The 72089-nt window shown below is 41.6% G+C and overlaps 1 non-coding gene across 1 annotated transcript; it reads left to right on the top strand.

Annotated features, from left to right (window-relative positions):
* Positions 1-48271: 48271 nt before the first annotated feature.
* Positions 48272-48373, top strand: LOC132423732 (U6 spliceosomal RNA). The gene has a single exon (XR_009519053.1). It is a non-coding gene; the product is annotated as a U6 spliceosomal RNA (small nuclear RNA).
* Positions 48374-72089: the final 23716 nt, after the last annotated feature.

The raw sequence follows: 72089 nt of genomic DNA, 5'->3' as shown, positions 1-72089 counted from the left end.
TGGATTCTTAACCACTGCGCCACCAGGAAAGTCCCAAGAAATATGTTTTTAACTTTTTAAAAATTATAACTCGACAACTCTTAGAAGTCTGAATTGATATCACAGGTTGAATTTATTGATTAACAAACACCTGGATTATGATGTGTCTCTGGTAATATTAAGGACCCCCAAATCTTATAATTAGCATCAATAATTTTATACAGTGTATTTTATCCATGTCTATGAGCAGAACATTGGAAAGAGATAGGCAAGAGGAGTAGCACTTGCAAACCACTGAGCAAGTACTGGATAGGGTCAGCAACAGAAGCAAATAATTTTCTAATTTCCAAGAAAGGTTCCTCCACTATGCTGCAGAACTGATCGTCTGCAGAATCACAAACCCATGAGATTGTGAAATTTTGGCAAGCTGTCAAGTCAGAAAGCATTTCAAATAGAAAGAGGAACTTAAAAAAAAATGTATCCCTGGGGAAAGGTTTCTTCCCTTCCCTTGCTCCAAAAGGACTCATAATTCATTTCAGCTGCTTTGGATTTCCATGGCATCATCTTTTTTAAAAAATGAAAAATTGAGACCTTATGGAGAGGCATCAAATATAGGAACAAATGTAATTTTCTTTTAGTGAGGCCTAGCTTACTACCTTCAGTGTTTAAGATATACAAGATTTTATTACTGTGGGAGTCGTGAAACATCTGAATTAGTCTTTTTCTTAAAATTAACTTTAAATCAGCCAAAGGACCAATCCCAACTACTTTAAGAGATCTATGATAGAACTGAGTTAAGCTCCCCAAATGTCCTATTTCCAATTTTTTTAGAACATGGTACATTTCTTATGGTGTGAAATTACTGCATAATACAAATTTGGATTTGCCATGCATACACACACACAAAGATTATTGAGTTCCTACTGTATACAAGACATCAGATAGAAAGGTATAAGTTAGTTTCCACCTGAAAGGAGGTTACAGTTCAGTTGGAGAGGCAATAACCAAGTAGCATCCCTTTGTAAAAGGACATTAAGGTATACTTTTGATATGGTTAGAATTTAATTTCTCTTTTAATAGACCTTGATCATCTTTGGGCTGTTACCAGTTAAACTATGGTATTGCCTCTCTAATTAGAGTAAGGCATAGTATAGTAGTGCATATGCGTGTGTGTGTGTGTGTGTGTGTGTGTGTGTGTGTGCGCGTTCTACTGTAGGACTGATTTTTCATAGGGACTATTTGGAAGATAAACAGAAAAAGGGCCAAAGGAAAGAGGCTAAGATTGGTCAATAACCTCACTTGTTTATTCATTTAGTAACCGTATCCCAGGAACTAATAGGTCTTATGAAGGAGGCAAAGCACCAGCCAAGCACCTGGCACACAGTAGGTACTGAATAAACATTCACTGAACTAAGTTAAAGATATATCAGAAGTGAACTTTGACTTCAGTGAGTTTATAATGTAGGAGAGAAGCTGCATTTTCTACCGAGTCAAATAATTATAATACAAAGGAGAAAGTGGATTCCATGAAAGAGATATGGATGAAAAGCCTGGAGTGCACAGGGAAAGCAGAGTCATTTGGTGTACCAGATTACACTCTGGGGACAAAGTGGTATGTAATTTGGACAAGGATGGGTTGGATGCTGACTTACGGTGACAAATGGAGGGACTCTGTAGGTAGAGGAAGAGCATGAGTCAAGGCTCAGGGGTAGAACAGTGTGAGACTGGAATAGGGAAACTCAGTTTGGGCATTAAAAGATGGTAGAAAAAGAGCCTGAGAAGGTGCAGTAGGTTTAAATAGTGATGCTGCCTAAAACCACACGAAGAGTTTGAACCTAGAGCTGAGAACAAAGAAACATTACTGAAGATCTTTTCTCGTTTTTGAATAATAGGCTGCTGCTCCTAGCAGAGAAAAAGTTTGTATTCTATGTTGGATTCCTTTAAACATCCCTTTAAGAAATCTCAGTATGCTTGGTGATATTGGTTTATTTTGGAATAATCATGTCTTAGAATCCTGTGGTTTCTTTGTTCGCTTAGAATCACCTTCGGCCCACAGGATTCTCTGCTCCAGAATGCCCTGCCTACGAGGGACCTACCACGTATCCTTACAAGAAAGTTGCTGCTGATGTTTTGACTCTAAAAGATGGGAGTGGGGGGTATCACTCATCATTCCTAGTCTCTCCATGGATGAGACACTTCACCTCTAGCCTGACTCCTCATACTGGGTTCTCTGACCAGAAGCAGTTCTTCAGTGATGAAGGTCAATTGCCTTTCACCAGGCCTGGCTCACTGTGGACCTCTGCCAGCAGTGCTATTGGAGAGCCTTTGGTGCCCTTCAGTCACTGTGCCACTCGATTTACTCTCTTGCTGACTCTCCTCAAACCCACACTAATGAAATGTTGATTAAAAATATCTGATTGAGTGGTGGCAGCAGCTGCATCAATATTAAATAACTACTGTTTACTGAGCACTCACCATGTTCTAGGTTGCTGACAGGATGTAATCACCCAACAAAACTGAGACAAGGATTGTAATCAGAATCCCCAAGTTCTGATTTGGGGAGAAAAGTAAGGCTCTGAGATTGATGAACCTTGCCCACAGTAGTAGAGAGGGAGCAGTAATTGGACCATGGCATTCTGATGTGAGAGCCTGGACAGGTTGCCGCACTATAGACAGAGAGTTCTTCTAATTGTTGCCTCTAACCTATACTGCCCCCCCAATTTCATTTCACAGGAAAGTATATTGCACAACTAGAACACTGGCCTGGGCCTTGGGTCCCATGTCTTATCTGATGGCCAGTTATCACCTGCTTCTCAGGAATGTCTTTCTAGGCCATTGTTTGCATCATTTCAAAAACAGACAGCTATGGATTTTCTGTGGGGCTCATTCCCGGGAGCTAGAGATTGCAATTCAAGGCTGAAATATGCCTTGATGGTCACTGTCAACTCATTGTTCCCTTTATTATCTATTAGCTTTGGGGGACTTTTAAATTGTAAGATATATCTTAACCCTCTTTCCAAAGCATTTAATCTTTTCAGATCTTGAAAATAGTTTTTGTTTTTTCCTTGTCCTTGATTATCTAAATTTGTACAACTAGAAATGTTTTCTCACACTAAATCCTTATCCTTCCAGGGATTTCATTGTTTAGTGGTTATTTTCTGATTTCATCTAATCTTTTCATGTATCCCTGGAATTTAGGAGATTGATGCCCAGTAATGACTATAACTATTCTAGTGGAAACTCCAGCAAGTATGTCCAAAGAAGGAGCTCTGTGTTTAGAACTAAATTCCTTAGATATGGCACTACACGGTAAATCCAACTTTTCTTGCAGCCCCTCCTAGCATCATTACCCTTAGGATTCATTGTCATTCTCACCTTTCTTCTTTTGCCAAAATATTTCTCTAGATTTATTCATTGAACTAATTAAATGTATCCATGCCCCTAGAGTAGCACATAACCATACACAAGGAAAAGCCCATTGAATTAGGCATCTAAGACTCCACAACTAAAAAAAAAAAGGAAAGAAGGAAGAAAAAATTAGAGGTATTTCCTTTAAAAGAAGGTCAGATGGAAAAGTTGTCTTATATCAGTCCTGAAGGGTTTGCAAGCTCCCAGTCTGTACCATAAAGTCTCTATTTGATGCATAACACATTTGGAGCAGTCAGGATGGGGCTTAGTTTGGTCATGAGATTATAGCCCCAAGAACTCAGGAAAATCACTGCCATGCATATTTATAGTCACTGAAACTCCGCTGCCACAGCCTGCCTTCTTGTATCCCATCCCATCTGTTTATTAGTCAAATTCCTTCCTTCACTCATTTAATAAAATTTTTTGAGTGGATATTATCTTCCAGAAACTGTATGCTAATCTCTGGTACTACGCTAACAATTCAAGCTGGCCACTTTTCCATTGGGTAGACAGACCCTCATAGGATCTCAGTAATCTGAAACCTCTTCTAGATAGCATTAAGGAAAAAGACCAGAAAAAAGTTTTTGATTAATAAAGAGGTTTTTAAAAAATGTCTCATGGTGGTTTTCCATTCATTATAGTATTTTAAATGCCTTAATATTTAGCTAGCATTTTTACAGGTTTCAAAGGACTTTCACAAACACTCTGTAGTTAAAGGTTCACTTCCAGGGTTTGCATAGTTTGAGAAGATCTTCCTCACTATGAACTCCTTGAGTGCAGAGACTGCATTTTAGTATTGCTTATATATCCAGAATCTCACCCAGAGCTAGGTATGGAATTGACAACCAGTAAGTGATTTTTGAATGAATGTCTTCACATTACATGTTTGTAAGTTATTTTCCCTACTGGTTTGTAATGGGAGGCTGTTTCCACTATTTCCTTTTCATGTGCCCAGTACTCTTCTCATCAGACAAGACACTTGGCTGGATCTCACCCAGGAAAAATGTCAAGCTGGACATGCAGCATGAATAGGAAAATGCCATGTTATCTAGCCACATCATTGCTCCTTGAAGCCAAAATCAAGGAGGTTTTTGTGTCATCCATTATGAAAAGTTTGACAAAGACACAAAGTTGCAAGGTGGGGCAAATTGGAGAACTAAGTTCTATATTGAGGGTGGTAGTTTCACAATGGCAATGATTAAGGTTTCAGAAATATGAAGACAGATTTGAACAAACTTAAGACAGATTTGAGCAGTAAGATGGCATCTGAAGCAAGTACATCATTAATATGCCTTCTTCAACTCTCTCCTTTCACAGGGGACTTGGGAATTATTTCCTCATATTATATATGCCAACTGCATGGGCCACTGGTTAAAAACACTAAGCCATCCAATGAGCAGAATGTAAGAAATGACAGGAATAGCTGTCTGGCATTTTGGTCTCTGGAAGAAAGCAAGATAACAAGCCTGTAAAGTAGTCATCTTAGAAAGAAGAGGTAGATATGAATTTCAAGAGGGTTAACATCTTGCTATTTCCATCTTTCCCCATCAGAAATCTTAAGTAGACTAACTTTCAATTTCCCTAATTATCTGTGAAAACATTTTTAGGAGATAACCCAAGACTTAGAGGTTAAAAATATGTTTTGTCAATGGAATGTGTATTAGCAGAAAAATGTTAGGAGATAATTTTAGGTCCTGGAGCTTAGGTATTATCCTGTGTGATCTTGGAAAAGTCATCTAACCTCTCTGGACTTCCATTTTCTAACTTCAATAGTAATATTTTTAAATTGGCCCATTTATCTCTTCATATAGATGACATAGGGGTAGAGTTAATAGAGATAAAATATTTAAAAATTAAGAGACCTATTTAAATGTAAACTATTTTATTTGAATAGTTTATTTTTCCTTTTTTGACCCTAACTCAGCTCTGAGTAGAAAAAGTGGTCAATAAGAAAGGATTGAAAAAGTCAGTTATGGAAAAGTTGGTTCCAGATCTAAGAGAAGTCTGACTCATTCAACAGTTAAGCAGCAAGTCTAAGACAAATTAACCACACATCCCCAGCTTCTTATTCCTTTTTCTGTTTGATTTTGATGGACATCTGTGTGGGTGAGGTAATGTAAGTGTTTGCTGTGGTAAAAACATTGTGAAAATACTGTGTTCTTTTACCCTGCCAACATGAGAACCAGAAGGAGGAAGTGAAGATAAGCTACAATGACTTGTATCAGTAAATGTGAGCTGAGCTACTCAGAATCTCCCCAGTAATTCCTGAAACCTTCAGTACGTTTTACACACACACACACACACACTCTACATCTAGCTATCTATGTATCTTCACCTCCCACTATGTGCCAGACACTTTTTGAAGCATTCAGGTTATGTTATTGAATGAGAAATCATGCTTCCTGCTTTCAAAATGCTTACATTCCAATATGTGAATAAAATAGTGAAGTCAGAAAGTAAATTATTAAGATAAATTCAAATAATTATCTTTGCTATAAAAAAAATCCATAATAATAAAATGTAGAGTAATAGGCAGGTGAGAACTGGGGCTGAGGTTTGACAACTTTAGATACAATAGTCAGACAAGATCTCTCTGAGAAGCTGACATCTGAACTAAAATGTGAATATGCAGATGATGTACCAGCCAGGGGAAAATCTGGAAGAAGAACTGAGAGAGCAGTTGGAGTGACTTAGATGAGGAAAATCTGCATGAAGATAAAGTTGGAGAGGTAAGCAAGAGCCTGACTATGTACTCTGTGAACTTGGGGTTTATTCTAGAGGGAATAGGAAACTCTTGGATAGTTTTGAGAGCTTCTTTGATGTGTGGGGCAATATCTTTCATCAACTTTGGACAATTCTTACTCCTATCTCTACAAGTGTTTCTTCTGCCCCATTCTCTTCCTCCTATCCAACTGTGACACCAGCTAAATGTATATTAGACCATCTGATACTGTCTCACATATCTAGAACTTTCTATTCAGTGTTGTTTCTTTTTCCCCCCTTCATTTCTTTTCCTCTTTGTGGTTCAGTTTGGATAATCTCTATTGACCTGTCTTCAAATTCACTGATCCTTTCTTCTCCTGTGTCCAGCCATGTAGTTAAACACATTAAATGAATTCTTTATTTCTGATATTGTAGTTTTCAGCTCTATAATTTCCACTTAATCCTTTTATAGAATTTTTATTTCTATGCTGAAGTTTCCCATCTGGCATAAAGTACTTTCCTAAAAAATGTTTGTTGAATGAATGAACTGGTTTTGATGCCCTGTCAATAAGAAGGTATTTTTAAATACAGAAAACAAATTTATATTTTGAACATTCAGTTTATCACAAATTAGGTATCTTTCACTAAGACTTAATAATTTCTGGTATAAGCAGGTGACAGACATTCTCATCTGCATACTTTGCAAATTTAGTCTTATTTTGGGGACAGCTAATGTTACAAATCACTTTCATATTATTGGTATATTTTTTAAAATGGAGTATAGTTAATTTACAATGTTGTGTTAGTTTCAGGTGTACATATATGTGTGTGTGTGTTAGTTTCAGGTGTACATATATGTGTGTGTGTGTATATATGAATATATATATTCTTTCTCAGATTCTTTTCTATTATAGGTTATTACAAGATACTGAATATAGTTCCCTGTGCTATACCATAGGTCCTTCTTTTTTATCTATTTTATGTAAAGTAGTATGTATCTGTTAACCCCAAACTCCTAATTTATCCCTGCCCCACCCCACCCCCCATTCACCTTTGGTAACCATAAGTTTGTTTACTATGTCTGTTAGAAAACAGAGAGCAATCAGAATGGGACTTAGCTTGTTCATGAGATTACAGCCCCAAGAACGCAGGAAAACCTCTGCCATGCATATTTATAGTCACTGAAATTCTGTTGCCACAGCCTGCCTTCTTGATCCCATCACATCTGTTTATTAATCAAATTCTATTTCTATTTTTCAAATTCTATTTCTATTTTTTTTAATTTTTATTTTATATTGGAGTATAATTGATTTAGAATGTTGTGTTAGTTTTAGGTGTACAGCAAAGTGATTTTTTATACATACACATATATCTATTCTATTTCAGATTCTTTTCCCATATAGCTTATTACAAAGTATTGAGAAGAGTTCCCTGTTCTATACATAGGTCCTTGTTGATTCCCTATTTTATATTTAGTAGTGTCCATATGTTAATCCCAAACTCCTAATTTATCCCTCCCCACCTTTCCCCTTTGGTAACCATAAGTTTGTTTCCAAAGTCTGTGAGCTTGCTTTGTAAACAAATTCATTTGTATCACGTTGTCCAACATAGAAGTGATATCATATTATACTTATCTTTCTCTGTCTGACTGACTTCACTTAGTATGATAATCTCTAGGTCCATCCATGTTGCTGCAAATGACATTATTTCATTCTTTTTTATGGCTGAGTAATACTCTATTGTACATATGTACCATATCTTCTTTATCCATTCCTCTGTCAATGGACATTTAGGTTGCTTCCATGTCTTGGCTATTGTAAATAGTGCTGCAATGACACTGGGGTCCACGTATCTTTTCGAATTAGAGTTTTCGTCTTTTCTAGATATATGTCCAGGAGTGGGATTGCTGGATCACATGGTAGCTCTTTTTTTAGTTTTTTAAGGAACCTACATACAGTTCTCCATAGTGGCTATACCAATTTACATTCCCACCAATAGTGTAGGAGGGTTACCTTTTCTCCACACCCTCTCCAGCATTTATTATTTATAGACTTTTTGATGATGGCCATTCTGACTGGTGTGAGGTGATACGTTACTGTAGTTTTGATTTGCATTTCTCTAATAATTAGTGACATTGAGTACCTTTTCATGTTCAACATCTGGAGGTCGTTTTTGGAGAAATGTCTGTTTAGGTCTTCTGCCCATTTTTTGACTGGGTTGTTTGATTTTTTGACATTGAGCTGCATGAGCTCTTTGTATATTTTGGAAATTAATCCCTTGTCAGTCACATCATTTGCAAAATTTTCTTCCAGTCTGTAAGTTGTCTTTTAATTTTGTTTATGGTTTCCTTTGCTTTGCAAAACCTTGTAAGTTTAATTAGGTGCCATTTGTTTATTTTTGTTTTTATTTCTATTACTCTAGGAGATGGATCCAAAAAAATACTGCTGTGGTTTATGTCAAAGAGTGTTTTACCTATGTTTTCCTCTAGGAGTTTTATAGTATCCGGTTTTACATTTAGGCCTTTAATCCATTTTGAGTTTATTTTTTATATGGTGTTAGAGAAGGTTCTAATTTCATTCTTTTACATGTAGCTGTCCAGTTTTCCCAGCACAACTTACTGAAGAGACTGTCTTTTCTCCACTGTGTTGTATATTCTCACCTCCTTTGTTGAAGATTAATTGACTGTAGGTGTGTGGGTTTATTTCTGGGCTCTCTATTCTGTTCCACTTATCTATATGTCTGTTTCTGTGCCAATACCATGCTGTTTTGATTATTGTAGCTTTGTAGTATTGTCTGAAGTCTGGGACGGTTATGCCTCCAGCTTTGTTCTTTTTCCTCAGGATTGCTTTTGCAATTCTGGGTCTTTTATGGTTCCATATATGTTTTAGGACTATTTATTTTAGTTCTGTGGAAAATTTCATGGGTAATTTGATAGGGATCACATTAAATCTGTAGATTGCTTTGGGTAGTATGGCCATATTAACTATATTAATCCTTCCAATCCAAGAGCATAAGATACCTTTCCATTTCTTTGAATCACCTTTAATTTCCTTTATCGATGTTTTATCGTTCTCAACATATAAGTCTTTCACCTCCTTGGTCAGGTGTATTCTTAGGTCAGGTGTATTCTTATTTTATTTTTTATTGTTTTTAATGTGATTTTAAAAGGGATTTTTTTAACTTTCTCTTTCTGATATTCCATTGTTAGTGTAAAGAAATGCAACATATTTCTGTATGTTACTCTTGTATTCTGTTACCTTGCTGAATTCATTTATTAGTTTTTGTGTGATTAGTATTTTTATGTTTGATCAGCTCCCTCTGGAAGCTCACTAGACCCACAGGTATATGAACTTTGCTTAATAGTGCAGACCTATAGCAACCATAATTAATGTCTCCCTTTTGTGAATGCTTTGAATAAAGCCAGAATGTCTTTGGGTTCAGTTTTATCCCTGGTAAAAAAGACAAGTCATTCTATTGGTAAGACATAGAATATGAACAGATAACTCATGCCTTAAATTGTTTCTCTCTAGAGAAGAGCTATCGCAAGTCTCTCCAAATGCAAAGGTAAAAGGGAGATATGATTTTCACCTGAAAAAGAATTAATTCGAGAAGAATTTCTTAAGGTGAGAGATGCATACTGACATGTACTACAGCTCTGTAACAATGCTCATACGTGCACATGTGCACACATGCACATGCACACATGCATATACACAGACTCACAGGGGTACAGCATTTTATCCTCTCAGTAGAAACTTAGACTCTTTCATATTCATCTGTACTTTCTAGACATTATATGGAAAGAAAGACAGACATCTGAATTTGGCTGGTGGGAGAGTTGCCCAGTGATTAATTAGATCAGTGCACGGGCTGGGATATGCTGACCTTTTCTGTCCCTGCTAAGCCAAAGACCTCTGCTTCTTAGTGCTTCCCTCTTTGCAAACTGTAACAACAAGCGTTCTTTTCAAAGTATTTCACAAACTTTACTTCTCATTGCCCTGAGGAGAGGCCCTTATTAGTCTCTCCATTTTGCTGACTGCAGTGAACTGACCTGCTTGGGGTCCAGTGGGAATTAGTGCCCAAACTGGAATTACAACTTCAGGGCCTTTGGACCCAGTCCAGAGCAATGGACACTTAGGACAAGTCTGTCTTGGCTCTTTTTTCCTCCTGCTCTGTCTCTGCAGGGGTAACCCACCCCAAGGATGCATTCTTATCAGTCTGTGAATTTTGGTTTCAACATACTTATGGTATTTTTGATGTTGTCAAGTGTACTTGTGCTATTTATGATGTTGACAAACACTCACTGTTGATTAAAGTTAAGGAGCTAGTCTGTGCCTGGATTTATACACCCCAGAACTTGTAAAAGTCAGACAGCTGGATAATGCTAGGTGTTAGGGAGTAGGATGTGAAGATTGAAAACATCCTTGTGCATGGCTGGAGAAATACTGTTTCTCCTCACACCTCACTGACTAGAACTTAGTCCCATGGCTACATCTAACTGCAAGGGGGTCTTCGAATGACATCTTTATTCCAGACAGCCACATGTCCAGCTATAATACAGGATACTTTTACTATAGAAGAAGGAGTAAGTAATACTGGAAGATAGCTAGGAATCGCTGTCTCCCAAATTAGTTTTTTTCAAATTATTACTAATAAGGAAGCAAAGAACCAGAGAGAAAAAGCGGGGTGGGGGGGGCATCAAATGAACCCGTCATCAAATATTTACTTTTTCTGCAGTCCTTAGAATTAAAGGGAACATTTAAGATCTTTCAATGGCTTTGTTTTTACTTATTTTATGTTACTTTATTTTATATTATTTCATTTTACATATTTATGTTTGACCTCAGATATTGAGGGTTGATTGAATCATCAGCCTCATTTCATGACATTAACATCATCACTCACACCATGCCTCAATCTTGTTTCATTTTTAAACATATTCCAAGTGGTCTTTAACAACTACCACCATCCTCTTCCCCATTTTAGGCTACGCCCTGAATGTGTTTGACACCTATCTTTGAAATTGTATGTTTCTTTGTAAATTGTCTGGCATTTTTTACATGTATGTTTTTTCACTTTACATAAATTATAGTGTGCAAAGAAAAACTTTGTCCTTTTCCTCATTTTTCTCATGCATCATTATGATTTTAAGATTTGTGTGTGTATCTAGTTTATTGCTTCTGACTACATCATATTCCACTTTTTCCCTGTCAGTTTCCCTAGTTATGGACTCCTAATTTGCCCTTCAACTTTCCACTGCCAAAAAAAGAAAAAGCAATGATACACATGTGTACCTGTACTCTTAAGGGTCTGTGCAGGAACCTCTCAGGAGTGGTATTACTGCACAAAGTAAGATTCATGCACATTAGTGGACTAAATACTACCACATTGCTCTCCAGAATGTCTATACCCAGTTACAGATCTACCAGGAGCACATACAAGTTTGTTTCACCATCTACTCCCCCTGCCACACACACACTTGACATTATCAAGTTTCTAATTTTATGAATTTGAGGGGAATAAACCCATATGTCATTTCTTTGATTACTATTCATTTTATCATGTCTTCATATATGTGTTAGCCATTTAGATTTCCTCTTATGTAATCTGCCTTTTTATACCTTGCCCATTTTTGCATTGAATATTTTGTCTTTTTTCTCATTGATTTGTAGGAATTCTGTATAAACCCTTTACCAGTTAAGTCATAAATATTTGGTTTGTGGTGGAAATCCTTCCCCCAATCTGTCATCCATCTCTGTCTATCATGGTAGAGGGTTTTGGGTCTTTTCAGAATGCCCTTCCCCATTCTGAGCCATACAAAAAAAATTATTTTACATTTTATTCTACTAGATATAGGGTTTCATCTTCACATTTAGGTCTCTCATCCAACTGGAGTCTCGCTTTGTATTGGTATAAAGAATGGATCCTGTTTTGCTTTTTAATATAGTGACCCCAATTTCCTAACACTGTCACTAAACAGTTTTTCTCCCTATTGATTAATATATAACCATTGTCATAGATCAAGTTCCCTGATATACTCTCTGTGGTCTTTCTCTCTCTCTCTTAGATCTCCATTCCATTCCATTTGCCTATTTGTCCTGAACTCTTGAACTAGTTTCATATTTTTAAGAGTATATAGAGTATACACACACACACACACAACATTATATGTGTGCAGTGAAGTGTCGTCTTAATGACTGATTTAACTAGACTGACCTGGGAAATGTGGAATTTGATAAGTGATTCTGTGTGCCATATAAATAGCAAGAAAATGGGAAAGCAAAAGTAAACTAGGGCTTCAGCATCTATCTTTGCCCCCAAGGGTGATGTGTACGATGACTACACGCAGCTTCCATGCAGAGAGGGAGTTGCCTCTCTGTCCTTCTATATTTCTTCTTGCTCTTTGTCCACAAATGTATTTTTCTTTCTCATATTTGCTTATTCAAACTTGTTTCATAAAAGATTTAGAATGTCTTACAAAAAATGCAATTAACCAAGCAAAATATAATAACACTGAAAGAGGTGAGAGAAACAAGCCAAGGGAAACATTAAAATTGTGCCTATTTTATTTGGAGCCCAGGTTAGTTTATAGTACCCTCAATTGACCCTGATCTTTCTTCCATTTGTAGTTTCTCTCTTTCTGGGTTTCACAAGGTTATTCAACTTTTGGGTTTTTTCATTGTGGTATTTAGGAAAGGAAAGGAAAACCTCTGGACAAGAGGAAAAAGGAGGTTGGAAAAAGGAGTTCTGTGTGGGGGGATTTCCTAGACCCTGTGCAATTACCTGATACAGGTAGAAAAAGTTTGATAGAAAGAGTAGAGACTGGGACCCAGAAGGCCCAGACTCTTGTCCCTGCTCTGCCACTGACTGCCTATGACCTTGACTCAAACACAAATCTCTCCCTGGTTTACGGTCCTCAGCTGCCAGGGAAGGAGGCTGCCCTAGGTGGTCCCAAGGTTCCATCCATTGCCAACATTCTCTGACCCTGCATGCGTTTTTCCTCTAGGGGCATCAATCATCAGCTCTCTCTGGAGACATTTTACAATATGCATACCGGGCCAGCTGCTAGTCCTGTAACTGAGAAAGGTCACTCCCAGAAGGCTATTAGCCTCCTCCCTTGGTTCAGAATAATTGCTCCACAGCATTCACATCACTTTTTTACACCAGGAATTCCTATCCTGTGGAAGGCCAAACAGATGCTGTCTTCCGCATCAAAGAGAAGAAATAATAAATGCATTCCACAGCTGAGAGGAAATAACTCCTACACACTGTATTTTCCAGCAAATAGCCAAAGAAGCTAGTCACAGAATCAGAGAAAACAAACCGTTGTCATCCAACTGTCCTCTGGTGCTCCAGCCTTCTTGTGTCACCCCTTTTGTCAACAACCGAATTCACTAACTCAGGTCCCCATTCTGCATTGACTGCTGGCATTCAGGCACCTCCCAGTTACATCTGAGACCCATCGGGGAAGAGATTCTGATTATCCCCTAACATTGCTCCAGCTCCTGCCCCTGGCTCCTCATCACCCCACCTACCTCACCACCCACACTCCCACGCGTTCTAGCTTCACTCAAGGTGATCTTCATGCAAGGTGATCTCAGAGTCTTATCATGGCTGGGCTGTGCCAGAAGGGGATTCGTGCCCAGCACACAGGAAATGATTCAAAATCGGGTTTCAGGACTACAACTACTTTGAGAAGCCACTGGCCAGGTACCATCATAGAGATTCACTTACTGGCTGTTAGGGACTGAATTGTGTCCTCTCAAAATTCATATGTTGAAGCCCTAACCCCAAAATGTGACTAGGAGATAGGGCATTTAAGGAAATAATGATAGTTAATGAGATCATCAGGGTGGGAGTCCTAATCTGATAGGATTAGTGTCTTTATATGAAGAGACAACAGAGAGTTCACTCTCTCTCATTCTCTCTCTTTCACTTCCTCTCTACTTCTATTTCTCTCCTTCTTCAGCAAGAAGGAGGCCATCTGCAAGCCAGGAAGAGGCTCTCACCATAAACCAAATTGGCTGGCACCTTGATCTTGGACTTCCCAACCTCCAGAGCTATGAGGAGATAAATTTCTACTGTTTAAGCCACCAGTCCAAGGTTATTTTGTTCTGGTGGCCTGAACAGACTAAGATACTGGCTTTCTGTCTTCTTGGCCTAGGCCTGTTGAACCCATCCTCAGAGGAGTCCTTTCTCCCATCACTCCTGGTCCTCTGCTTCTCTCAATGTGGCCTCCAAGTCTCATATGGTCTGATCCCTGCTCTCCTCTGCAGCTTCATCTCCCCTCTTCTTTCTCCTCAATCCAGGCCCTGCAAGCCACCCAGGCCTTAGGTAGTTCCTGGAGAAGCACTCTGGCCCCTCCCACCGCAGGATGGGTATTCCCTCTGACTGCAGTGCCCTCCTCCTCCAAGTCACCCATCACCTGCTTAACTCCTCTACTTCCTTTAGATCTTACCTCAGTTACGACTTCCCAGGGAAAGCCTGCCTCGTCCCTGGGTTTAGGTCAGCTTCTTTTGTTACATGCTTGCACAGAATGATGTTCTTTTTCTTTATTCCTTTAGCAACACACAGAACTAGCAGGAAGTGTGTTTTCTTTAATGACCTCACAGGTCTCAGGTGAAATTCTAAACCAGACCTTGGGAGTTGGATTCCTGCACTTCCTCCAACGCGAGCTATCTGAAAGGGTAGTAAATATTTTTGCCATTCTTCTGCCTTATGGTATTTCTCTGCATAACCCACTGCTCCAAATGATCACATTTCAATCAATTTGTAGATTTCTGAATTACTACAGTTCCTAGTTATCTAATATTTATGCTCCTAAAGCTATAAAATAAATGGAAATTATAAGAAAATCTTTGCACATCTGGAGAATTTGTTTTTACTTTCCAGTGCTTCTTTCAAACTCTAAATCTTTCATTTTATATATTGAAGAGTTTGTATACCAGTATGGAAAATGTGCATAAATCATTTAACATTTTTATTACTATCACTAATTTTTTTTTAACATCTTTATTGGGGTATAATTGCTTTACAATGGTGTGTTAGTTTCTGCTATATAACAAAGTGAATCAGTTATACATATACATATGTTCCCATATCTCTTCCCTCTTGCATCTACTATCACTAATTTTTAAAAATCCTTTTTATTTATATTTTTGCTTTTTATATGAAAGATAGACGAATATACTGAATCTCCATATACTGTTACCCCCATGTACCCACCAAAATCAATCAACTCATGGCCAGTGTTGTTTCATCTATACTCCAACAAAATACTGTTTTCAAATAGCCTATTTATCTTTAAAACAGGCTGTTTTGCTATTTTAGAGCATACTGGAGACATTTACATTTGCCATCAGTTTGAGTTCCTTCATCCACATCCTCCTACAGAATTTAGATTGGCATAACAAAATTGTACTGTAAAAACTATAGGCTCAAATATTAAAGATCTGATATCAGTCAAAATGTCACGTACTCCCATGTATATGGATTAAGTATAGCTCAGAGTAAAGTTTGTGTTATTTCTCATTTACGAGGAGAAGTATATCTGGGTGGGATTTTTAACCTCGTGAAAACATTTAAGACAATTTCCCATAAAATAAAATCACTCTGTGGCAGGGTAGTTTAACTCTCCCTGAAAATTCTGAAAAGGCACGAATTTAAAATAATAATACAGTCCTGGGTCTCTTAAAGTCTCCTCTTTCTCTATTAACTGGTTATCTGCCCTGGGAAGTAGACAACTTAGACTTATATCTGTAGGTCGAAAGCCTGAGCAGACTGTTGTCATGATGGAGATTGAGTCTGGGCTGACACTCTTGGTTGCTTACCAGAGCATTCCCCCTTTGTCCACTCTGCTCAGGTGTTGGGGTCAATGTGGCTAGGGAAGAGAAACTGCTCCCCTGGGTAAGAGACGCCTCAGATTGTGGAAGCCTTTGAGAGTGATTCCACTCCTCTGCACCATGATTAGTGTAAGAGGGACTATGTGATCCACTTTGGGCCGATGAGATGTAAGGGGAAGTATCCTGAGGCTTCTGGAGAAGATTTCCTCTTGATGAAGGATAGAGAGAAAGTCAGAGAGACTACCCTGATCCTTGCTTTCTGCCTTGCATGCAACTGCTGAGGAGGTAGCTCTTGGAGCTGTGGCAGCCATGCTGGGACTAGAAGAGGAGACGACGCTGACCCACTGAGGAATGAGCAGTGGAATAAGGGAAAGACCTGACTCCCCCATGTCCTCATCAGGCCTCAGAACAGACCCTACCTCTGGACTTCTTGTGTGGAGAGAAAATAAACCTCTCTACTTAAGTAACTTTTAGGTAGGTATTCTGCTGCTTGTACTCAAGAGCAAACAAACTGATAATGAACCAACACCAGTCTGTTTTGCTCATGCAGATTCCGGGCAAATACAGCATCTGCTCTAAAGTGAACAAGGGATAGTCATACTGGTATCAATGGAAAAAAATGTTGCCTGCCATATCCGTAAACAAAGGATGTTGCAGCCTTCAAGCCACTACATCTACCCTGGATGGTGAGCCCTGAGGGAACTCAGGATGGAAACGAATGGGCTGCTGGCTGCCAAGCCCTCAGTCCTGCAGCCACCGGCCATGATGCACCCTGAGGAGACTTGGGATGGGAAAGCACAGGATACTGGCCCCAGATAGCTGAGGTGCATATCAAAGGAATAATTTCCGTAAGCCCAGGCTCTTGCATCTTCCCATACAAAGACAAGCACTAAATTCCTTGAGATATCTGGTTTTCTTTAATTAACTGTATCCTTTGAAGTTCTGACTACCTGGTCTTTGTTGCAAAACCTCCTATGTATCCTGCCCTCTCCCTTACCTCTTCGGAGCCATGTCTCAGGGCTATCGGAGAGGCTGTGTCCTGGGCTTAAGTCCTCAGTTTTGTCAGCCAAATAAAATATTTTTAATTCTCAACTTTTAGGTTGTACATTTTTTCCATTAGATACTGGTATGGTTAGAGTCACTTCAACTCAACTTACTAAACATTTACTGAGCACCTAACATGAGCCAGGGACTGTACTCAGTACTGGGAACTTGAATATAAACAAGACATGGTCTCTGCTCTGAAAAACTCTTGTTTAGTAAAAATTCTCAAAAAGGCCCAAAACTTCCAGGGGCTATTGTATTTTCTTGGGGAAATAAGACTGCCCTGCCCCAGACTGCTGGATTTAGGGTTGGGAAGGATGCTTGAGAAGCCATCTGACCCAGAAATAATAAAAATCACACACAGGGACATTCCATAAGGAGAGCTGGTCTCAGGAATAGGCTGATTGACAGATACATACATGGTATGATTTCAGAAACTCTGGAAAAGGCTCTTACCGCAGAAAAATCCCTCCTGGCACCTAAATCCCACACCTTGAGACTCATTCCCTGGGCTTAAAGATTTGTCCCTTTCTAAATTGTAAGTACCCCTAATAAGTAACACATTACTTTTTTTCCATCACTTAAGAGGAAAATTAGAGCCATCATGAAGGTTCCAGGGACCTGAAGAAAGAAGAGTGGAAGTGGAGGGAGGAGAAATGGGCCCCTATAAGGAGTTTGGGGAACACTGAGGTGACTCACATTTTAGCTCAGGGTCAGTTCTGAGCCAGCTGAAATAATCCCTGAAAAGGCAGGTGATCTGAGATTTTTCTGACCATTCTTTCTTTGGCTTGGATTTTCATTAGAAAAGCTTTATGGAAAATTGAGACTCCATCCCAGAAAGTATGGAAGTTTTCAGATAAAGATCCCATTGGCCACTCTAGCATGGAAATGAAGTAAGAGAGGGTCAGGAGAGAGAAGGCCTGTCCTGCTATTCATAGCTCTTCCAAACAAACCCCCAGGGAAACAATGGGGAGAAGAGAAGGCCTCTGCATTACTTCCTCTAAACTGGAAATGCCTAATTATGCAAAAAATGTAAACAAAAAGTAGCCAACTGATAGGGAGGCTGAAGAGTGTTTTCTCTGTGGCTTGAAGATTCTGTTTGGACACTTCTAAATGTCTCAAGACTGCTTGTAGAGCACTGCAAGACTGACCCCCCCATCCCTCCCCCACCCCATTTCTTCCTCCCCGACCCTCCCCCTTGTTTGCAGCCCTCACTTCCTGGCACTTCCCCTTGTTTCCCACAGAAGCTCTGCCCAGTGTCTCTACCGCAACCTCTGGCTTCCTCCTAGACCGTCTGGTCTACAAAGGGGTTCAGTTCTAAAGGCCTCATAATCACGGTCAAACTGAAGTAGAGAGGAGAAGAAATGTCCACATGGGTGGATAAGAACAGCACTGACCTGCCTGTGCAAAAGTGAAGTTTTGTCTTAAATACCTGAATAGTGAATTTTCCTTCTTTTGCTAGTCAGGAAGCTCTAACCCCTGGTTATTTATTTTCTACTGTAAGCATCTCCCCTGGGCTCCTACTATGTGCCAGGCAGCAAGGTGGGCATGGAGGGCACAGTGGTGACCCCTATAGACACAGTTCCCCCTTCTAGAGCAATTTTCATTCTATTGGGGAGGCCACTAAAAAAGAGGAGAGAGTTAGAAATGAAGATCCTTGGGATGTACATCAGGGAAACCCCACAGAATGTGTGATGCGGAGTTCCCCAAAGAAGGAAGAGGTGACATCGTCAGGAGAAGATGGAAAGAGAGATGGGACAGCAGGCAGTAGCTGTCTACTGTACTGAGGGGTTGAGATTGTAAATGTGGACAGATTTAGCTAAGAGCCCATCCAACAGGGGAAATGACCCCAGTGAAGCGGATTGGACCTAAGGCAGGGCTTGGCTTCACCAGAGGGGTAGAGAGAGGATGGGGGTGCTCATTCCAGGTAGGAGGGAGAAGTTAGCATAAGGGAAGGCAGAGATAGGAACTAGTGCATCACAGTGGTGGATAGTGAAGAGGCCTGCACAAGAGAACCCCAGGGCTGGCACTGGGAAGCCGCGGGAAATAATGTGGCCTGGTAAGTGCAGTCTGTAAGAAATGTTTCTAATTCAATTCTCTGTAAAAATTATATTACTCTTCTCAATTGGAAAACAATCTATTTGTGAGCCACAATATCTTAATTGTTGTGTATAGGAGTATTTGCTTTTTACCTATGATGACTGTCTAACAGTATTTATCAATGATTTCATTCCCACCTGCCATAGATTGGCAAATAGATAAATAATCTCACACTTCCTATCATTCCTCTTTGGGACAGCAGAGGGAGAGAGGGGTGGGCGATCCCAGGAGGAGCAACGGGAGAGCTGCTCCAGCCTGGTCTCTGGCTCTAATTACAAACCCTATCTTCGAGAGATCTGCCTTTTAAAAGAACATAAACAACACTGCCCAAGACCCCTAAAGGCCATTAATGCATTTTTTTAAGCTGAAAACACATAAAATCTGCACATTTTATAAACACTGAGAAAAACATGATGAGAATCAGAATTTTCAGCAAGAAATTCCATTCCAACCCAATGCTAAGCTGCCTTTCTAAGAGTTCCTGGATCCCAGCCTCCCCAGTGGAAGTGTCTGTGAAGTCTGAGTGTATTTTCCTGCAATATACCTAGAGGTCTACTCTGGCTGCAGGAGTTCATGAGCTGAAGTGCCTTAACTATGCCTGGGAGGTACCAGGTAAGAGGGGAAAACTGGCTTTCAAAAAAAAGGAATAACCTATCTCTATGTTTCAGTCACAAAGGGTATTTTTGTAATTAAACTGCACAGAGATGTAACTTTGCTACCTAGAGTGCCAGGTCTATGGGTACTTGGTTTTGTTCCTGTACAGGACTTTTTCATGGCCTAGGGATTTGCTAGGTCTCTTGTTGTGCAGGATTTAAAGTCAGTGGTATTCTTTAATAGGTTGGAAATGGCTTGGGGCATTGCAAGGTGGTGTGGACAGTGGAGGTGATGAGAACCTGAGAGGGAGGACAAGGATTTCTCCAAGACTCAAGATACCTTTCATCCCTGGACACTGGGGACCCAGTATAAGACTGAGTCTACACAGCTATTTCTGAAGCTGACACTTCCAGTGACTAGCTTAGCAAGTCACTTCACCTCTCTGGGCCTTGTTTCCTCATTTAAAAAGTTTTCTTTAGACCAAAGAATGCTATGTTTCCTTCCAGTTCTAACGCTCTGATACTGTGACCTTGAGACAAATCCTAGAGATACTGGTGAGAGAAGGGGCAGGCCATATCCACCACGAGTGTGCTCACAGGGCTTAGAACATGAGGCATTACCAACAGAGAGGCATTTTCAGGCAGTGGGAGTTGATGAGGCTACGAAGCATCTGTAAAGTATTATTAGATGGTAAAGACTTAAGAGGGTACATTGCTCCCCTCCTTAGAATGCCTACCCGAGCCTTTGTGTGCTGAGACCAACCTGGGCACATCCAGGGTCCAAAGCAGACATTCCTGCTGAAGTGGGCATCAGAGGTATCTTTTATAGTGCTAGGACTCCTGAAAGTGTGCCTCTGTTTCCCACCAGCCTGAAGAGCTTGACTTGAAAAGCTCTTTTCAAGGGCCCGTGAACATCTTCTACCTCTCCCTAGGCCTGACATTATTATAATAATAAGCCTCCCTTTTTCTAATTATCTCCTCCTTGTCCTCTCTGAAAACCAGGGAAATGCTGAAGAACAGGGTCTGAAAGGGCAGCTGTCACCTCGCTGTCACTCTAAGACCTCAACCCCATTTAATTTAGACTAGAATAGGGCAATCATTTTCATCAGGCGTCAAGTTGAGGAAAAAGAGAGTCCACTCCCCACTCCACCCACAAATTGCTTAAGAAACACTGCAAGTAGAGGAATTAATCATAAACCCTGGGCAAACTTTCCCACAGCACTCGCGATTTCCTTATTTAATACTTTTAACCTTCTTACCTGATCAAATAAGGCCTCAGGTTAGGTCTTGGCTCTGGGGGGTAGAGAAGGCCCCTTACCCTGGGGTCATGCGTTCCCAGAGTGAAAGCTGGTGAAGGATCTCCAGTTAGCCACACAGACCAGACATGCCTTCATTCAAAGGTATACATGTGTACAGGTTTAACGCAGTAAAGAAACAGTTGTCCTTTGTTCATTCCTCAAAATCACTAGGGTGAGTTTTTATTTTCTATGTGCCTATAATGATTGGGCTTAAAAACAGGCAAATCCATGGCAGCCTGCAGTATCACGGTGGCTGGATGCTGGGGAGACCCTTTTGAGACTTAACGAAAACGCCACTGCCGAAATGGATTAAAGATCTAAATGTAAGGCCAGACACTATAAAACTCTTAGAGGAAAACATAGGCAGAACACTCTATGACATAAATCACAGCAAGATCCTTTCTGACCCACCTCCTAGAGAAAGGGAAATAAAAACAAAAATAAACAAATGGGACCTAATGAAACTTAAAAGCTTTTGCACAGCAAAGGAAACCATAAAGAAGACGAAAAGACAAGTCTCAGAATGGGAGAAAATATTTGCAAACGGAACAACTGACCAAGGATTAATCTCCAAAATTTACAAGCAGCTCATGCAGCTCAATATAAAAAAAACAAACAACCCAATCCAAAAATGGGCAGAAGATCTAAACAGACATTTCTCCAAAGAAGATATACAGATTGTCAACAAACACATGAAAGGATGCTCAACATCACTAATCATTAGAGAAATGCAAATCAAAACTACAATGAGGTATCACCTCACACCAGTCAGAATGGCCATCATCAAAAAATCTACAAACAATAAATGTTGGAGAGGGTTTGGAGAAAAGGGAACCCTCATTGCACTGTTGGTGGGAATGTAAATTGATACAGCCACTATGGAGAACAGTATGGAGGTTCCTTAGAAAAATAAAAATAGAATTACCATATGACCCAGCAATCCCACTACTGGGCATATACCCTGAGAAAACCATAATTCAAAAAGAGTCATGTACCACAATGTTCATTGCAGCTCTATTTACAATAGCCAGGACATGGAAGCAACCTAAGTGTCCATCAACAGATGAATGGATAAAGAAGATGTGGCACATATATACAATGGAATATTACTCAGCCATAAAAAGAAACGAAATTTTTTGTAGAGAGGTGGATGGACCTAGAGTCTGTCACACAGAGTGAAGTCAGAAAGAGAAAAACAAATACTGTATGCTAACACATATATATGGAATCTAAAAAAAAAAAAGGTTATGAAGAACCTAGGGGCAGGATGGGAATAAAGACGCACACCTACTAGAGAATGGACTTGAGGACACGGGGAGGGGGAAGGGTAAGCTGTGACAAAGTGAGAGAGTGGCATGGACATATATACACAACCAAATGTAAAACAGATAGCTAGTGGGAAGCAGCCACATAGCACAGGGAGATCAGCTCAGTGCTTTGTGACCACCTAGAGGGGTGGGATAGGGAGGATGGAGGCAGGGAGATGCAAGAGGGAAGAGATATGGGGATATATGTATGCGTATAGCTGATTCACTTTGTTATAAAGCAGAAATTAACACACCATTGTAAAGCAATTATACTCCAATAAAGATGTTAAAAAAAAAAAATAAAGGCCACAGCTCCTGAAAATATTCTGACTGCCTTCAACATGGCTGGGTTGGATGAATCCCCTCCCTTGTAGCCTTTGTTCCTCATTACAACACACAGTTAGGGCAGTGTTGAACAAACCTCTGCACAAGGGCCTATTCAAGGAAAATAAGATGCTTAAGGTACAAATATATTTGTATTTAAAAACACAAACACACAACCGAAACAGAACTTTAAGAAAAATCAGGAAATATAATAGCTGCAACTCTATGTAAGCATTTGAGTTTCATCTCATAGCTAAAATCTTAAGAACCACATGATTAGCCTGCACTACAGAATCTGACTTCAATATTGCACCTTTGAACAAATTTGACTGCTGAGTAAGACATTTTTGGAGCTGGTTTATTTTGTCTTTCTATATTGACTTCATAAACTACTTGCCTCCTCTCTTCGTGCCTGTAAAGTTTGTTGTCTTTATCTGTTAAACCCAAAGCAACGTCTTCATTTTCAAAGAAGTTCTCATGCCCACTTATTCTGAAATGCATAATTTTAATTAGTTGCTTTTCTCTTCTTGTTGGCAGGCATAGCAGGTATTTTAAAAGTTATTCAGAAAAACAATCCTCTCCACGCACATCAACGTACACATCTTCTTTCAATTTCTCAGATTGAGTCAACTGGTTTTCACCACCTGTCTCCTTGTGGACAGGTGGGAGAGACGGTGTGTACCTCTTCAGCTTCATTAGATTCTGCCTAATTTCTCTCCACAATGGTGGTTCCAAAATACGCCTGGCCTGCATGCATAAGTGTTCCTGTTTCCTCACATCCTGTCACCTTTTCTTATTGTTTGTAACTCCCTGAGTACTTGTAAACTGAAGCACCTTTTCATGTTTACTGACCATTTATATTGCCTCTTCTGTGAACTGTTAATATCCTTTTCAATTAGATTGACTATCTTTTTCTTATTAAATTGGAGAGTTTCTTTTTATATAGGGTGCAAGTATCTTCCTCAGACCACATTTTTCTTTTTCCTTTATTAATAGTATCTTTTTTTCCACAGAAGTTTTTCATTTTCATAAAGTTCAAGGGTATCCATATTTTCCTATGGTTTATGATTTTTGTGTCTCATATAAGAAATTTTCCCCTATTTTAATATAATAATACCATTCTCCTATGTTTTCTTCTAAAAGTTTTCCTTTTTCAAATTTAAACCCTAATATAGCTGGTATTTATTTTGTATACAGGGTGAAGTAGGGATCTAATTTTATCTTTTCCATCTTGTTCACTCTTTTTTTTTTTTTAAGTGTCTTTTCTTGTGGTTAGGATTTTTTCTCTTTATGTCCTTAATCACAAAATTATTCATGTTAATCAAGTTATTCATCAAATTATTAAGTTATTTAGAGTTCTTAGGTCTTAATCCTGTCATTTGTTTTGTGTCTAATTCTACCTCTTGGAGGACTGTTTCCTTAACAGTTGGTAATTTTAGATTGTGAGTTCATCTTCAGCAGAACTTTACTTGTGGATCTGTGTAGACTGGCTTTCCTTTTACTTCTATGAGGTACCCCTGGTGTACCACAGGCCCAAGGCTAACCTTTAACATAATTTCTCATCCAGGGTTTCTAAGCCTATATAGATATAAAAATAATCAGACTCATGCTTGTGAGTGCAAATTATCAGGGAAACTTTTGTCCCTCCACGGAGCTCTGGCAGAGACAGATAAGCTTCCCTATGCTGATTGGTGGGATTTTTTTCTGGTTCATTCTTTCACTGAGGTACAGCCCTTTGGAGTTCAGACAACTCAAAACTGAGAATATACAGGAAAAAGACAACGACTTGGTAAAGTGATGGGCACATAATTAAAGTTACTCAAGGGCAACCTTGATTTACGTGCAATGAACTAAACAAAGATTTTTTGTCTCATAAATTAAGAACTAGTAATTGCACTGTCAACAGCCTCATCCCATGGCTTACTGCTAAATTCAGAGAATGCTTGTCTTTTAGTTTAAAATGATACCAACAACCACTTTATTGCTTGAAGATTATGTATTTTATGGGAAGGGAGACGTTGGCACTTCTTTTGCCATCCTCCAACCTCTCCCCATCCTCCAGGAACCTTCCATCCCACCTGCCTTGCCATGATGCAAATGCTGCAGGAAACACTCAGCAAGAGGCTGCTTAGGATAAACCTGTGTGAGAACATGTGCCCTTGTTTGGGTATGAGAGAGTGTACACAAGCAGGGATACCCATCCAACAGTCTCTTCTGGAGGCACACTCCCTGCTCTTTTAGGAGCATATTAATCACTTTTACACTCTCCTAACTCCTAATCACAGGCGTTTCCAGTGTTGTCAAAATAGTGCCTGCCTACGTCTGTTTTGACTATTGGCTTGGGTTCCAGGGAACGTTTGTGAGAGAGGGAGAGAACAAGAGATTGACAGTCTTGTGTTGACACTGTGAGGCTGTTTGGAAATTAGAACGATCCAGGTCTGATGTTGTAATTTCTCCTTTTATGGGCAAAAAAGCAACGTCTCAGCATGAATGAGTATAACTAAACACACTGGGACACACCCCAGACACAGTGTGCACTCCTTGGACACTCACCATGCTTTTTGTTGTTGTCATTGTAGGACAAAAGGCAGAAGACAATTTTTGCTTCCTTCTCCCAAATCTACTACCCCTAATGAAATGAATAAAACATAAGACTTAGAGAAAAAAATTCCCAACTTAGGTATATCTTTCTTTCCTTTTTTCCCACTTCTTTTCATGTTATAATCCTAATTAACATTCTTAATAATAATGAATTAATTTTTAATTATATAATAGATTCTCATTGATAAAAATTAAAACAATACAGACAAATCAAAGCTTCTCTTTGTCTATTTGCCTAATCCTACACTGCTCCCACACTGTGTATCCTTGTTATTTATATACTATGTATCCTTTTAGACTTTTTCTAAAGCATATACATTCACATATATATTCACATGTAAGAAAGCATATATTTTGTTTGGTGGGAGTTTTTGTTTAATGCATAAATTGTGCCATATTCTGTATATTATGCTACCACCAGCTTTTCTCACTTAAGAATATACTGATATGTTGCACACATATTTTAATATCAGTGCCTATTTATTGATCTCATTCTTTTTACTGGAAGCATAATCTTCCACAGAATGGATGTATAGTAGTTTATTTGATTATTTTCAAAAGATGGAAATTTGGATTATTTAAAATTTTTTCACTATTACAAATAATGCTATGAGGAATTCCCTTGTACATATCTCTTTGGGCACATGTGCCAGTGTTTTGTCTAGCACAGGTTCTGAGAAGTGAAATTTCTGGTTTTAAGGGTAACATTTTCTTCTTCAAAGCAATAGTAAAAACTATGTACGCATGCATGTATGCATGCATGTATGTATGTATCTATCTATCTATCTAGTCAGCTTGGGCTGCCATAACCAAGTACCATAGACTGAGTGGCTTAAAAAAAATTTATTTCTCACAGTTCTGAAGGCTGGGAAGTCCAAGATCAAGGTGCTGGTAGATTCAGTTCCTGATGGGGTCCCTCTTTCTGGTTTGCAGACTGCTGTCTTCTTGCTATGTCCTCACACAGTGGAGAAAGAATGATCTCTGGCCTCGCTTCCTCTTCTTATAAGGACATTAATTCCATCATGGATACCCCATCCTCATGACCTCATCTAAACCTAATTATCTCCCCAAGGCCCCACCCTCAAATACCATCACATTGGGGGTTAGAGTGTCAACATAGGAATTGCGGTGGGGGGGACACAAATATTCATTCCATTATCTATCTATCTATCTAGAAAATAAATTCCTATGATAAAAACAATTTCAAAGTCAGGATAAAGTAGAGTTATAAATCCAAAAGCAGCCATATAAAAGACAATGGAGGGCTTCCCTGGTGGTGCAGTGGTTGAGAGTCCGCCTGCTGATGCAGGGGACATGGGTTCGTGCCCCGGTCCGGGAAGATCTCACATGCAGAGGAGCGGCTGGGCCCATGAGCCATGGCTGCTGAGCCTGCGTGTCCGGAGCCTGTGTTCCACAACAAGAGAGGCCACAACAGTGAGAGGCCTGCATACCACAAAAAAAAAAAGGCAATGGAGTTTAATTCAAACATATCAATAAGAACATTAGATGTGAGTGGTCTAAACACACTACTTAAAAAATAGTGATTGTCAGATTGGATTAAAAGAAAAAAGCAGGACTTCCCTGGTGGCGCAGTGGTTAAGAATCCACCTGCCAACGCAGGGGACACAGGTTCGATCCCTGGTCCAGGAAGATCCCATATGCCGTGGAGCAACTAAGCCCATGTGCCACAACTACTGAGCCTGCTCTCTAGAACCTGAAAGCCACAACTACTGAAGCCCACGTGCTACAACTACTGAAGCCCATGCGCCTAGAGCCTATGCTCCACAACAAGAGAAGCCACCGCAATGAGAAGCCGACGCACCGCAACAGAGTAGCCTCTGCTTGTTGCAACTAGAGAAAGCCCGCATGCAGCAATGAAGACCCAACACAGCCAATAAATAAATTAATTAATTCATTTTTAAAAAAAAGAAAAAAGCAAGATTCAACCATATGCTACCTACAAGAAACCTGTTTTAAATCTAAAGACATGTATAAGTTAAAAGTAAAGGAAGAGAAACAAACATTTATCAAACACTAATAAAAAGAAAGCCAAAGTGCCTATATTAATATCATGCAAAGTAAACCTAAGAACAAGGAATTATTACCAGGGATGAATGGACATTACATTATGAGAAAGAGGTTGATTTGTAAAGAAGATATCACAATCCTAAATGTGTATGCATCTTATAAGACCGCTTCAAAATACATGAAGCAAAAACTGACAAAGCTGAAAGGAGAAATAGACACATCCACAGTTATAGTTGGGATCTTTAGCACTTTTCTCTCAGTAATCAATAGAACAAACAGAGAGAAAATTAGTAAGGATGCCGATGACCTAAGCAATACTATCCACCAATCTGGTCTAATTGACATTTATATAACACTTCACCTAAAACAGCAGTACCTGAAAACGGTTAAAAAATTGAAATCATCCAAGGTATGTTCTCTGACCATGATAGAGAAGAAATCAATTACAGAAAAATATCCTTAGAATCCCCAAATATGTGGAAATTAAACAATATGTTCTAAGTAACACATGAGTCAAAGAAAAAGTTACAAGGGAAACTGAAAAGTATCTTGAATTGAATGAAAATTAAATGCAGTAAATCAAAATTTGTAGGGTGCAGCTAAAGTAGTCTTAGAGGAAAATGTATAGTGTTAAATTCTTGTATCAGAAAGGTTATTGGGAAACTCACAGAAGTGAAAGGAAGACTGGAGAAACACAACAGGCAAGAGCAAGGGAGGAGACAATATCTAGGCCCAGAGCCAATATCACACCTCCCACCCATCTTGTGAGAGCACCATTGCATGAGTTGTAGGCCACTGACCACCATAGGCTGCCTGGAAGTTTCTATTGGCTCTAGAAATTGGCTCTTATCACCCCAGCTGTTGCCACTCATAACCAGAATGTCTTGTTTCTACTTCTTATTATCACCAACACTCTCATCATACTCTAGAGCTTGTGGGTCTAACTGGCTGAGCCCAGATCGTATGCCTCTATCCTAGCTGCAAAAGCAGTTGGGAGAGTGAGTGGCTTAAGTGTTCAGTTTCTACGACAGGAGTCAGGCTATATCTGCCACAAAAACTTCTAACCAGAAACTATTAGGATGTTGAGTGAGACTTTTCCTGACACCAAACAGCTAGTCAAAAAGACCCAGACCTGAGAACTAATTGTACCCTGTATTTTCAAGAGGATTTCTAGACACCTCTCTCAGGATTTTTCAAGAGGCTAAAGCACTGGATCTTCTACCCCAGCCATCATCCTAGCTTCACTCTTTCCAGTCTATATGGCACAGTCAGTTAGGAAAGAGGTCAGAGTTATCAGGCGTGCAGTGTTCATGTTGCAAGGGTTATTTCTGGGCCCTACCCAACAACTCCATACCCTTCATCCATCCTCATTCAGGCAGGGCTTCTATCAAACCTTCTAACTAACAAATGAGGGAAGCAGACACTTAGGGAATCATTGGTAGTAGAATTTGAGGGTATCTGCAAGAAAGAGTGACTAACGTCTCACTCCCTGCCTGGCTGCCTGCCTGATGTGGGTAGACAACTGGATATAAGATTTAAAAAGGACACAATGGAAATTCTAAGGTAAATTAGATTTAATTTTTAATTATAACTATGAGACCTGCCCGAGGTATCATTAATTAACGGTAGAGGAGAATCTGACAGAGTAGGGTGAAAGTATTTGTATTGGTGATGGTGCTTAGTTGCAGGTCAACGGAATCAACTCTAGCTGATAAAGGGATTTCTGATAAATCCCTTTGTCAAAAAGGGGTTCATCTGGGGGATACAGCAAATTCATTGAACCTCTGATAGGACTGATGAAACAGACCCCAGGCTGAGCTCCAAGGAACTCACCTCAGGAATTTTATTGTCACGATAAAAAATAAAAACAAAACCCAAAGTCAGAAAGCTACCACAACTTCTGGCTCCAACACACTGCTTCTGCTGAGAGGGGACAGATGGATGCTCCTTTTTAAACAAAAGTTAGTTCTAAGTTAAAATCTTTTGTAAGTATATCTTATTTATGGAACCTAAATTATATGTCCTCAAACTTGGGGCATGCGAAATGGCAGTTAGGGTTGTTGTTGTTTATTCTACATTGGAAAACTGGAATTTAAATTGTGGGAAAGTATTAAAATATGGAAAAGATATATAATAGATCTGGGACAACAAAAATGATAGTATCTACTATAGCTATCATTGGGAAAAATTATTTTATGTTAACTCACATTGAGCTGAGACTGTAAAAAACTTGTTGAAGGGATATATAACATTGATCTACACCTCAATTTTCTCACCTAAAATACATCTACATCAATTACACATAGATCTGCCTCATTTTGTTCATGGCTGTATAATATTTCAATGTGTGGATTAATCCTAATATATTCAGTCCACGGATGATAGAAATTCAAGTTGCTTCCTATATGTTACTATTATTTAAAAAACGCTGCAATGAAGATCCAGGCATATGCCTAACGACTCTCCATGATCAGTCTCTCCCAAATGACAGGCTGAGATCTTTTTGGTTTGTTGGTGTTTTTTCCTGAGTTAAATAGAAGATTCTCTTTTTTCTCCGTCTCAAGTGAATGTACTACATATTTTTAAATTAAATATTAAATAAAAATAACAGCAATACAAGCAGCTCATGGCAGAGGTAGCGCTCACATCAGCTATCTTTCTGACCTCAGGCAATCACAAACACCTTTGGGTTTAATTCCATTATCTGCGAACTGTAACGTTTGGACAAAGTGGTCTCTAAGGCCCAGCTATTAAACTCTGTGGTCCTGAGTAGTATCCTTGAGATACCTGTTACTGCTTTAACCTTTGAGGGCATTGATAACTGTCTTTCACTTCTCCTGAAAGTCTCAAGAGGGACCATGACTTTGACTTTTTTTTGTATCTCCATTTCTTTTCACCTTCCCAGTACCAAAAGCAGTGTTCCAAATAGAGTAGATGATTAGTAGACTAATTGCTGAGTAGCGATGGGACACCACCACTGAATAAAATCTGAACTCACCCATCCATCATCCCCAGTAATCACTGTCAGGTCCTGCCCACATTTAGGTTCTAGAATGTTTATTCCTAAAGAAGCTCTACACATCCTTAGGGTTAAGGAATTGAAGCATCCCTCCTGATTCCATTCTCTCTGAAAGAGTTACGTAATTTTTATTAATCACCTGGACCATTTTGTATTGTAAAGTATGATTTATCAGAATAAGTAATTTTTTCCTTAAATTTTTTTGTTAGTACACAGTCTTTAGTCCTTTAAAAGCTTTGGAACCCTGAAACCCAAACCCCTTCATGGAAATCAGGCAAAACCCACTTTTGTATATTTTTGAAAGTATTTTGTATATAACACACTTTTACTGGGCTCTGTCACTGAGGACAAAATACAGAGCCCAGGGTCGTGACTGGACAATGGGTTATAATGGTGGATAACCCTGAAGTATAGTGAAAACAGCAAAGGCTTTTTCAGGAGGCCCAGGGTGCAAATCACATTCTGCCTCACTAGCTGTGTAGCCTTAGGGTACCTCTTGGGCCTCAAGTTAATAACAGTTTCTTTGCAGGGCTATTAAGAAATTTTAAAAGTGTATGTAACACTTCTGTCATATGGTAGTCTCCCAACGATGGTAGCTGTTAATACTATTGTTCATGTAGAATGATGTTGATGAATACAAAAGACATTCTAGAGTAATTGGTATTCAAACAGGGGGCTGAACACAAAGGCACATTGAAGAAGGCAAGAAAGGCCTGGACTAGGTGTAAGAAACTAGTCTCTGGTTTCCACAAAGCTGACTGAATGGAATCTCCTGGTGTCAGTTCACCAGACACAATCTCCATGGGCTTTTATCAAAGCCAGTCATGCTTTACTGTAGTCCACTAAAAAAACTGTTCACTGCCTCTTGGCATGACCTCTATGCCAAAAATATTATCTGTCTATTCATGCAAAGGTACATGCAATGTGCCAGATCCTCCTGGAATGTCTCCTTGTCTTTTACTCCAAACACACCACTAATTCTGCAGCCCTTCCTCTCCATCCCATCTGCCTTGGCTCAGGTTATTATCCCCTGTTTCTGGGATTCTTGCTTTGACCTTATCCCCAGTCTTACTCCCTTACAAGCCATCTTTAATCTTGCTGCCAGGATGCGCACTCCACTGCCTCCCTATCACCTAAAGGATACATCATATTCATCTGTAGCACATATGAAACCCTCTATCATCTCTCCTGCCCACAACCTGCCTAAATTCCCATTGCTTCTTGCCATCCTCCTCCAACTCCCCCAGTCAAACTCTACTCTCCCAAGAATACTGACCTATTTACGTGTCCTGGAACACCCCATGTTCCTTCACTTATTCTAGCTCTCACCTTGCTTCCATGATGAGACGCATCACTTTGCTCCTCACTAGGTGAGGGCAGTGGCTGTGCACCCATCATCTTTTTGTACCCCTAGCACTTAGCACACTGTCTAGGGTATAGTAGGTGCTCAATAAATGGGCACTGAATGAATGAATGAAAGGTTCTCTGAAAACAGGATGTGACAGAAATGTGGGAGGGAGAGGCCAGAGGGAATCCAATGTACCCTGTGGGTTGCACAATCCTTCTCCATAGCCTTTGCATCACAATCTAAAGGTTTTAACCAACTTCAAAGCTTAAATACTTAGATATTCTTTTCTAATTTTGGTGTCACTGAACAAAAAGAGGGAAAAAGTGCAAGCTTGTCTATGGGATTTAAAAAGTTATCAAATAGTTTAATATCAAGATAGACCACTAACAGCTAAAAAATTCCATGATCTGTGATTCCTCCTCAGCTCTTTAATGTGAGAAATTTACCACCAAAGGGATAACCCTGATCCAAGGAAGTTTGTTAATGTAATCCCCAAATATTTCTCATCGAACATGATTACTTTTAAAAATTAAATGCAACATCTTCAGTAGCTAATCTTCCTCTTATTTAATCAAAATATCTGTCATCTCAGATGTGGCATCCAGAGGCTGAAAGTCCCAAAATGAAAAGAAGGCGGGACTTCCCTGGTGGTCCAGTGGGTAAGACTCCACACTCCCAATGCAGGGGGCCTGGGTTCGATACCTGGTTGGGGAACTAGATCCCACATGCATGCTGCAACAAAGAGTTCGCATGCTGCAACTAAGAAGTCTACATTCTGCAACTAAGAGGTCTGCATGCCGCAACTAAGAAGTCCGTGTGCTGCAACTAAGAAGTCCACATGCCACAACTGAGTCCACATGCCGCAAGTAAGAAGTCCGCATGCCGCAGCTAAACATGCTGCAACGAAAATCCCACGTGCCGCACCTAAGACACGGAGCAGCCAAAATTAATTAATTAATTAATTAATTAAATTAAGTTACATTAAATTTAAAAAAAAAGAAAGAAGGCATTTTCCCAACATCATGTCCTGGAGTATTTCCAGGGCTTATAATGGTGGAAAAGCAATCCTCTCTTATCTCCTAGGCCAGCCAGCAGCATTCTGTCCAGACTGTTCCCACATACTCCCACCCAGATGAATTGTATTTAAAGAGAATAGGTCCTTAACCTGTACACCATCTGATTTAGAACGCTGGCTTTTCCTGGCCCAAGAATTCAGAAAGGAAAGAAGAAAGAAGAGCTATAATTATAATCCCTCCCCCTGCCCTCAATCGTGAGCATCCATAGGCTTGGGCAGTTTGTCAATGTGGTGGAAGAAGACAGTTGCTTCTCAATAGCTGTCACGTCAGATATCCATGTGGCCACTGTTTCTGCTATTGTTCCTTTCTGCCATAAGGAAGAGGTGCATATGAAATCACTGGCTACACAGGACTGTCCTATATGATGCAATGCCACGATGTGGCCGTCTCTTACAGTGCGGCTTTTCATTCCAGGAGCGTCCATTGTGCCGCTGTTTTGGACGCAGCTTGGCATGAGCACAGAAAGTCCATACAGCCGCCCACAACTTGATCTACTAGTTGTGAACGGAAACTTTTGAATACGTTCCACCAGCTGCACAATGGTACCATTTATTACTTTATTCTCAGGGGAAAACGTTTGCTGTGTGAATAATACCAGGGACTTATGTAAGCCTCTTCATTTTCAGGGAGCTTTACGGGTGTCAGCAAATTCACACAACACCCTGGTAAGGTAGCAAGGCATTGTCGTACCTTCTTTACAGAGAGAGAACCCAGATCACAACATCAGATTTTCCCAAGGCCAAATGGACAATAGTGGCAATGGACTTGTTTCCGGAGAGACCCATACTCCTCTGCTAGAGAGCACAAACAATTTCCCACCTACAGAAAGACTCCACAGGGTTCTGTCCTAGACTTAACACTTGAGGATAACTACCCTGATTGTTGACACACCTAATGTTGCCCTAACTTGGGTTTTGTCCAAATGGATGAAAAGGACAAGAGAGGGTGGGGACACCCATATAGGACAGTGGCGAAGGTTTTGGCATCTCTCACAGGCCTTGCCATTGAGGAATTGTCCCATCTATATTCACAGGATCGTGATGAGAGGAGCTGAGTATTCATTAAGCCCCATGAGAAAAAGCAAAACAATTCTTCCTACTATATAGGACAGATTTATTGATTTTAATTGGTAGTTAGGAAATTGAGAAAAAGTTTTTGCTATCAGCTACAGGAACATGCAAATACTTTCTGTAGTGAGTTGAATTGGGGCCTCCAAAAAGATATACCCAAGTTTTAACCCTCAAGACCTGGATTGTGACCTTATTTGGCAAACCAGTCTTTGTACGTATAATCAAGGATCTCAAGATGAGATCATCCTGCATTTAGGGTCGCCTAAATCCAATGACAGGTGTCCTTAAAAGAGAAAGGCAGAGACAGACTTGAGACGCAGACACAGGAAGAGGAAGACCACGTGAAAATGGAGGCAGAGACTGGAGTTATTCAGCTATAGGCCAACGGAACTCCAAGGATTGCTAGCAGCCATCAGAAGTTAGGAGAGAGGCATGGAATGGATTCTCCCTCAGACCCTCCAGAAGGAGCCAACTCTGAAAACACCTTGATTTCAGTCTTTTGGCCTCCAAAACTGTGAGAGAATAAATGTATGTTGTTTTATGCCACCCAGTTTGTGGTAATTGGTTATCACAGCCTGAGGGTACCAATATAACTCTTCAACTCTTTCTTCCAATCTTCAGAATCATATGAATTTTAATTCAACTTAGCTAAATACATACCATGCCAAATCTTGTGTGTGTGTGTGTGTGTGTGTGTCTGTGTCTGTGTCTGTGTCTGTGTGTGTGTGTCTAGAGGGCACTGTAACTCTAAAATGGTTGATAATTACTCTTCTAGATAAACAACAATGGTGAATGAAGAATTGCATCACCCTGACTTGTCCCACTACGAAGGTAGAAGGGGCACCATGAAGGGAGGAAAAGTCAAGAATCAGTGGAGTGAATTCAAGTTCTGATCACAAAGCGATAGGTTTCATACCTTCTCTTCCTCCAGGCCACTGCTCCAAGGAGCACACAGTGGGGCACAATGTACCCTTTAATAAATGTACCCTTTAATAATCATATGGTTATAATTATTATTAATTTAGTACAAATTTGTTACACAAAATTTAACTACTATAAAAATTCATAATGTGGAAAATGACAATCTCCAATATGCAGATGGTACACATCGCTCTGAGTTCTTTCCTCTGAATGTATGAATGAACTCCCTCCCTCTCTCTCTCTCTCTCTCTCTCTCCCCCCAGCCTTTTAAAAACTGGAATGGAGAATGGGTCTGCAGGACAGCCTCGTATCTACTAGTTTTTTTGGCCTGTTTCAGTTTGATGAAAGGCATATTTGCTGAGCGTTCCTAGATGTCAGTCCTGTTTCTTGCAGGCCTTGGGTCGGGCATAAAACTCTCACTAAACATATCTGAGGTGAGGTTACGTTTTTGATTAAAGCACAGATTAGTAAACTTTTTCTGTTAAGAGCCAGATAGTAAATATTTTAGGTTTTGCAGGCCACGAGGTCTCCGTTGTTACTACTTAACTCTGCGGGTGTATTGTAAAAGCAGTTACAAATGATACACACATGAATGAGCATGGCGGCTGTATTACTATTCTATTGTTGCACAGCAAATGACCAAAAGCTTAGTGGCTTAACACACTCACATATCATTTCCACTTCTACAGGTTAGAAGTCTGAGTGGGCTTAGCTGAGTTCTCCATTTAGGGTCTCACAGGCCAACAGGAAAGTGCTGGCTAGCTGGGCTCTTATCTGCAGGCTCTGGGGAAGAATTCACTTCCAAGCTCATTCAGGGTGCTGGAAGAATCCAGTTCCTTGGGGTTAGAAGACTGAAGTCCCGGTTTCCTTGCTGCACGTTGGCTGGCGCCATGCTCAGCTCCTAGAGCCCTCTCTCAGGCCCATCCTGTTCTGCAGCTTGGTTTCCCCTGGTGCTGCTTGCTATGCGTCCCTAGCATGACAGGGGGGTTATCCTTTCGCCAAAACAGTGTCCCACCAGCTCTTCCACAAAACTGTGTCCCAGTTGTCCTCACCTGCCCCATCTACAGCTGTGGGACGTGGGGAGTTTTGTGGCATTTGGTGCTCACTGGGCTTTCTCTTCTTTTCACCGTTAACTCACTTATTAGATCTGCTTGCTATGATTCTGATGTTGTCCCCTGTGTCGCCACTCTTATCCAACTCACTCTCTTTGTGCCCAGAGCCATTGCGCATGAAGACTGTGGGACTAACACACCTGGGTAGGTTCAGAAGGCCCTGCAGAAGCGACACCATGAAGTCACCTGCAGAGAGCTGCCTCCCCGCTAAGAATTTCAGGAATTAACTTTGCTGTCTGCTCTGCTCAGGTGGGGCCTCTGCTCCCACCCCCTGCCCAGGGCACCATCAGTGAAGATTAGGAAGGAGCCTCTGTCCCTCTTCCTCCCCATATGCTTCACAAGGAAAGCTACTGCAGCCTCCTGGCTGCCAGCTCTGCAGGCCCCATTCTGAGGCCCCTTGCTGGACTCACTGCCCTCAATCCTCTTTCTCTTTCCATTTGCCTAGGGCAACCATGTCCACGCAATGAAGGCAAAGCCTGTGTTGTTGAAGCCACGGCTGTCTTCACACACAACACTTACCTTTCTCATCGTGATCCTGGACCAAAGGCCCCGAATATGTGGCTCCTACCTTGGCACGGGGACTCCTGTCTCAGTTCAGTCACCTCAAGTTTGATCCTACAGGAAAGATACAGGTGTTTCCTGTTATCTTTGCCTAGAATTGTTTTGAACCTTAAAAATGTTTTCTTTTCCTATTTTATAAACAAAAATGTTATGCTCGACCACCCAAGAAGATCTTGACGTGACCCACCTAGGAAGATGAGACTGCACCCCCAGCAGGTGCCCCTTTGAAGACTCATGCTGCAGATTCCCTCCAGCAAAGAGAACTTGTCAAACTTTATTTTCTTTGCTTATATTATGAGAACAGTAGTCTTTTATTGTTTCCCAAATTATGGAATTCTGTTATAATATGACATATTTTTTTAAAGTATACATAGAAATGCTGATACACATCCCTAGGAACTTTCTTTCCCCCGTTAGAAAAGCAATGCTATAAAACATAAGGGGGAACAAAAGAGAAGGGGTGGAGGCCATGCAAAGAACAACTCTGTGGGGACTTCCCTGGTGGTACAGTGGATAAGACTCTGTGCTCCCAATGCAGGGGGCCCAGGTTGGATCTCTGGTCAGGGAACTAGATTCCACATGCATGCCACAACCAAGAGTTCACATGCCACAATTAAGGAGCCTGTGAGCCACAACTAAGGACCCCACCTGCCGCAACTAAGGAGACCACGTGCCGCAACTAAGGAGCCTGCCTGCTGCTACTAAGGAGCCGGCGAGCTGCAACTAAGACCCAGCATAAACAAATAAAAAATAAATAAATAAAAAGAACAACTCTGTGGGACCCAGAGAGAAACAGAGAAGAGTCCCACTATGAAGCTGCCTTTTCAGATGCTTTCCAAGCTGAACAATGTTCTCAGAAATGGGTATGTGTTCTGTCTTAACATGTACACATGCCCATTATATTTGAAACAGCACACCTCTGTGTATTATGCCGTATATTTCGCAAATGAAAAAATGTTCACCTCAACACCAGAAAAACCCTGCTTTATAAATTTCTTGTTTCTCATGCAAGGAGTTCAATATGACTCTCTCCTGCGCCAGCTGGTCAGTTTTGTCATTTGCCATTAGTGGATCCTTGAGAAGCAATGTGAAGACCTCCAGTCCACAGAGCCAATTGCAGGCATGTGTATAAATTCAGATATCCCCAGCCAGGGGCAGGGGAGGGCTGAGCGTGTGCATTTTAGGTGTAGGAATGGGGCTGGTGGAATTCTGCTAGCGAAACAGAGATCAGAGCTAGCAGCACTCTCCTTTGAACTTGACCATTTAAAAATTTTGCCCTTCCCTGAGCAGTAATGAGGGCTGATGAGATGTATCATAATCCCAGAGTGTGAACAGACATGAGACTCCGATCACTCCAGCCAGGCAAAGGCAAGGAAAAAAATATCAACATGAGAACCCAACAGACATATGATAACAGGGATCATTTCCCAGGCCAGTCAACTCTGCATGGTCTTGTCTGCCTTGGTCCCGCAAAACACTACTGTCCAGCTTAACACAGCTGGACTGGCCTTTCAGAGGCACAGACAAAAAGGCTGTGCCCACCAGGACTGACCTGAAAGAAAGGGAGGGGAAAAGATGGTGTTAATGGCTCCCTTTCATGTCCACAGAGTTCTGTGAAAAAGGAGCGGAGGGCTTAGTCATTGTTTAACGCCCCTGAACATCACTATGTATCCAGGATGTTTTGGGCTCTGCTTAGTATTTGATTTGAGTTTCAAGTATTTTAGCAGTAGACAAAGTAAATGCTGAGCGAATCACATGCATTAAAATCCTGAAAGCCTTTCCAAACCTAAAGATAGCTAATAACTTTTTAGTCTACATTTTATATGTGGAAAAACAAATGTTTCAATAAAGTGTCCAAAATTCTTAGAAGAATCAGAGGTAAGATGTTCCCACCAGCGACTTCAGTGTTGCTGGCCCAATTGAGCAGTTTGGGCCTTGGAAGCAGTCCCACTGACAGGACAGAGGGCTCTTTGGGAAGACAGGCCATTTGAATGGCGAATGTTATTTATAAATTATCTCCAAGTGGTCCAGTTCCTACAATTCCCAAGTTGCTTAGATTTTCAGAGTGGAAATTTAAATCATAGACCATTTGAGGTTGATATGGTCTAAGCTGGGGACAATTTTGAGAATTCAAATGACAAAAAGAAGTCAAAACAGTCTCTCTTGGGACTGCTGAGGAGACTCGTCCTTGCTTGTGATGCCTTAGTTAATCACCATCTGCATTCTGCTTTATAATTCACAAAGCCCTTTTCTCAGACTTGCAGAGAGGCCCCATGCTTTGCACCAGGGAGGAGCTGCTGAAAACATCCTCCAGGGGGAGGGAACCAAATGGAACAGTTAATTTACTGTTAGAGCATATCTATCTACCTGTCTGTCTATCTGTCTGTCTATCTATCTATCTACCTACCTACCTACCTACCTACCTACGTATCTGGCACAGGTTAGGTATTGGAGTTCCAATTCTACCTGTCTCCCATAAGCATTTCCCCACATCAGAAGCTGTGTCTGATCTACCCTTAGCCATCTCCCTGCCTCCTTCTCTCTTCCTTCCTCCCTCCCTCCCTCCTTCCCTTCCTTCCTTCCTTCTCTTTCCGTCCTCCCTCTCTCTCTCTCCCTTTCTTCCTTCTATCCTTCTGTCCATCCATCGTTCCTTCCATTATTTCTTCCATTTATTCAATAGTTGTTTAGTAGGCCTTTACTCTGTGCCAGCCATGGGGTTAGGTGTTGATCAGAGGTCAAAACACACTTCCTTCAGATGGCAGCGGAGAAAAAAGTAGGACCTGAGCCCTCCCTCACCACAGAGCTCTATGGAAGCTCATAAATTCCAGCCCATGAGAGTCCATATATACAAAGGAAAAAACCCTTACCATCTCTACTTCCACCAACGATGAATGTAAGACTCTGGGGAAAGATGATCTTCCCAAGGTCTTAAAACTACAAGTATATTTGGTGGAGGGTTCTCTTGGGCCTTTAGACACACTGGCCATAATTCTTCTGGGTATGTTTTCGGTTTAGCTGAGGAAAAAGGGAGAGATGGAGGGATGGTCCTGTATTACCAGGCCTATTCAATGAACCATGGCTGAAGGAACGGCTTTGAATCATAGACAATGCCTGGCTCAAAGCAGGCATTCAATGATTTTAGAATAAGTGATTCAGAGGATCATTAAGAAAAGGTGTTCATTCTTGCCCTGGTTCATTGACTTGTATGCATAAAATACATTAAAACAGCATAAGAAATACTTACCTAAAGGAAAAATGACTGATATAGCAAGAAAATCATAGGAATATAGGTATGTTATTCATTTGGAAGGCCGATGGCTGGCACAATATATGCTTATAAAATTGATTTACAAATTAATTCTCTAGGAAGAATAATACAGTGGTTATTCTAGCAATGTTGATAGCTACAGATGTAAGAATGCAATAATAAAGAAAGTAGGACAAAGAGAGCTAACCCAGAGCCTCTCAAACACTTGCATATATTGAAATTACCTAGAGGGTTTGTTAACATATGCGTCTGTAGGCTCACCCCCAGAGTTTCTGATTCAGTAGGTCTAGGATGGGGCCTGAGAATTTGCATTTCTAATAGGATCCTTGGGGAAGCTGAGCTGCTCCTCCATCTGGGAGCACAGTGAGAACCCCTGAGTGAGAAATCATCTTGGGGAAGGGTGTAAAAGGGCATGGCAGAGCAAGAAGTACATGACTGAATGTAGTGGGCATCTGGTGTCAGGGACTTTGAAAAAGAATTTGGACGAGGTAGTGAGAGCTCTGAGTGCGAAAGTTAAAAAAGAAAAGACACTTTCTAAAGCAACAGAAAGACATTAAATGTTTTTGATGAGAAACATGATGGATCTCACAACCTGTGTTTCAGAAAGATTACTGACAAGGTAAGGGTTCTAGGTCTTTTTGAAAGCAGAAGAAATTGGGGAGAATCTGTGACTATTCTGTGTAATTTCATGTTATGGTAAACTAAATGAGATAGAGAAATTAAGTGACATGATACAAATTAAACTGATATTATCTTTAAAAATACTCTAGATTCAGCTTCCGGGAAGATGGCGGAAGAGTAAGACGCAGAGATCACTTTCCTCCCCACAGATACACCAGAAATACATCTACACGTGGAACAACTACAGAACACCTACTGAACGCTGGCAGAAGACCTCAGACCTCCCAAAAGGCAAGAACCCCCCCCCCCCACGTACCTGGGTAGGGCAAAAGAAAAAAGAATAAACAGAGACAAAAGGATAGGGACGGGACCTGCACCAGTGGGAGGGAGCTGTGAAGGAGGAAAAGTTTCCACGCACTAGGAAGCCCCTTCGCAGGCGGAGACTGCGGGTGGCGGAGGGGGAAGCTTCGGAGCCGCGAAGGAGAGCACAGCAACAGGGGTGCAGGGGTCAAAGCGGGGAGATTCCTGCACAGAGGATCAGGGGCAACCAACACTCACCAGCCCAACAGGCTTGTCTGCTCACCCGCTGGGGAAGGCAGGGCTGGGAGCTGAGGCTCGGGCTTCGGTCGGAGCACCGGGAGAGGACTGGCGTTGGCTGCGTGAACACAGCCTGCAGAGGGTTAGTGCACCACGGCTAGTCGGGAGGGAGTCCGGGGAAAAGTCTGGACCTGCCGAAGAGGCAAGAGACTTTTTCTTCCCTCTTTGTTTCCTGGTGCGCGAGGAGAGGGGATTAAGAGTGCTGCTTAAAGGAGCTCCAGAAACGGGCACGAGCCGCGGCTAAAAGCGCGGACCCCAGAGACGGGAATGAGACGCTAAGGCTGCTGCTGCCGCCACCAAGAAGCCTGTGTGCGAGCACAGGTCACTATCCACACACCCCCTTCCGGGGAGCCTGTATGGCCCGCCACTGCCAGGGTCCCGGGATCCAGGGACAACTCCCCCGGGAGAACACACAGCGCACTTCACGCTGGTGCAACATCATGGTGGCATCCGCCGCCGCAGGCTCGCCCTGCACTCCGTGCCCCTCCCTCCCCCCAGCCTGAGTGAGCCAGAGCCCCCGAATCAGCGGCTCCTTTAACCCCGTCCTGTCTGAGCGAAGAACAGACGCCCTCCAGCGACCTACACGAAGAGGCGGGGCCAAATCCAAAGCTGAGCCCCTGGGAGCTGTGAGAACAAAGAAGACAAAGGGAAATCTCTCCCAGCAGCCTCAGAAGCAGTGGATTAAAGCTCCACAATCAACTTGATGTACCCTGCATCTGTGGAATACATGAATAGACAGCGAATCATCCCAAATTGAGGAGGTGGACTTTGAGAGCAAGATTTATGATTTTTTCCCCTTTTCCACTTTTTGTGAGTGTGTATGTGTATGCTTCTGTGTGAGATTTTGTCTGCATAGCTTTGCTTTCACCATTTGTCCTAGGGTTCTATCTGTTCCTTTTTTTTTGTTTTTTCTCTTAATAACTATTTTTTATTTTAATAACTTTATATTTTATCTTACTTTATTTTATTTTACTTTATCTTCTTTCTTTTTTTCCTTCCTTCACTCCTTCCTTCCTTCTTTCCTTCCTCCCTCCCTCCCTCCCTCTCTTTCTTTCTTTCTACTTCTACTAATTCTTTCTTTCTACTTTTTCTCCCTTTTATTCTGAGCCGTCTGGATGAAAGGTTCTTGGTGTGGCAGCCAGGAGTCAGTGCTGTGCCTCTGAGGTGGGAGAGCCAACTTCAGGACACTGGTCCACAAGAGACCTCCCAGCTCCATATATTATCAAACAGCGAAAATCTACCAGAGATCTCCGTCTCAACACCAGCACCCAGCTTCACTCAACAACCAGCAAGCTACAGTGCTGGACATCCTATGCCAAACAACTAGAAAGACAGGAACACAACCCCACCCATTAGCAGAGAGGCTGCCTAAAATCATAATAAGTCCACAGACACCCCAAAACACACCACCAGACGTGGACCTGCCCACCAGAAAGACAAAATCCAGCCTCATCCACCACAACACAGGCACTAGTCCCCTCCACCAGGAAGCCTACACAACCCACTAAACCAACCTTAGCCACTGGGAACAGACACCAAAAACAGGAACTACGAACCTGCAGCCTGCAAAAAGGAGACCCCAAACACAGTAAGATAAGCAAAATGAGAAGACAGAAAAACAGACAGCAGTTGAAGGAGCAAGATAAAAACCCACCAGACCAAACAAATGAAGAGGAAATAGGCAGTCTACCTGAAAAAGAATTCAGAATAATGATAGTAAAGATGATCCAAAATCTTGGAAATAGAATAGACACAATGCAAGAAACATTTAACGAGGACCTAGAAAAACTAAAGATGAAACAAACAACAATGAACAATACAATATATGAAAGTAAAAATACTCTAGATGGGATCAATAGCAGAATAACTGAGGCAGAAGAACAGATAAGTGACCTGGAAGTTAAAATAGTGGAAATAACTACTGCAGAGCAGAATAAAGAAAAAAGAATGAAAAGAATTGCGGACAGTCTCAGAGACCTCTGGGACAACATTAAACGCAGCAACATTCGAATTATAGGGGTTCCAGAAGAAGAAGAAAAAAGAAAGGGACTGAGAAAATATTTGAAGAGATTATAGTTGAAAGCTTCCCTAATATGGGAAAGGAAATAGTTAATCAAGTCCAGGAAGCACAGAGACTCCCATACAGGATAAATACACCAAGACACATATTAACCAAACTGTCAAAAATTAATTACAAAGAAAACATATTAAAAGCAGCAAGGGAAAAACAACAAATAACACACAAGGGAATCCCCATAAGGTTAACAGCTGATCTTTCAGCAGAAACTCTGCAAGCCAGAAGGAACTGGCAGGACATATTTAAAGTGATGAAGGAGAAAAACCTGCAACCAAGATTACTCTACCCAGCAAGGATCTCATTCAGATTTGATGGAGAAATTAAACCTTTACAGACAAGCAAAAGCTGAGAGAGTTCAGCACCATCAAACCAGCTTTACAACAAATGCTAAAGGAACTCTTCTAGGCAAGAAACACAAGAGAAGGAAAAGACCTACAATAACAAACCCAAAACAATTAAGAAAATGGGAATAGGAACATACATATCGATAATTACCTTAAATGTAAATGGATTAAATCCCCCCACCAAAAGACACAGACTGGCTGAATGGATACAAAAACAAGACACGTATATATGCTGTCTACAAGAGACCCACTTCAGACCTAGGGACACATACAGACTGAAAGTAAGGGGATGGAAAAAGATATTCCATGCAAATGGAAAGCTGGAGTAGCAATTCTCATATCAGACAAAATAGACTTCAAAATAAAGACTATTAGAAGAGACAAAGAAGGACACTACATAATGATCAAGGGATCGATCCAAGAATAAGATTTAACAATTGTAAATATTTATGCACCCAACATAGGAGCACCTCAATACATAAGGCAAACACTAACAGCCATAAAAGGGGAAATCGACAATAACACATTCATAGTAGGGAACTTTAAGACCCCACTTTCACCAATGGACACATCATCCAAAATGAAAATAAATAAGGAAACACAAGCTTTAAATGATACATTAAATAAGATGGACTTAATTGATATTTATAGGACATTCCATCCAAAAACAACAGAATACACATTTTTCTCAAGTGCTCATGGAACATTCTCCAGGACAGATCATATCTTGGGTCACAAATCAAGCCTTGGTAAATTTAAGAAAATTGAAATTGTATCAACTATCTTTTCCGACCACAATGCTATGAGACTAGATATCAATTACAGGAAGAGATCTGTAAAAAATACAAACACATGGAGGCTAAACAATACACTACTTAATAAAGAAGTGATCACTGAAGAAATCAAAGAGGAAATCAAAAAATACCTAGAAACAAATAACAATGGAGACATGACGACCCAAAATCTATGGGATGCAGCAAAAGCAGTTCTAAGAGGGAAGTTTATAGCAGTACAGTCCTACCTTAAGAAACAGGAAACATCTCGAATAAACAACCTAAACTTGCACCTAAAGTAGTTAGAGAAAGAAGAACAAAAAAACCCCAAAGTTAGCAGAAGGAAAGAAATCATAAATATCAGATCATAAATAAATGAAACAGAAATGAAGGAAATGATAGCAAGGATCAATAAAACTAAAAGCTGGTTCTTTGGGAAGATAAACAAAATTGATAAACCATTAGCTAGACTCATCAAGAAAAAAAGGGAGAAGACTCAAATCAATAGAATTAGAAATGAAAAAGGAGAAGTAACAACTGACACTGCAGAAATACAATAGATCATGAGAGATTACTACAAGCAACTCTATGCCAATAAAATGGACAACCTGGAAGAAATGGACAAATTCTTAGAAATGCACAACCTGCCAAGACTGAATCAGGAAGAAATAGAAAATATGAACAGACCAATCACAAGCACTGAAATTGAAACTGTGATTAAAAATCTTCCAACAAAGAAAAGCCCAGGACCAGATGGCTTCACAGGCGAATTCTATCAAACATTTAGAGAAGAGCTAACACCTATCATTCTCAAACTCTTCCAAAATATAGCAGAGGGAGGAGCACTCCCAAACTCATTCTACAAGGCCACCATCATCCTGATACCAAAACCAGACAAGGATGTCACAAAGAAAGAAAACTACAGGCCAATATCACTGATGAACATAGATGCAAAAATCCTCAACAAAATACTAGCAAACAGAATCCAACAGCACATTAAACGGATCATACACCGTGATCAAGTGGGGTTTATCCCAGGAATGCAAGGATTCTTCAATATACGTAAATCAATCAACGTGATACACCATATTAACAAACTGAAGGAAAAAAAATATGATCATCTCAATAGATGCAGAGAAAGCTTTCGACAAAATTCAACACCCATTTATGACAAAAACCCTCCAGAAAGTAGGCATAGAGGGAACTTTCCTCAACATAATAAAGGCCATATATGACAAACCCACAGCCAACATCGTCCTCAATGGTGAAAAACTGAAAGCATTTCCACTAAGATCAGGAACAAGACAAGGCTGCCCACTCTCACCACTCTTATTCAACATAGTTTTGGAAGTTTTAGCCACAGCAATCAGAGAAGAAAAGGAAATAAAAGGAATACAAATCGGAAAAGAAGAAGTAAAGCTGTCACTGTCTGCAGATGACATGAAACTATACATAGAAAATCCTGAAGATGCTACCAGAAAACTACTAGAGCTAATCAATGAATTTGGTAAAGTAGCAGGATACAAAATTAATGCACAGAAATCTCTGGCATTCCTATATACTAATGATGAAAAATCTGAAAGTGAAATCAAGAAAACACTCCCATTTACCACTGCAACAAGAAGAATAAAATATCTAGGAATAAACCTAACTAAGGAGAAAAAGACCTGTATGCAGAAAATTATAAGACACTGATGAAAGAAATTAAAGATGATACAAATAGATGGAGAGATACACCATGTTCTTAGATTGGAAGAATCAACGTTGTGAAAATGACTCTACTACCCAAAGCAATCTACAGATTCAATGCAATCCCTATCAAACTACCACTGGCATTTTTCACAGAAGTAGAACAAAAAATTTCACAATTTGTATGGAAACACAAAAGACCCCGAATAGCCAAAGCAATCTTGAGAACGAGAAAAGGAGCTGGAGGAATCAGGCTCCCTGACTTCAGACTATACTACAGTAGTCAAGACAGTATGGTACTGACACAAAAACAGATAGATCAGTGGAACAGGATAGAAAGCCCAGAGATAAACCCATGCACATATGGTCACCTTATCTTTGGTAAAGGCGGCAGGAATGTACAGTGGAGAAAGGACAGCCTCTTCAATAAGTGGTGCTAGGAAAACTGGACAGGTACATGTAAAAGTATGAGATTAGATCACTCCCTAACACCATACACAAAAATAAGCTCAAAATGGATTAAAGACCTAAATGTAAGGCCAGAAACTATCAAACTCTTAGAGAAAACATAGGCAGAACAGTCTATGACATAAATCACAGCAAGATCCTTTTTGACCCACGTCCTAGAGAAATGGAAATAAAAACAAAAGTAAACAAATGGGACCTAATGAAACTTAAAACCTTTTGCGCAGCAAAGGAAACCATAAACAAGACCAAAGGACAACCCTCAGAATGGGAGAAAATATTTGCAAATGAAGCAACTGACAAAGGATTAATCTCCAAAATTTATAAGCAGCCCATGCAGCTTAATAACAAAAAAACAAACAACCCAATCCAAAAATGGGCAGAAGACCTAAACAGACGTTTCTCCAAAGAAGAGATACAGACTGCCAACAAACACATGAAAGAATGCTCAACATCATTAATCATTAGAGAAATGCAAATCAAAACTACAATGAGATATCATCTCACACCAGTCAGAATGGCCATCATCAAAAAATCTACAAACAATAAATGCTGGAGAGGGTGCGGAGAAAAGGGAACCCTCTTGCACTGTTGGTGGGAATGTAAATTGACACAGCCACTGTGGAGAACAGTATGGAGGTTCCTTAAAAAACTACAAATAGAACTACCATATTTCCCAGCAATCCCACTACTGGGCATATACCCTGAGAAAACCATAATTCAAAAAGAGTCATGTACCACAATGTTCATTGCAGCTCTATTTACAATAGCCAGGACATGGAAGCAACCTAAGTGTCCATCACTGGATGAATGGATAAAGAAGATGTGGCACACATATACAATGGAATATTACTCAGCCATAAAAAGAAACGAAATTGAGCTATTTGTAATGAGGTGGATAGACCTAGAGTCTGTCATACAGAGTGAAGTAAGTCAGAAAGAGAAAGACAAATACCGTATGCTAACACATATATATGGAATTTAAGGGAAAAAAATGTCATGAAGAACCTAGGGGTAAGACAGGAATAAAGACACAGACCTACTAGAGAACGGACTTGAGGATATGGGGAGGGGGAAGGGTAAGTTAAGCTGTGACAAAGCGAGAGAGAGGCATGGACATATATACACTACCAAACGTAAGGTAGATAGCTTGTGGGAAGCAGCCGCATAGCACAGGGAGATCAGTTCCGTGCTTTGTGACTGCCTGGAGGGGTGGGATAGGGAGGGTGGGAGGGAGGGAGACACAAGAGGGAAGAGATATGGGAACATATCTATATGTATAACTGATTCACTTTGTTATAAAGGAGAAACTAACACACCATTGTAAAGCAATTATACTCCAATACAGATGTAGAAAACAAATACTCTAGTATTATCATCTAACAATATAATGCTATTGATTTATTATTTTAATTTAAGCAACGTATATACTTTTCATAAACATTTTGGAAAATACAAAAAAGGAGAGAAAAGAAAGTCAATAACCCAAATTCCCACCACCTCCAGAAAACCACTAGTAACTTTTTTAGTGTATTGTCTCCATTTTTTTTATGCACAGGAGTATTTCACTCTCTGTGTTGTGACCATACTATAGATAAAACATTTTTCCTATTACTTTATAAAAATTATTTTCTTAAGTAATTGTGTGCTCTTGCTAAACACAATAGTTGCATACAAGTATGCTATAGCAGATACTGATGTTTGCCTATCTAACAGTCATATTCCAGATTTTTCCATGCCTGCTGAATTTCAACGTTTTTAGGCCGACATCCCCTTATTTGACTTAAGTAAATCTTAATTAATATAAAAAAATCATGGTAGTTCCCTCTTGCTGGTAGTTGATTTAATGGCTGTCTATTACTTTAAAAAAAGTCAAAGTTTTTTACTTTGACAATCAAAGTTCTCCATGACAGTAGCAGGTTGAATAATGGTCCCCAAAGTTATAAGATCCTAATACCCAGACCTGTAAATGTTACATTATTTGGACGATGGCTCTTTCCACGTGTCATTAAGTTAAGCATCTTGAGATAAGTCAGGTACACTGAATTATCTGGGTGAGCCCTAAATGCCATCACAAGTGTCCTTATAAGAGAGAGACATTGCTTGCTTCCACAGCACATGTACTAAAATGGGAACAATAAAGAGAGATTAGCATGGCCCCTGCAGAAGAGTGACATGCAAATTTGTGAAGCATTCCATATTTTAAACAAAAGAGAGAGAGAGAAAGGGAGAGGCAAAGGGAGATTTCACACAGACACACAGAGGAGAAGGTAATATGAAAATAGAACAGAGAGATTTGAGCATTCTGTGGCCACAAGCCAAGGAATGCTAGCAGCCATCAGAAGGTGGAAGAGGCAAGGAATGAATTTTCCCCTAGAACCTCCAGAGGGAGCACGGCCCTACTGACACCTTGATTTTGACCCAGTGATACTACTTTTGGACTTCTGGCCTCCAGAACTACTGTGACAGAATAATTTTCCATTGTTTTATGTCACCATGTTGGTGTCATGGAAGCTGTAGGCAAATACTGTTCAAACCCTTCTTGAAATGTTCTGTCCAATTCTGGTCGATAAGACATGGTCTATGGAATGGAAGGGTCTTCTTGGAAAGACTGTCTTGCTCTTAAAAAGAAATACATGGGGAGAAAGTCTTATTTCTTCTGCCAGATGTTGTTGCACCTACATGTAACATTAGAACTGTGGAAGCCATGTCAGCCTGAGGACAAGCCAATGAGCCAAGGATGGGAGAGCAGAAAGATGAAAGATGGAACAAACTTGGGCCTTGGATGACATCATCAAACTGCTTTAATTAACTAGCCCTGGGACTTCCCTATAATGAGACTTCTTACATGAGATAATCTTCTTATGTGAATTAACATGATTCTTAAGCTGTCTTTAGTTGGGTTTTCCCTTACTTTCAGCTGAAAGCAACATACCAAATGCATGCATCAAATGGATTATACCATAATTCAGAAATTGGCAAACTGTCCCCCGCAAATAGCTGCCTGGTTTTGTAAATAAAGTTTTATTGGATCACAGCCTCACCCACAGACCATTATCTGTGCTTTTTAGCATCACAACAGCAAAGTTAAGTGGTTGTGATAGAGACGAAATGGCTCACGAACCTAAAATTAGGCTATCTGATCCTGAAAGAAAAGGTTCACAAGCTTTTGCCATCCTTGAACACAGCCATTTTTTTTATTGTTGGATATTGTTTTTCTAGTTTCTCCAAAAGTTGTCTTCTTTATACAAGTTTTTAAACCTGTCATTTGGCCATATTCCTACATAGAAGACAGAGTGCTATCCATTGGGAAAGCGTCCAATAAGAACATAAATAAGCATGCATGGAAACAATTTACAATCATCTCCTAGATCATCTGGGATCTTATCAGAGTCTGCCAAAGATTGTAGTCAATGCGTGAGATTGCGTTTTCCACTTATAAATAAGTACAGGTGATTATAACAACTTAATTTAAAACTGCATCCTAGTCTAGAAGAAGAACAAGAAAACAAGCTTTTCTTTCCCTATTTTAAGTTTAAATCAGCCAAACCAAACTTCCTCCCGGGCTGAAAGATGTTGGTGGAACTTACATCACAGTGAATGTTATTACAGCTGAGAGAGAAAGGACCCTGAACGGTTTCCAGTAGGCAAGCTTGAAGCACCCATACTTCACAGTTGAAACCTGTGCTGGGGAGATAACTACTATTCAGTGTAAAAGGCAGGACTCAAAGTGTGTCATGTAAATGGAACCAATTGTATATTTATTGATGTCTGACTCCATGCCAATTTTCTTTCTCTCTTAAAGAAAAAAAAGGTCAATTCTTCTTAGAAAGTTACCCCAAGCTGAGCTGTGCTCTGAAGGCACCTTCCTTTAAGGGATCTGGGTGGCAGGCAGTCCTATAGTTAGAACTGTGGCCGCACAAAAGCAGGCTTTGGGAGGGAGTCACTGGCCAAATAACCCTTTGAACTTTATAGGAAAGTCGAGGTGCAGCTGACCCAGCCAAACATTTCTACTTGCTTTCCTAGAAGCTGTTCAGGAGTCTCTTTTGGTGCAGAAACAACAAGATGGTTGCATCTCCTAAATTTCTGCAGGCACTTCCAGATTGCCCAGGGACAAAACCCAGATAAACTGATGAGGTTCACAGGGGATCTGAATCATCCTTGAGGATGAGCCGCACCTTGTCCTTTTTTCAGGAAGAGTCATCTAGGACGATCCTGGCAGCCTGGAGAGAGTCCAGAGTTAACAGCCCTGAAGGTAACGCTCCATAAGTGCTTAGGATCTGGTGATGCTCTTCTCACACACACACACACACACAGCCAAAAGCAGCAAAAACATCACCACTAAATCCTCAGAAAAACAGCTAGATAACCACTGACAGCAATGTGTCAGACTCAGAATATGAAAAATAGAGACAGAGATTTTCAACTCCATGAGTACTCAACAAGAATCAATAAAAGTGCTTTGGGAAAGCTCCTGTCTGGAACTTCCAGCCTATTCCGCAGTTACTTTCTTTCCAAAACATCTGATACAGGAGCCTTCTATTTCCTTTCCCAAAGAATGCTAGATGTATGTTAGGTTTTCCATATCAACTCTGCAAAACAATGACTACCGCCCCCCCCCCTTTCTTAACTGAGATAGACGTTAAAATCTGTAAGTGAGGAAGCACTCATTTTATTGCAGGTTTTCAACCCTTGTAATATTTAAAGTAAAAATGATAACTCATAAATAACTGAAGTAGATAAAACTTTCGATTTAAGATGTTAGGAAAAGAGCAGTTAAAACTAACACCTTTCCTTTAATAACACCTTTCCAGTTAACACCTTTCCTTTAATAACTTGGAAGTGTTTTGTACACGTTATCTGCTATGTCACTTTAATTTTGATACACAGCCCTATAAAATGAGCTATCCAATAGCTACAGAGGCTCAGAGTGATTAAATGACTTATTAAGTTTGCATTGTTTTCTTGTTAACCATGATCATTATTAAAGTAGTCTATGCTTCTAAATATTTTAAAACACAGAAACTTAGAAAATTATTCATTAGTTCATAACTTGAAAAAACAACCTCAACCAAATAAAGGAGACTGATTTGGCAAGGAGGCACAGATTTTACTATAAAACAGATGTACAAAAGTAGCTGGAGCTTCAGAAAAGTTACTTGGCCCTCTGGGCCTCATTTTCTCATCTGTAAAATGGGCATAACAATATCTAACAAGCAGGATTGTTATAAGAATTAGAAATAAAATATGCAAAGGTTCTGGAAAATGGTAAAATCACAATAAATGGTAGTTATTCACATTTTCTTCCAGGAAGGCATTTAGATATCAGTTGTTTGCATTTTATATGTAATTTAAAATATTCATTATATACAATGTTATATCACAGTCACAAATATTTTGACATATACTCTTTATACACGAACTCTTTACAGATATTACTGCTTAATAAAAAGTGTATATAGGGGCTTCCCTGGTGGCGCAGTGGTTGAGAGCCTGCCTGCCGATGCAGGGGACATGGGTTCGTGCCCCGGTCTCGGAAGATCCCACATGCCGCGAAGCGGCTGGGCCCATGAGCCATGGCCACTGAGCCTGCACGTCCGGAGCCTGTGCTCCGCAATGGGAGAGGCCACAACAGTGAGAGGCCCGCATACCGCAAAAAAAAAAAAAAAAAGTGTATATACCATCTTCCACATAAAAGTCCCTATTGTTGGGCATATAGGTAGTTTTCCATCTTCACTCTTAAAAATAACACTGTGATGAAAACCTTTACGCAAAAGCTTCATCCACATTGAATGCTCAGGATCAGTCTCCAGAAGTAAAATTACTGGGTTAAAGGTCCATGGTCCTTGTGTTCTAATTGCTTTCTAAAAGGATTATACCAATTCTGACAAGCAAAGCCGTTGAGAAGACAGTCTTCTTACCTCACTATCACTAGTCTCTGTCTCCATCACTCTGGAAATCTGTGACCACAAAGAGAACATCTCTCAGGTTTTGATTTATATTTCCTTGGTTGTGAAGTGAGGCTGAATTTGTCTAAATATTTGTTAAGTTTGTTTGCAAATTGTTTTTTTCTTTTCCCATCTTCGAAGACTTAATGTTTTTCCTATAGATTTGTATGAGTTCATTATTTATGTGAAAAATGTTAACCTTGCTGAGTGACCTGCCACCTAAATCAAACGGGCTGGGACAAATAAGACAGCACTGACTGCGAGGGAAGGACACTGAAGAACCTCCTGGGTTCTCAGAAAAACTGGTCACATGATCTCAACTCCCTGAAAGTGTACAGCTCTGAGAAAGCAAGAAAAGAAAAGAGGAAGAGAATCAGGTCACTAACATTTGTTGAACATTAAACACAACTATTCAACATTTTACACCAAATATTTATTGAGCAACTATTCTATATCAGGCTTTGTTCTAGATGGGATATTACAATGGAGAAAAGAGACAGGGTCTCCACTCTCACAGAGCTTATTTATTGAATGCTTCCTGAATGTCAGGTGCATTTCCAGAGGCCTCCTCGTCTGCTACCTCAAGAACTCTACGTGGTAATTATTATTGTTTCTATGTTTTTCAAATATGAAAACTGAGTCTCGGATAAGTTGGTTTAGTTGGTCAGCAGCAGACAGCAAGCAGTTCAGTGCTGGGGTCAGGACTTGAAACCAGGCACCCAGGCTCCAAAGCCCACATGTACTATCCTAATAGATAAGGTAAAACTTCAAATACAAGCAGTCTTTGTGCTGTAGTGCAGTACTGTAAAACTAACCATGCAGGCTGAAACTGTACAAAGTGATCTTAATGATCACTGGGAAAAATTACAATTGTTCGGTGACCTTTAGAAATTTTTGTCAAAATAGTAAAAACTCTGTCAGTTATAAATGTATAATGAAAAAAATAATAAAGCAAATATTTATTTAGCACACTGTAGTTTAACATATTATTTAGTATTAAAGTGTTTTATTTCTTTGTAAAAACGTTATCTAGAGTGATTAGGACTGTGCTTGCCTTCTTGTCATATAACTTACAATACAGAGTAAGTATCTTTAATATGCCTTGGTAAATTGTCAGTCTCTTCTCTAAATTTGGATGTTTCCACCATTTTATCCTTTGCACTTTTAATACCATGAAGTACTTGAGAGTCCCTTTAATGTGTGTATGTGGTAGGGGGTGCTGGTGTTATTTCCTCTGAGACATCATCTTTTTGTCATTTTCCACATTTACAGAAATAAATTCCTAAATTCCTTTGGTCGCTTACCTTGAGTCTCTAGAATGGCTCCAGTGTCAACATGCCCATGCTCAGCTGTATTTTCTAAACTCAATTTACATCCAATTTGAATTTTACTTCCTGAATTATCACTTTTTGTTTCTTTCTTCGCTTTCATTTTTGTTGACAGTTCATCCCATTGATTATCCATTTGTGTAAAATGTCACATAGGTTATCACTGCAAGACTAGGAGGCAACCCAACTGCACACTTTGCTGTTTGTGTGTAAACTGAATAACAGACGCACAGAGACCAATCACCAACAGACTTTGAAAGAAGTGGCAATGGTTGTGATGTTGAGGCGCATATTTCAGAAGTGATGAGCTTCCTAAATATGTGCACTGATGAGCAGGTAGCGTTTGTACTTCATGCAAGTACTCACGGTTCATATACCAGGGTGACTGAAATCTAAACCATGTTGCAGGAGGGGACTGGTTTTATTTAACTAAACTAACTAAACTGTGGTGACTGAAATTCACGCATATTGGAATCCTACAAAATGAGGACTACCTGTATTATCTTTGGGTTTCTTGGCACTCGGTCTTGCACACCTGTAACAGTGAAATGATAGCACATTTTAAAGAAGGCAGCATTGATTTTATTTTGCCAGGTTGTTTTTTTCCGTTGTGTAAAATAGTAGGGTGTGGCCACAGAGAGCACTATTGTTTAATCATTTCGTTAACAATCCAGCCCACATAAATTTCTCCTCACCCCTATGGACCTGCTCTTTTAGGATAATTCCATCTAGCTCACAATATAGTAGTGAAGATATTTCCTGTCTTCATGAAAAACACTTCCATCCTCTCCCTGCCCTGGGGAGGAAATGGAAAGAGTGCTTATCCATCACAACAGGATGTAGAGCTGTGTACCTGAGTCCTCCCCCATGTCTCAGCTTTAATGCAGTCATAACCCAGGCACAAATCTAAGTAATATGCCATATGTGCAGTCCCCAAGAGAAATCAAAAGAAACCTGCAGGAAGTTAGGCAGGAGAGCAAGCCCCAAAGACATTGAATATTCCTTGCCAAAATATTCCATTTCCTTTGTGGCCTGGTTTTCATGGGACTCAGTATGTACATCAGTGCAGGGGGTGGGTTTGAGGAGTATGGAATCTGCATTTGTCTCACCCTGGTGCGGATGTTATTGTTAAAGTGAGAAAAGGAACACCAGAAGGTAGAGGTGCATGAAAAGGGAAGAGCCAGGGCTGCCGGGATCAGAGTGCATCCTAAGATCATCATGGTTGGACAAAAGTGTATAGTAAGGGGAGCGTGTCTTAGCTGGCATATCCCAGAGGCTGACCCTGAATGTGAGTAGTTAATTTGGGTGGTAATGCCAGGAAGACCAGGAGGATGGGGAAATGAACCGTGGAAAGCAAGGAAGCAATACAGAAGATGCCAATGAGCAGGTTTCTAGTGTAGGCAACCAGGGCTCAGTCACCCTGGGGACCTCTGTGGAATGATATAGAACACATCTCAGAATTGTCTCACTCAAGAGACAAGGAAGCTGTTGAAGGGAGCTCAGCCTCCTGGTTGAGAATGACTTGATATCTTAAATTCTCAGCACTTAGGATCTGCCCTGCATGTAGCAGAACACACCCTCAGAGGCCAGAGGGAGCCTGGAGGCAAGAGTCACAAATTCTTGCAGTAAATACCCTACTGAAGTTTACAAAACAGTGAGTATCAATGGATAAAGGTAGGGCATCAACAGTATCCACTCTTGGGCTCTAACTATGGTCTAGGCACTGTTCTAAGCACTTTGCATGTATTAAATCATTAATATATGGAAACCTACAACAAACCTCAAGGTAGGTACTATTATCATCCTTTTATAAATTAGGCACAGAGAAGTTAAGGAACTTGCCCAAGCTCACAGGCTAGGAAGTGGCAGAGGAAAAACGATAAGCAATGTGAGAAGGCTCCATGTAATCTCTGTACCATGTTGCCAACACTCTGCAATGCATGCTTGATTGTCTCTATTTCCTTTGTTTTTCCACAAACTGTCTTAGATTTTTAAGGCTTACCGTATAGCTGTGGAACAGCTTCATTTTTAAACAGGATAAATGAAGAACACTTAGGGGAGCAAGGCACTTTATGAGCAGGGTCCCCAACAGCACAAGGTACCAGCTGACTCTGGACAGGATACCTGAGCCTATACATAAGAAAGAAATACTCTTTTCTTATTTAAGCCACTGTGTTTGGGAATCTTGTCATTAGAATGACCCAATCTGTATCCTAACTAATTCACAGGATAATGTTGGGAGTTTTAGTTACGGCTCCCAGACACCAAACACAAAAGAAGATATGTCCACCCAGCCCTGCCTGAGACCTTACACAGGAGGTGCTGAGCTAGCATCCGTGTACCTGCATTCCTGCCCCAGTTGGGTTGGTCATGGATGTTTCTTCTCCTGCTTTGACTAAAGGAGGACTCAGCCTCTTCTAGAATTTCCTTTCCTTGTGCAGGGAGCTGGTACAAGAGACAACATGATCAAGTCCTCTTCGGCTCCCCCACAAGTTACTGCTTGATTTCGAGGCTGCCTCACCAAACCAGTCCTGAGGTTTATGTGCCCAGAGCTGTCAGCAAACTTCCCACGCCCTGTTTGTGTTGGCTTGTATCACCATGCCACGCTGGAGGTGTCAGCTAAAGCTGTTTACTGGCTTCATTTAGAAACACCTTGAGGTGTTCTTAAAATTCTGCTTTGAGCAGCAATATGGACAGGGTTGGCAATGAGGCAAGAAAGTAATGGATATAAGCAGAACAGAACAAAATTGTAATGAAGTCACACAGAAGAACACGAAGGAACTTTTGAAAAAGTGGTATGTTATTTAAATCCAATATTACACAAACACACACATACACACATATGTATACGTATACATATATGCACACGTATAAATGTATATGTACACCTATGTGTCATTTCAGGAGATCTTATCATTTTTATGAAGCTCACCCACAGGCCATGTCCTAGGCTAAGTGCAACTCTACAGCCTATTCTTCTAGGCTAAAACAACAACTGAAAAATAATAGACAAAATATTAGTTTAATATGCTTCAAAAATAATAGCATCTAAAATCATATTCTTATTGCAAAAGCCACACATGAGCTTCCCTGCTGACTTCTGTAGGGTCACGGAACATATGACAGTGAGATGTGGGCAGAATCAGACCATACAAAGCAAAGGGCTCAAAATCAGCTCACATAGAATCAGCAAATACTCAAGTTTAAAAAGCACTTGTCCAGGGACTTCCCTGGTGGCGCAGTGGTTAAGAATCCGCCTGCCAAAGCAGGGGACACCGGTTTGAGCCCTGGTCCGGGAAGATCCCACATGCCACGGAGCAACTAAGCCCGTGCGCCACAACTACTGAGTCTGCGCTCTAGAGCCCGCAAGCCACAACTACTGAGCCTGCGTGCCACAACTACTGAAACCCATGCGCCTAGAGCCCGTGCTCCACAACAAGAGAAGCCACCACAATGAGAAGCCCGCACAGTGCAACAAAGAGTAGCGCCCACTCGCCGCAACTAGAGAAAGTCTGGGCACAGCAACAAAGACCCAACGCAGCCAAAAATAAATAAATTAAAATAAAATAAAATAAAAAGCACTTGTCCAATCTCCAGGAAACAAAGAGTCAAAGAGGAGATCACAGAGCTAGTCAGTGGGAGAATCAGGGCCCATTTCTCCTGTCTTTTACGCTCAACAGCACTCAGTGGTCTCCCTCCGTCAGTATTCTTACCTTATGATGGTATACTGCAACCCTGCATTAGAGGGAGACTCCTGAGACCTCTACTCCCTCACTGTGCACCACCCCCTTATTTCCTAGAGTCATGCCACCCTGCCACCTGCCTTACCCAACTCTGACCCACAGGGCCTGGCCACCTGCCTGCCCCAATGTGGGCAGGGATTCATCAGAAGGGAGCGGTTAAGAGGGAAGTCAGGAGAAGAGGGGGCATGCTCCTCTCCGCAAGTGGGGAAGCTGAAGCAGCAACGACAGGAGAATGCAGCACTGCCTGCCTTCCACAGCCCAGGACAACATCCAGGCATCCGCATCTCTGCCTCCCGTGGGCCAACACACAGCCTCTTTGTCTTGGCTTGAAACCATCAGCACTAGAACCCACTGTCTACGTCTTCTTTCTCCCAAGAGTTAAATGAATTCAGGAAGTGTTCCTTGAAGTCACTTGAACGGGGGGCTTGTGACCCAAGCAGAAGAGTGCTGTGTGGGTTTTGCTCTTCCTCTGGAGTGACTCTATAGGAAAGCAGCTTGCTGGAACCAAGACCCTAACACTCTCCAGTCCCTAGATAGGCACAAATTCTCTTATCAGAGTGACCCAGAAAAAGCCAATATTGATGGGGCATGAGTTCCTTCTACCTGGAAAAGAAGGGTCTTACTCCTGATGAGCTGGGAGGGGACAGGGCAGGATTGTAAGCAGTCCTTGGTTTGTGTTCAAGTCAATAAAGCCATCTATTCCCAACCCTCACCCTAGCAGCATTTCTTAATGTGACATGTGATCATTGCTTAAACAGATTATTAATTCCAAAAAACATTTAGGAGCTTGTGATCATGATTACCATTAGGTGTTAGTTCTAGCTGATAACTTTAAAATGCAACCACACTGAAGTAAACACCGCAAAAGACAAGAAATGGAGGAAATTAACATGTGGTATGTTAGTACTGGTCTTTGTCTAGTTTTGGTTAATCTATATATGTTCTCAAAGCACTTTTTGGGGGGAACCAAAGACATGTGAAATGTCTAATGTACCGCAGCCCTAAATTCTCTGACTCTTGGCTCTGGGTCAGTAGGTTGATATTACTCAACCCAGGCATACTTGAAAAATGTAGCGAAAGGATTGATAAACATGGAGATCTAAAATGGATATTACATCTGTGCAAGTCTGAATTTCATTAAATGACTATAAAAGGGGGAAGAGTAGAGAAATAAATAAAGTATATTGGGTAGTTATTATGTGTTAGGCAGTGTCCTGGGTGCTTTATATATAAAACTTATTTAAGCATCATAACAATTCCACGCACTTGGTACTCTTACTAATCCCATTTTACAAGTGGGGAAACTGATGTCCAGCATGCTTTGGTGATAGGCTCAAGGCCACCGAGCTACTTAAGTGGCAGAGTCAGGAATTAAGCCAAGAAAGTGTGACTCTAGATTCATATGCTCTTAACCAGTATGTCCTATTGCCTCTCAATGTCTAGAATACAAGTGTCATTCCTAAAACAAAGTACAACATTTTCGAGATGTGTTCATCATTTAATATATATTTACTTCACACTGGGAGCTGAGGATACAGACAGTTGAAAATGACTAGGTTCCTGCCCCCTGGAGTCTACAAACTAATTGTATGGATGAGTTGCATAGAGCAAAAAATAACCATAGAAATAAATAAAAGTAATGTAAGCTGTGATAAGTGCTATGAGAGAAATGAAGATCCTAAGATATTAAATAAGGGAGAGGACTCTCTTCACCTAGGTTCTCCAAGGAAAGTTTGGCAAAATATTGCATGTAGGTAGTTTATTTGGGGAAGCAACCCTAGGGAAGAGGAGTGAGGACTGGGGAAAGGAAAAGTAAAAGGAGGAAAAGCTGAAACTAGGGTACAGTCTCAAGTTGGTCACTGCTGTGGTCCATGGTAGTGATCCTGTCGGGGCACTGAGGAACCATATAGCATGCACCTCAAAACAGTCCATCCGAGGGACTAAAGAGAGGAGCATTGGCCTACCAGCTCCCACGGGTCATGTGTCATCAATTCCCTCCCATTCCCAGGCTGTACATGTGAAGTTCCCACTGCAGCATTGGAGAAACCCTCAAGCAGTGACCAAAGGAAGCCAGGAACAGCCGAGATAAGGTCCTGGCAGGTGACACGTGGACAAGGCTCTTGCTGTCACAATGACTGGAATTAGGAGTTGAGCTGAGAGGGTTTGAGGAAGGGGCAAGAGATGACCCTCTTAGGTGGTTGGTCAGAGAAGGCTTCTCTGTGGAGGTGGCTTCTAGGCTTAGACCTAGGGAAAAAAGAAGCAGGACAGCAAAAACTGGGAGGAGAGCATTTTCAGGCACAGGAAACAGCATGTTGGAAGGCCCTGCAAAAGAGCTTGCATTGTTGAGGAACTGAAAAATCAGGGTAGCTATGGTGAGTAAGTGGGGGGAAGGCAGTCCAAGATGTTAGAGTGAGAAGGGCAGAGCCCAGATCATGCAGAGCCTTGAAGGGCATGATAAAGATTTATTTTAAGTGAGTGTGAACTCATTGAAGGGTCCTACAAATGTACCCTACTAACCTCCAAGAACTATGTATGAAGCTGAGTGGTCGTTCTACACTGGGAAGCACCATCCGGTTGAGAGTACCATTGACCAAAGTATACCATGGACTGTACTGGGGCCAAGAGTGAGGGCTTCCCTCCAAGTCAGGGCAGGGCAGATGGCTTGTCCTGGGCTTCAGAGCTGGGGTCAACAGGCAGGAATCCAGTCTCCAACAAACTGTCCATGAGAACAACTTAGAACAAAGGCTGGGATGGGACCAGAGGCAGGACTGGATAGATACTGCTTGGAGAACTCCTGAGAGTGAGGGGACCTTAACTTCCTTTGTCTGGTGTCAGCATTAATTTTTTTTTTTTTTTTTTGCGGTACACGGGCCTCTCACTGTTGTGGCCTCTCCCGTTGCGGAGCACAGGCTCCGGATGCCCAGGCTCAGTGGCCATGGCTCACGGGCCCAGCCACTCCGCGGCATGTGGGATCCTCCCGGACCGGGGCACGAACCCATGTCCCCTGCATCGGCAGGCGGACTCTCAACCACTGCACCGCCAGGGAAGCCCAGCATTAATCTTCATTGTAGAAAAACATCTTAAATCCCCAAGATTTGGGAGAGCAGGAACTCTGAAAGGAACTCTTGTACTGAGGGCTCCTGACTCTCTCTCCTTGAGTTGCATTTTCATTTTTCCCTGGGAAATGTTTTTCTTTGATTTCTGTCACAACTGCTGTGCTAGGCCCAAAGGAAGGCGTTAACATTCTGGTCCAAGCCTCAGCAAAACCCCTTTCCCTTGAGATATTTGTTGAACAGGAAGTGCCTGTCTATGTTTATTTAAACATATTTGCCACATGATTAATGAGCAACACTTAACACCTGGAAATCATTAAACAGGTAATCTCCATTTCCCTTGCCTACCTGACCTTTCCTTAGCCTACAGGTTCATCAATATACATCCTGTGTCTGTAATACCTTTTATGGTTGTGTTAGTCAGAGAACGCTAACTGCTTAACAAGAGTAAAATTCCAATGGCTTAACGCAATATAAGTTTGTTCTTATTCCTGTCGCAGTCCCATGCAAGGCTGCAGTAAAACTCTGTTCCACACAGTCACTTGGGGATCCAGGCTCATTCCTTCTTATAGTCCACCTTCTTCTCAGTCTTTAAAAACATCTTAATTTGGTCAGCAGAGGAACAAAGAGAGTGCATGCAAAAGGTGCCACACTCCTAAGTAAGGCATGTTCACTCTGCTGAGAACCAGTCTCGAGGACCATCTGGTGCACAGGATTGAGAAGTGGCATCAACCGGAAACCCAAGAAGAAGAGGGGACCTTGCATGTCAGCACCAACACCCTCCATCACAGTGGTGAAGGGTAACAAAGCACCTTTCTAACTCTCCATGAAAGATATGGAAACTGCAAATGCACTTCATCATGTAATAAAGGGCAGGGACAAAGAAGTACACTTGGCTTCCTAAAATGCATAGAGTAATCGAGTACTTGGGTACATTTAGGTGTCTTTTTCTTAGTTGAAAAACTTCCAAGCTTGCAAAGGCCCTTTTTTTCCCCCTTTCTTTTTCAATTGTAGTAAAATAAACATAACATTAAAATTTACCATCTTAGCCATTCTTAAGCGTACAGTTCAGTGTGTTAACTACATTGACATTGTGCTACTAATACCAAGAACTCTTTTTGTAACCTCAGAGTAATAAGTTAACATTCAAGGAAATAAAATCTGTGTTCACAATTCCCCACATAAAGAAACACAACAAACATTTTTAAGAGTACTGTGACAGTAGTAATGTTATTTTGGTTTTAGATCAATTTTCAGTATACTGATCATTATTGAGGAATATTACCTATTCTTCTGGTTGTTTGTTTTAATTGTGGTAAAATATATAACTCTGGAACCAGAGTCAGGCGAGCCTGAGAGGGTCTGCATAAATGGGAGAGGCTGTGGAGAGGTGCATAATCAAATTGATATCTGATACACGCCTTGAATAAATTCTTCCCTGATTTTCCATAGTTCTTGTTTCATAAAATCATAAACTCTGAATTCAAAGGGAACTTCAGTCATCTAGTTCCCGCAAAGCCCACCCTGGTTTCTCTGGCATTGCCTTGAATTAGAGTCTTCCGTATATAATTCTTCACTGGGCCTCACCAGCCTGCAGATACAGTGCAATCACCCTCACTACAATAATCGCAATTAATAGGCACCCCCGTTTCAGCTCACTTTCAAGTCTCATCCAGTGGTAAGTCAATAAACAGCATCCCACGTGGGCGTGCTGTCCTGCTCTTCTCCTGTTCTAGATCTCCATCAAGGGGTCTCTTCTGGAGCCTCTCACCACTGCCCCTGCTGCTGCTACCTGGTCCCATGGACAATGCCGAGATCCACACCCTGGGGGCCATCACCTAGGAAATGCGTCCCAGGCTGTGACCTCTCCTGATGTGTGATCCAGGCAGAACTACAGAGCAGGGCTCCCCTCCATATTTCCTGGAAGCTGGAGAGCCCTCTCCCTGTAGGACGCATCCCCACCCCACGCAGCAAGAGGGGAGAATAGTCACTGGCTTGACCTCTTTAGCCCTCCCTCACACCCAAGAACCCCCCAGTACTGAACACAAACCTCACCCTTGCTGACTCTTTTCCCCCAAAGCAAAGAAGCTCAGGGAGAGAGTTGTTTATGCTCCCAGCCCCATCAGTCCCTCATGCAGCCTCCAATATGTCTGAGTCTCATGTTCATGTACTTTTCCTTTTTGATCTTCCCTGGGCATCATAAGCTCACTGAGGACAGATGAGCTTGTGTCTTTTTTGTCCATAGCACAGAGACCCACAGCTATTCACTGCCTGACAAAGAATGAATTAAAGAACAAAGACACCCACTACACGGTTTCCCTGGTTACCTAGCCATTCCAAGACAGGTAGCAGAAAGTTATCATATTGTTTCCAAAACAACTGTTTTTATACATGTAGGGGTTTTATTTATACAACTTACCTTGTTTCTGATCTCTCCAAATCTGACACTTTCCACTTAACAGCTAGAGGTTAATAGTCACCAGCCACGTAGGATAAAAAACGTTATCAGATTCCACTGGAATGATCGTTTATGTTTTCTACTCAGATAATAATAACACTCTTTTTAAAAAGTCCAACCATGTGCTGGGGCCCAAGCAACAATGGAGAGCCTGGTAATCAGATACCTGAGCTCTTCACAGTGTTGCAATGAATGATTCTTTTCTTTCTCTGCTGGTCTTTTCTAGTCTTGCTTTGCATTTCACAGCTTTGTTAAACATTCAGGTCAAGGTCAGAGCAAGGGACTATCTCAGGGTGGGCAGAACTGAATTTAGCTACACAGGGCCTCTCCTCAGTGAAAACATTTATCACCCAGCCAAGGAGTCTGTCTTTAGATTCCAGCAGAAAAGAAAGGAAAAAAAAAAAAAAATCTCCCTTAAGATGTCAATTTTGCTTTGCTTCGCCCCAAGCTAACCCTGTTTCAGGTTACAAGGACCAGTCTCCCGCAGAGGGGAAAGTGCTAGACCTGATTCTATTTCTAGCACTCACTGTGACTCTCCGTGACCTTATCCCGGCCACTTCTTCAGCTTTGCCCTGCCCTCAGCCCCATCCCGGCTCTAAACTGCCACCCTCTCCTTACTGCAGTGCTGTGTGTAAGGCCAGAAAGATTCTCCAAAGTCTCAAACTCAAGCAGTCTTTAGGAGCCACTAGTGCCAACCAGCCTAAACGGATTTCTGGAAATGAGCCTCAAAAGGCTGGCTTCCTCTACTTCTGACATGAAAAGTCTAAAACTGACCACTAAGGTATAGACATGGAGATACAATCTTACATGGGGGTGGAATCCACCCGTTTCCCGGAGGTATCTGAATGGCCACAAAATCCCCTCCTAAAGGAATGGCAAACTGCTCTGCGTCCAGCCCACATTTTAGGAATTTAGTCTCATCTCGTGGGAGCCATTTGTATCACTGGCACTCATAAGTTGTCGAAGCAAAAAAGCATGATCTTACTGGTAAGGAGAGAACAAAGCACTCCCTTTTGGAGGTGCTAGTCCCAGTGTATTTTATGAAAAGGAAGGTGATCGTGTGAAATAGTAGATGACATTTTTCTGATACTCTGTACAAACCGTGATGACACATGGTGCTGCAGCTCTGTTGTTAGAGGCAGGGTAGCCTCCCTTGAAAAGGTACACTTTGGAGGAGATTAGCTGTATCAATTCCCCATGTGGCCTTGAGCGATTTACTTCATGTCCCAGCCTTAGTTCTTCTATACAATGGGGTTTCTGAATGAACTAATTCATCATATTTTGAGACAACTGAGAAAATGCCTGTACAATGCTTAGCACATGTCAATTACTTTATGTTGTTGTCTATTAACAACAGTAATAATATTGAGGTTCGTGAAGAAAAATACCATACTCATGAATGGTGAGCAATGGAACTGATTCTAGTAACCCCTTTGTGGCCCTAAGTTATCCTGATAAATACTGCTATCATAGCACCTGTAACACGTCATTGTACTCTGTTTACTTGCGTATGGTCTCACTATTCTGAACCCCCTTCTCTTTCATTGTTGAATCACAATAGGTTTTCTAGTACAAGTCCTATAGAATCTTTGTTTAGTGAATGAAAAGTAAAGTCATAAATTAATGAGAAGGAGTGAGCAAATGAATGAATATACTCTGAAAGGGAATATTTGTCTCATTAAGCCAAGACAATTGTTTCTTACACAAATTATTTCTAGAAAAATAGCATTTTGCTTCTTTATTATGAATCCCACCCCCGTCTCTCAGGGGGGCCACGTCCCAGATTCGGAGTATTTTCCCAAGAGTCGTTTAGGTGCTGAAAGTGTTAAACACAGTCTCCAAAACTGTGGGAGATTTTTGATAGGACGAGTCCATTTCCAATGCTGCTCTGACTTCCAGATGTGGAAGCCAGGCATTTCAGAGTGGATGAAAGGAAAGAGAAGTGATAACTGCGCAAATGAGCATCTGATTATGGAAATCACTAGGTTTTTGAGGAGTGTGCCTTCTAAGCTTCCTAAAGTAAGAACTGAGAGCAGGCAGATTGAAGCAAGTCTTGCCTGGATGCATTTTCTTGTTCCTGCGGTAGGCAGGCACAGCTCCCTGCAGATGCCACGATGTCAGGGGGCCCAGTTCTCTAATCCAACAGAACAGTGGCAGTAGATATTTTGAAAACTAAGAGAATCACCTTCAGCATTTTATCTCAAATGGGAACTTACTCAAACCATTATTCAAGCTTATTCAAATAAATGAAATTGATCTCCTACTTATAGGACTTATTAAGCTTTTCAAGATGATGACAGCAGAACATTAAACCAAGCATAGGTCCCCCTCTGAGCAAGGGACCTTGTGCAGCCACACAGGTCATAGGCCCTAAAACCAGCTCTGGTGGCTAATGATTACCTAATAAGTCAAGCACTAGGGATCTCCAACCCCTCTGCAGTCAGGCCAGCTGCTGCAGCAATGAAACAGAAAACGGACACCATCAACACCTCAGCATTAGCCCTCTTCAGACTATCACACTTCCTCACAGCCTCCATCAGATAACTAGTTTCCACTAGTGTTTATTCTCCTAAATCCTCAGTGTCTATGAAGCAGTTCAAGGCTATCTAAAAATAAAAATAAATAAGTAAAATCCACAAAACCCCAAACCAACAAGAAGAAAAGCCTCACTGGGTCTAAGGCCCTACAGACACCATCTCCCTAGGACTTGCAGTTGGTGCTGAACGATGTGCCTGTGCGGTGAGTGAGGAAGTAGAAACAGCACATACTGAAGCCAAAGAAGCTAAATCCAAGGTTGCAAACCAAAACCCCAGGGAAAACGCGCTTAGGAGGCATGCCCCCGGAGTCCTGGCCTCAGGCAGTATGCACGAGCAAGTCGCTTTCTGGACAGTCCCTTCAAAACGGGGGGCCGTGCGGGAGGGGAGCCCCAAACCACCAGCAGCATCAACTGAAACGGCTGTAACTGCAGACAGAGAAAACAGACGCTGAGATGACAGGCAGTAGGGGCGGAATGTCCTTCTCGCTGGTGGATAATGTGATAAGGAACCTGGATTCTGAGCGGCCTCACAATGGCCTATTTATCCGGCTTCTCACGCACCCCCGGCAGCCCCAGCTGGGAATCACGGGGGTGGCAGCCGTCCCCGGAAAACGGAGGCGCTCCGGCACAGGAAAGCCGGCTGATACACTGATCTGCAGACAACGCTTCTTCCTTCCTGGGAAGCGGCCACAAAGGCAGCCAGCTGACCTCGGCTGAGCGCCGTTCCCCAGCCGAGAAGGGCAAGAGAGCGGGGGGGGGGGGGGGGGGGGGGGGGGGGGGGGGATGGAAAGAAGGAGGGAGAGGGAGGGAGGGAATCGCTGGACACCGCGCCCCGCTCCTCCCACCCCCCCCAAACACACACACACACACACACACACACACACACTCATTAGGCAAAAGCCTCACACGGAGTGACTGAGGCAGAGGCCACGCTAGCAAAGCCCGGGCTCATATCTCTCCGAGCCGGGCGGGCCAGGGCCGGGAGTCCCCGTACCCGCTCCCACCCCTCCTCGGCCCCTCCGCAGCTCGGCCGCAGCCCACGGCCCTTCCGGCCCGGCCTTGGGCTGGGAACCGGTCTGGTGGGAGACTGAACCGATTGGCAAGGCCCTCCCCTACTGTCCCCTGGGGTGGCCCCTCCCTACAGCTTTTGGTCAAAAGCGAAAAGAAACAGACATTTGTGTCACCCTATTAAGCACACAAGGCTTTGAATCGCGCATGAGGCGCAAAGACTTCTCATCCTCCCCTTGGCAGGGTGGCTGGGTAAATACAATAAAAAGCTTTCAGGGAGTTCCGAAAACTTATCCCCTAACATCCCTGGCCACAGAGAACCTTAATAGTTAATTTCTTTCTCTCTTTTTCTCTTCCTCTCTCTCTCTCCCCCTTTCTGTCAAATGAAAATATCTTATTTTCTTGTTATCATTTTTTAAAAGACAGTTAGAAACATTGGCAGGACGTCAGATGGAGGATTCTGAGATGCTCCAGGCGCTCCCCAGGAAGCTCTGTTTTCAGAAGACTTGACCCAGCAGCTGGTCCCTGCTGCCCTAAGATGTATGCTTTCACTTTTTCACTCCCCCAAAACTTGGATTGGAGTCTTGAGAGAGCCCTGGAAAGGGCTGCCTATGGAGGAAAAGGTCTGGAAAGGGCAGTCCACAAGACAGCAGAAACCCAGGGCAAGGGGAGCTAGCTCTGTGAACTTGGGGACCTCTGCCTGCTGGCTGGGGAGGGGGTGGCCTCTAGGCTGCAGGTGGGGCAGTCAGCTGGGAGCCAGGATGTCCTTGATCTGCTTTCCAAGTCGTACACAACTCCCACAAAGGAAAAAAGGGTGGAGGGGGTCAAATCTTCAGCTGTTTGTATGCCCTGGTACAGGAGACACTGTCTATGGTCAGTTCACTGACCCCAGAGGGCTCCAAGGAGCCTACATCTCTTGATCCTGGACCCCACATTCCCATCTCCAAACCTCTCCTACTCAACACACTGCCATTAACAGCATAGCCAGAGCTATGAGCTTCTGGCTTGAGCTCCAGAAGAAATTTCCTCCAGTGCAGCACCTACAGAGAAGTACTTTGGAGAGCTGGATGAGGTATGGCTAAGGGCACAAGGTCTCTGAGTTGACTCTTCTATAAGCATTGCTCTATTCCAGGGAACGGAGTTGTTTCTTAACCTAGAGGAATGAAGAAGTTGCAGGAAGACCTCTTGTGCTCTGTGGCAGTTTGGCAACCTAAGTACATTAGCCCTGCTGAGGAAGACTTCCTTCCGTGACCTAATGGGAACTGCCCCCCCGCCCCGGTCATCCCAGAGATCCCCAGTCAGGCACTGGGACCCTTCCAAGCCCCCATAAGATTTCCTATACCTTGGGGTTTAGGTGGAGTTCCCAGCAGAAAAAGATGTGAGGGCAGCAAGCAGTAGTTACCTTTGGCCTGAAATGAACTTCTTGGGGTTTTTAGATCCGTCTACCCACTATGGGACATTGTTTGCTACAGTGCTTCAGGAAAATGAGAAGTAGCTCCTTCTTAGGAATAAATTGAAGAGCTGTTTGAGATCCAGTTATTCTTATTATGGTTTTGAAAAGAATATGAGCTATGGTGACTATTTTCAGATGAAGGAGACTTTGCATTTGCAAAGTCACAAGTTTTACAATCTAATCTTGGCATCAATATCTTTGCAAAGACATCTGGGTAAAGTGCAGTCATTCCCTAACACTTGTTTAATAAGCTCTCACAGGAACCTGTTGAGAAAGGCTGTTCATTGCCTGCCCAGGTTTTGTCTTTGACTCTGACTGTCCCCAAACTCAATGGAAAAACCCCTGAGAAGAATGAACTTGGAGAAACCCAACCCCATCCACAGTTAATGCCTCATCCAGAATCCTTTGTCTCTGCCTTATTAGATTGTAGACCTGCCCCCTGCCCCCTGAGGGCCTGCTCCTTCTCCCACCTCCACTCTGCCCTTACCCCTCAGATCTAATGGCAGACAGGGAGCTTCCCTGGCCCTGACCCTCCAAACTCTCCCTCAAGTCCTGCTCTTCCAGCTACTAGAGCAACTTCCTTGCCCCACCCACTGACCTCTATGGCAGGTGCTCCTGATACACGCTGCCCTTCAAGCTGCTTTTAATACAACTTCTGACGGCAAATACCCAAAAGACCTCAAGAACATGATCAATTACTACCATGAATAAATACACAAAGATACTTTCTTACTTTGCCGAGAAAGCAATTAGGATTCAAAACCATGTACACATAATGGTCTATAGAATGGCCTCTTGTTTAGACCAGTGTTCATAGCAACACTATTCACAGTACCTAAAAGGTGAAAAGAACCAAATGTCCATCAACTGACAGATGGATAAACAAAATGTGGTGTATACATACAACGGAATATAATTCAGCCACAAAAAGAAATGAAATACATGCTACAACATGAATAAACCTCCAAAATTTTATGCTAAGTGGAAGCAGACAGACACAAAATGCCATATATTCTATGATTCCATTTATATGAAATATTCAGAATAGGTAAATCAATAGCGACAGAAAGCAGATTAATGGTTGCCAGGGGCTGAGGAGGAGGGAGGAATGGGAAGTGACTACTTAATGGGTATGGGGTCTCCTTTGGGGGTGATGAAACTGTTTTGGAACTAGATAGAGGTGATGGTTGTATAACATGTAAATGTCCTAGATGCCATTGAACTGATCACTTTAAAATGGCTAATTTTGGGCTTCCCTGGTGGCGCAGTGGTTGAGAGTCCACCTGCTGATGCAGGGGACACGGGTTCGTGCCCCGGTCTGGGAAGATCCCACATGCCGTGGAGTGGCTGGGCCCGTGAGCCATGGCCGCTGAGCCTGCGCATCCGGAGCCTGTGCTCCGCAATGGGAGAGGCCACAACAGTGAGAGGCCCGCGTACCGCAAAAAAGAAAAAAAAAAAAAAAAAAAAGGCTAATTTTATGTTATATGAATTTCACCTCAATAAAAAGAAAATCCTTCTACATCTTTGAAAAATCAATTTATTCAGGTCCTTCCAACCCTAATGGTCACTCTTTGGGCAATGGAAGACTGGATGGGGAGGAGTTAGGAGGATGAAAATGACAAATGTCCACTTTTCTTCTAACTGGTTGATCACAGTAATGATGATGATGATGATTGTGATGATGATGGAGGAAAGAGGCTGAAAAGGGGTCCCACAGGTCAGGACAATACAGTATTCACAGAACACCTGAAGCAGGACCATATTCCTCAGAAACCTTAAACTTTGACCCACTGTGACCCCACTGTTTCTGCAGCTTTGCCCAGAATGAGGGCTGGTAAGTGATGGGACCAGGATCCCCATCCGTGTTTGTCCAGTAGCAGAACCAACACTAGTTTGACTGTACCACACAGTCTCCCTAAAATGGTGGTGGATGTTTATAATCATAGCTCTTGGATCATAAGACATTCTCCATAGACCTACATGTAATAAGAATATTAGCTAATAGTCAGTATAATATTTAGCACATTCCAGGCACAGTTCTTTGTGATTTACATATATTAATTGGTTAATTTCCACCACAGCCCTGTGAGCTAAGCACTATGTTTATCCCCATTTCATAGATGAAGAAACTGAGGAACAGAGAGATGACAACTGTGTCCAAGATCCCACAGCTGTCAGGCAGTGGCATCTGCACTGACAATCAAAGAGAAGGCTGTTGGCTACATAGCCTCTATTAGAGCTTGCTTCGTGGGCACCTGAGTGATTAATCACAACTCTTCCCCCCCGCTCCCCCCCCCCCCCCGCCGTCCCCTTGTGGAATTCAACATGTTTCTCCTTTGTTCTTTGAGGAGGATCATGTCCTCCAACATCTGGCCCTGCTGCCTTTGGCACCAAAAGTGTATACATACCCTGGAGCAGAGACTTACTGAGTTTCCTTAACAATATTTTCATGCTGTTTCCTACATTAGGGATATAAATACAACAAAACAATAGCTTGTCTTTCGTTTGCCTTTGCTATTGTTTTTGCGATGAGCTTGGAGACAGTATACAAATAGCTTTGCCTCTGAAATTAAAGGCTTTTCTTTGCTGCTGCAGGAAGTCCAAAAGAGATTCATTCTTTTTCCTAGGTAGAGAGACTGACTCATAATTCTGTTTTATCTTGGAGGGCCATTTTGCTTTTCTCTTCCTCCCTCTTCACTCTCCAGAAAATCTGGTAATGCTGAGCCATAAAGCCATGATGCTCTCAGTCAGTGAATTCGGGCTGTTGGGGACCTAGCTGGGGAAAGCGGTCACTAGTCTGAGGAGGGGTTGGAAGTGGCCTCAGCGATGGCTTCTCTAATACAGCCACCTCACCGCGCTACAGTTGAGGTACTTGAGCTGCAAATGGCAAAGACATGGTTACATTCCTAGCTCATTGTAGATGCAGAGCTTAAGGCCTGGCCAGACTTTTAGTTCCATATCCAGACTTTTCCCCTCCCAGGCCACCTTCTTCTCCAAGCTGCCCCTGAAGGCAGGAGAGCGCTGTTTGAGGAGTTGGTGGTTGCCAGGCCTGCCCGGCAGAGGTTTGGCCAACAGCAGATATCAGAGGTGGTAGAAGCCAGAAGGTCTAGGTTGTGACAAGGTTCAAGGCAGGAGTAATCTGGAGCAAAAGTGGAGCAAAAAAAGGAGCAAAGTGTCTGATCTTCTTCTATCCAATAGGTTCTGCCACTTTCAGAGACAGACGGTCCAAAATTGTTCTGGAAGTTGTGCAAGATGGCTGAAGGCACAGAGTATGATGTTCCTTCACTGAAAATCCACGGTAATCTTGGCACCATACAGGGAGCTTTCTGTGCGTCATCTCATTTCATTGCTAGAACAATGCAAGTTCTGTAGTAATTCTGTGATCTGATGTAAGTTTTATTAATCTCCTTTCACAGAGAGGTCACGCAGCCAAAAATGATCATATATCCATAGAGTTTGTTTACTCTAAGGTTAAGAGGCTTTCCACTAAGCCACACGGCCTCCCCAAGAACGAGACAGGGAGCTCTTACCTCAGAACCCTGGACTTCCACAGTGGGCTCTTCTTTCTACTTCCAAAAATAATTTTAAAACCGTCAGTGGTATAGTATCCATTTTTGCTAGACTTAGTCCCGAGAGGACCAACGGAAAGTCCCTGTGCGAGGGTATCCTTCTTGTTCTGATTCCATTTAAGACATCTGGGGGCAAGGTCTAGGCCCCTAGGCCATTCAGAAAGCCACCTGGAGTAGAAGATTGTGGCTTGTCCTCTCCTCCATCACTAGGTGAGTCGTCCAAAAGAGGTACCCTGGTAGACCGGCCAAGAGCAGGAACTCTGACATCACACTGAATGAAAAAATATCTGCTGACATTTACCAGCTATGGGGTCTTGGAGAAGACATTTAGCCTTTCTATGCCTCATTTCCCTCATCTGAAAAGTCAGGTAATAATATCACCTGCCTCATAGGGTTGTTGAGAGAACTAAACTAGCTAATATATATAAAGGGCCTAGAGGATTGCTTGGCATACCATAAGCACATGGGAGTCTTAGCTATTAATATGCTTTGGGAAGCCATTTATCCTAAGTCTTGCATAGGACTGAAAAGCAACGAGAAACCTGGAACCAGCTACCACTTTTATTGAGCACCTAATCTCTGTAGTAGGTATGCCTTATGTATACTCTTTCTAACCTTTACAAAAACCTTGTTAGGTAAGCATTGTTATCTCCATTTTACAAATGAGGAAACACGAAAAGCAACTTGCACCAGGTCACACAACCAGAAAGTGGCCAAACTGGTGTCTGAATCTGTGTCAGGCAGGCTGCAGGGTCTCTTTACTGGCTCAGCTGCTTCCCAAACACTGGGTTAGTGGTTACAAGCAAAAGCCATCTTTAAACATAA

Source organism: Delphinus delphis, chromosome 3, assembly GCF_949987515.2.
Source record: "Delphinus delphis chromosome 3, mDelDel1.2, whole genome shotgun sequence".
NCBI classification, from domain to species: Eukaryota; Metazoa; Chordata; class Mammalia; order Artiodactyla; family Delphinidae; genus Delphinus; species Delphinus delphis.
Note: the sequence above shows the minus strand (reverse complement) of the source record. Positions and strands in the feature narration are given on the sequence as shown.